This window comes from Mustela nivalis (genome assembly GCF_964662115.1).
Source record: "Mustela nivalis genome assembly, chromosome: 1".
Taxonomy (NCBI): domain Eukaryota; kingdom Metazoa; phylum Chordata; class Mammalia; order Carnivora; family Mustelidae; genus Mustela; species Mustela nivalis.
The window spans coordinates 165496418-165566253 of record NC_139020.1 but is presented as its reverse complement, the minus strand read 5'-3'; the positions used below and the strand labels follow the sequence as shown (position 1 = coordinate 165566253).

The window sequence follows — 69836 nt, the reverse complement described above, 5'->3', positions numbered from 1 at the left end:
ATGCTCACTCATGTGGCCGACAGTTGAAGCTGGCACCTACAGGTGACCTCTCTAGAATATGGTGGGTGTCAGGGAGGTCTGGTGTCTTCCTGGTGGTTGGCTTCCCTGTGAGGAGCAAGCTGACAGAACCAGGAGGAAGCCCCTTGGCCGGTCTGACTGCTGCTGTGTTCAGTTGGCTACAAGCGATTCATGGGATTGGCCCAGGTTCAAGGGGAGGGGAGGGCTCACAAACCCCACCTCTCAGTGTGGAGTAATGTAAAGAGAATTTGCAGACATATCTTAAACCTACCATGACTGTGTGGTTTTGCATTTGAAATGTTAGAGTAGAGACATATTAGAGATGAGATGTGTTGGGCACTGCTTTTCTCTAAAATCCCCAGTATACATTGTGTTCTAGAGAACAGTTTTTTTCCAAAGGGGTCATTCAGAAAGGGAGTACAGGTTTAGTATCCCCTTTGAGGATGATACTTTTTTTTTTAAGATTTATTCATTTATCTTAGAGTGAGAAAAGGGCATGCGAGTGGTGGGGAGAGTCAGAGAGAGAGAGACTCTCCAGCAGACTCCCTGCTGAGCGCAGAGTGCCGCACAGGGCTTGATCCCATGACCCTGAGATCATGACCTGAGCAGAAACCAAGAGTTGGGTGCTCGACTGCCTGAGCCACCCAACTGCCCCTAAGGATGGTATTCTAAGACTTTGGTTGCAAGTTTAGCTATTTGGTTTGGTTGCAAGTTGTAGTCTGGCTCACATTGTAGAAATTAACAAGGAAACCAGGCAACAGAGTAAGATAAGGAGCTAATGCAAAGCCTTCACTGTGGCCAGAAAAACAAGGCAGAGTTTATGTTCCGCTGATGACCGTGTATGAAAGGCTATCTTCACACAGGACAGCTCACCCATTGGTTTTGTTTTCTGCAGCCTAAAGAGAGGGAGGTGGTGATAGAGCACACCTCTTCAGGAAGTGACTGGTCTGATGTGGATGAAGTCTCCACAGTCAGATTCTCTCAGGAGGAGCCCAGCTCGCTGAAAGTCTCCACAGTTCCGGAGCCTTCTGCCTTCCCCACAGACTATGTCATGTACCCGCCTCATCTGTACAGTAGTCCGTGGTGTGACTACGCCAGCTATTGGACCAGCAGCCCCAAGCCTTCTGGTTACCCGTCTGTGGGCAGCAGCGGTGGCGACTCACTGCAGGTCGGGAGGAGCATCCGGGGCCTCCTGAGTGATTATTCTCCTCACTCTACAGTGAGCTCCCAGAACACCTCCAGAGACCAGGAGCTGACCGAGGGCAGATCCCAGAACTCTCGTTCATTTCGTTTCTCCAGAAACTCAGAAGAAGAGGTGGAGGAGAAAAGAGCACTCCAGGAGGAGGCACCCCCTCGTCCCTGTGGAGGACATGCGTCTAGCTCCCTGCCAAGGAACCATCGGGAGTCAGGCCTAGAGGGGGGTTTCATTGATACCCACTGTCACCTGGACATGCTGTATTCCAAGTTGTCTTTCAAAGGGTCCTTTACCAAGTTCAGAAAAATTTATAGCAGCTCCTTCCCTAAGGAATTTCAGGGCTGCATCTCTGACTTCTGTGATCCTCGGACACTGACAGATTGCCTGTGGGAGGAGCTATTGAAAGAGGATCTGGTTTGGGGAGCCTTTGGCTGTCATCCTCATTTTGCACGTTACTACAGTGAGAGTCAAGAGAGAAATCTTTTGCAAGCACTGAGGCACCCCAAGGCTGTGGCATTTGGGGAAATGGGCTTGGATTACTCGTATAAGTGCACCACGCCTGTCCCAGAACAGCACAAGGTAATGAGGCCCTCCTTGGTTTGCACATGGTTTCAATTCCTCATTCAATTGCTGAGCCTAACAATAAAAGTTTCTGTGCTTTGGGATCTAGAGAATTTAGAACCCTTAAAAATAAAATTGCTGGGGCGCCTGGGTGGCTCAGTGGGTTAGGGCCTCTGCTTCAGCTCGGGTCACGATCCCAGAGTCCTGGGATCGACCCCCACATTGGGCTCTCTGCTCAGCGGGGAGCCTGCTTCCCTTCCTCTCTCTCTGCCTGCCTCTCTGCCTACTTGTGATCTGTCAAATGAATAAGTAAAATTAAAAAAAAAAAATTGCTTTTGTCCAGACCATCAAGATGTCACTTGCCAAATGCTTCACCAACTATTTCTTTACTCTTTATTAGGTAGGAGAGGGGGATAGTTACTCTGTGACATCTTATGGCTAATGATGTATATGGCGAGACATTTGTTTGCTTTCTTCTTGGGAAACAATCAGTTTTACGTTTGTTTAATTAAACTGTATTTTTATTCTGGTTTTAAAGTTAAGTGTATCCCTAGAAAATATTTGGAAAATACAAAACTGAAAGGAAGAGAATTTCCCATCCCACCAGAAATGGCAGCTACTGCCATCTTACTCTGTATTTTTTGAGCATAGACATTTGGCAGGGGAAGGGTGGTTCCAGCATTTCAGTATACGTTTCTGAGTTGGGAAGGAGCAGGAGAAGGAGAAAGACCCTCCTACCTTGTCACTTCTCAGACTGCCAGGTTGCCTTTGTTGTAGAGTTTATTGTGTGCAGTTTTCCTGCTGCTGCATGATAGGCTGGGTCTGCATGCCCAGTGTGCTCCAGGCCCTGGTGAGCAGGTGCATGAATTCCAGCCTGGTCAGAATCTAGCAAGCTGGCTTTCCCTTTGGCGCTGTCCCCAGCCTAGCTGGGCCAGCCTCTGCTGTACACTAATACTGTGCCTGCCCATTGCTACTGGCATCTGTGGTTAATTGTGAATGAAGAGAGGGAATCTTCTAGAGGCAGAGGTTTCTTTTTTTTTCTTTTTTTTAAAGACTTTATTTATTTATTTGACAGACAGAGATCACAAGCAGGCAAAGAGGCAGAGAGAGAGAGGAGAAAGCAGGCTCCCTGCTGAGCAGAGAGCCCGATGCAGGGCTCAATCCCAGGACCCTGAGATCATGACCTGAGCCGAAGGCTGAGGCTTTAACCCACTAAGCCACCCAGGCACCCTGATGCAAAGGTTTCTTAATTTTCCCTTCACCAAAGAGAAAATTCAGAGAAGGTATGGTACTCTTCTGACAAAGCAGAAGACTCCAGATCTTTATACACCTTTGGGAGACAGAGATTCCAATTTGAATAGAGTTGTCTGTGGCAACAGTAGGCATGCAAGACTTAACAGTTAATTTAAATATGAAACAATTTCAGGTGTTCAAATACATCGAAAGGATCTCATTTATTTATTTTTGAAATGATTTTATTTTTATTTGAGAAAGAGAGCACGAGCAGGGTGGGTTAGAGAGAAAGGGAGAAGCAGGCTTCCCGCTGAGCAGGGACCCTGATGCGGGGGCTCAATTCTAGGACCCTAAGATCATGATCTGAGCTGGAGGCAGATGTTTAATGTACTGAGCCACCCAGGGTCCCAAAAGTAAAATTAAGAAGAAATAAAGAAATACAAGAAGTAAAGAAAGTTTAAAAAATGAAGGTAGTAATTAGTACATATTCACCTAGGATATCTGACTTTGGTTGAGTAAAGAAAGTAAGTTGGAGAAAATAGATAATTTCCATTCTTTCAAGTATTTGAGCACCTTCTGAGACGAGGTATTTTGCAGAGGTGTGTGTGTGTGTGTGTGTGTGTGTGTGTGTACAACTTTTTAGAAAATGTGTGGAAGGCGATTACTTCTTGAGAGTGGGGGTAGAGGTGAGGACAGTGAGGGGAAGAACACATAACTTAAACTTGCTGTTCCTGAGCCCTGCCCTGCAGCCCCACGTAAGCCTGGCATAATGGTTGCCATGTGGAGCAACTGGGTTCGTGTTTGAATTGTGGGGCTCCAGCTTACCCATGGCAGATGACTTGATCTCTCTTGGAGCCTCCTTTTCTTGACTGCATGGTGAGCTAACAGCAGTCATTTACCTTGGGGTGCTTATGAGGGCTACATTAATAATACACCTTAAATGCTCTGAGCACCTCCTATGGTAAGCACCCTGTAAGTGTGGGCCGTTCTTATAATTCCGTAGTCTACAGAATTGGAGACTGGGGGGGAGGTTGCCCATTGGCCTGGATGTTGTGGGGATGTAACAGACTCCTGACATGGTTCTGACGGGTGTCCCTTTGCCTTCTCCCAGGTGTTTGAGAGGCAGCTGCAGCTGGCCGTATCTCTGAAGAAGCCCTTGGTGATCCACTGCCGAGAAGCTGATGAAGATCTGCTGAACATCATGAAAAAATTTGTGCCCTCAGACTACAAGATCCATAGGTTAGAAGGCTGGAGCTTCAGTGGGCAGATGGAAGGCACACTTCTTTCTGTGCAGGACATGAGTTGGAAAAAGGAAAACTCAGGAGAAGATGATAGTATTAGGTCTTTGTGATGTACTATCTTCTCTAAAGCTTAAGTATTAGATTGAACCATATGAAATTTCTGATTTTGACCATTTTTTACTTACAAAATGGCAATTTCATAGGGTTTGAGCTAATAGCCACAATCACTGGTGAGCAAGAAGGGGACTTTCGTGACTCCCATATCCCTGGTGGCAGGCACAAATGGAGTCTGTGCACTCAGAAAGGAGGTCTCTTAATCTGGGGAGAGACCACTGCGTTGTCCAGTGACTTAGCACACAGAGAATATTCCAGGGCACCCCCAAAGAAATTCTTTGCTTTTTTGAATTTGAAAGTTCATTCCCCCTTCCCCATTAAAGTCAGTATGTATTTAATCTTAATTGTATGTAGGGGCTCTTAAGTTTGGTGCGGTGAACTTGATCTACTGTGTGCCTCTTGCGGGTGTTGGCTTATGGCCCCTGGGAGCAGCCATGGGAGGCAGACAAGTCATCTGGTGACTTTAGCGGATCCCAGGGCTGAGGGGGGCATAAGGTGCTGTGGGAGGCGGAAGAGGGGCCATTAGCTTAGCTTTGCTGGGGAGCGGCTAGGAGGTGATGGCTGGGCTGGCTCTTTCAAGATGGGTGAAAAAGCAGAGTCTAAAACCCAAACCAGTTGTTGACAGGCAGCGGAAGGTGGTGGGCTATCAGGCCAGACTGCTGCCTTTCAGGTGTCCAAGCAGAGAGTGCGACCTCTCTTGACTGTGGTAGCACAGGCCAGAGATGAGGTACAATCCCTTGGCTCTTCTGGATGGGTGGGTTGGTTTCTCATGGCTTTGTTTTGGGATGGCTTTGAAGGAAGTCTCACAGCAGGGCAGGTAAACCAGGGCTAAGATGGCTCAATGGAAGTGTTGTGGCTGGAGGAAGCCGTGAATTTTCATATTGGTTAACAGTATTTTGTGTACTAAGAACATGAATAGTTAACAAATTCAGAGATTGCCCTGTAGTGCCATTCCCTAATATCTTCCCTTTTTTGTTTCCTTCCAGTCCATTTGACTGCCAAACATAATTTTTACCTATTGTCATTGTGATCTTAGCGGGGCCATAGGCTTTAATTCTGCTTCTCTCCTTGTGCTGTAAGCGTACCCTGTCCCTGATCATTCCCTCTTCTCTATGGGGGTCACTTGAAGTGACTGTGGAGGAGTGGGCGCTCTGACAGGGTGACTGCTGAGAGCTTCAGTCACCAAGAGTCTCCTTGTCTTACTTGGAACCAGCTCTTGTCTGGCTACTGTGGAGTCCTTCTCTTGGATGCAGTCTTTGTGTTTCTGGGACTCTGTCCCCAGAAGAGACTGAGAGGGGAGTTGGGGGCTGTTGCAGAGGGCGCTGTGAGAGGGACCCTGATTTGGAAACCCTCCCCTCCCCTCCCCAGGCACTGCTTCACTGGCAGCTACCCGGTCATCGAGCCCCTGCTGAAGCACTTCCCCAACATGTCTGTGGGCTTCACTGCTGTCCTGACTTACTCCTCAGCCTGGGAGGCCCGGGACGCTCTGAAGCAGATCCCACTGGAGAGAATCATTGTGGAAACGGACGCTCCCTACTTCCTGCCCCGACAGGTAGGGGTGTGATCAGGCTGAGCTGAGGCGAGGGTGGGTGGTAGGGGGCCGGTCACCTTTAAAAGGTTGGCAGGGCCAGAGCCCCAGTGACTTCCAGGTCTCCTTGGCTGTGTAGATGTATCCTTGTTGTGCCTCTGCAGAACCAAAAGTCTAGGGGGCTGAGAAGCTGAAGGGTAACCACTCTCTTCCAGGCAGTGCAAAGCCCTACCCTGTAGAGGGTAGTCCAAGGAAGCGTGGGACCCTGCTCACCCAGAGCCCCCCATGACTAGGACTCTCCCTGCACCTGCAGGTAAAGGGGTCTCTACAGGGCAGCCCCAAAGAGGTCCTTGCTGGGGAAGGGCAGGGAGGGGGGTCTGTGTCATGGCTGTGCAAAGAAGGCACAGTAATGTTCTGAATGCTTGATGTCTTCCAGGTTCCCAAGAGCCTCTGCCAGTATGCCCACCCAGGCCTGGCCTTGCATACGGTTCGAGAGATTGCGAGGGTCAAGGATCAGCCGCTCTCCTACACCTTGGCCACCCTGCGTGAGAACACCAGCCGCCTCTACAATCTTTAAGCAGAGAGAGTGCGGTCAGGAGAGAAAGGTCAGACTAGAAAAGGTCATAAAGATTACATTATAGGTTTTTAAAAAATCAGGACAAGAATAAGTTTCTCTGCATTTTCTTAATGTAGAGAATGTGAACATAGAGAGCATTAAGCCTGATCTATCTCGAGTGAACTTGGTTTGGGACCTTCTTCCTTTTCTCTTCCCACCCCTCCAGGATGACCCAGTGGCCTGGCAGAAGAGGGTCCCAGGTCAAGGAGGTGTCTGGAGAGCCTACTGGAACAGAGAAAAGCAGGACAGGATGTTCTTAAGGCTCCACTTGGGGCTGGGGCGGGCGTGCAGCGGAGCGGGATGCCAGTGAGGGGTGACCCCAGGGCGGTCAGTGGAGAAGGAAAAGGTCGAAAGGAGGGCGTGGCGCATCTGCCAATCCTGATCCCTGTGCTCTGTGACCTTCGGCTCCTGGTGGTTCTCGGTTCTGAATATGAACTCCCAAGTAGGAAACCTCCTCTGGAGCACATTGGCTGGAGCGCCGTCTCAGAGGTTTACAGTACCGCCACCGCGAAGTCCTCCCCATCCCTTCCCAGGATGAGTCTTCAGTTTGGCTGTCCCATCGCCGGTCTGTTCCATGTCGGCGTGGGTGGAAGACCTCGGCTGTTGGCCTCACCAGCTCCGCTGCCGGCGGCGTAGAGGGGTTAGGGGATGCTCAGTATCCAGGGATGTCCTGGCCAACAGGGATCGGGAGGGGCTGGGTGCCTCAAGAAAGAGGTCTTATGGGAGAGCACCCCAGAGAAGGGGTTTCTGTTTGCTGGAGCCCCTGGGGCCGCAGCTCGCTTGTGTTTGACTGAGATTGGTCCAGTTTGCGGTGGATGCGACCTCCCACTCTGCTGTCAGGGGCCCCTGCTGCCCATTCCTCAATTTTTGCCCCATTCTCCTGGAACACTGGACCAAGAATACTCCTGTTTGACCCCATGGGACAGCCCCCTGTGTGCCCCACCCAGGTTGAGAGGTAAACCAATTTAATTCTTCAAAACTCTGCGGGGCCGCTCAGCCCCAGTCTCCAGCCTGTGCAGAACAAGCAGGCCTGGGTCTGCCTTCCACTCCCCTCCCGGGGCTCTCCCTGGCCTTTGCCTCTCTGAGTCCTTTCTCCATATTGGAAGTGAGAGCCTCTCCTTTGACTTTGGAGCTGTCTGGTCATCAAGTTTTCAGCTCTGTTCTGTTTCCTGCTGGTATATCTGTTACAGGCCCTGGAAGGTTGTAATGGTCAGGGGTTACATTTGAGGACGCTCTGCACTTTGTCTAAAAGGATCCTTTACTCTGATCTCCCACTGCGAGACAGGACACCCTGAGCCCCTTCTCTGTTTCCTGGAGGCGAGAGGCTTAAATCATAAAACCTATCCCTTAATGCTGGATTTCTCTACGTGTTTTCAGAAGGTGCATCTGAGCCTCGCAAGCAAAAAGGGAACAGACTCAACATTTCCTGTCTGGTATTTCTGTTTGGCCTGGTACGCCTGTCACTGGCCTGGGAGGTAGGCCTTGATTCACGGTCCACCTTCCACAGGTCAGCCGTGGGTTTTCTGGGCTTCTTGTTTGCCAGTGGGGACTTGTCCTCCTGCTTGGAGGAATCAGAGGACTGAGTATTTCAGAGGGCTTTACTGTCGCCCCAACGAACTGCAGCCTGTCCAGCCCCTTCACCACAAGCCCTGTACGTCAGTACTGCCCATACTGGCAACGGATGGGCCCTGCTCTGGAGGGTTCCAGGGGAGGACAGAGTGGATGTCCCCAAGCCTTTGTGGCCTCCTGCCAAGGTAAAGCACAAGGTGCTATATACTTTCACCTCTAGGATTTAAGATGGTCATTTCTGAGTGTCACCAGTGAAACACGACTGGTGTGGGTGCAAAAGCCGGTGGGCACTGTATTTGATTCAATTTTTGGCTGGCTGACGTGATTGTGTTTGCTGTGCTGCTGGAATGCATCTGTATCTCCCCCCACCCCCTGCCCCTTTTGGCCATCTCTTTCTGTAAATAAAGTGATTGGTCTTCAGCCAGCTCCTGTGCTCTCCTTGTTTGGTCAGATTTCTCAGAGTGACGACAACAGTTAAGTTGTTGTAACCTGAGAATCCTTGTAACCCTAGAATCCAAAGGTCTGGAGAAATTTTCGAGTGTACATGTGTGTCTCTGCAAAATTAAAGTGGTAGTAAGAATTGGGGCACCTGGGTGACTCGGTTGAGCTTCTGCCTTCGGCACAGGTCATGATCCCAGAGTCTTGGGATTGAGCCCCACATTGGGCTCTCTGCTTGGCGGGGAGCCTGCTTCTCTCTCTCCCTCTCCCCCTGCCTATGCTTTCTCCCTCTCTCTGTCAAATAAATAAATACTAAAAAAATAAGTAAAGTGGTAGTAAGAATACATTGGTACCTTCTTACGAGTTCGGCTGCTCTTGAGCTTTGACCGTTTTATTGCCAGGTAACTCGGAAGTGAGTGCATGGATTTTTTCTTTCCTCTTCCACAGTGCTCTGGGAAAAATGGAGAACCCAAGGGTGGTGATGTCTAAATCCATTGTCCTGAAGGGGGCACTTTGGACCACGAGCTCTGGGCAAACTTCGGAGGAAGCCCTGTGTCACTACTTGTGGTCAGTCCTCTCATTTTGTGCTAAGGTATTAATGAACAGTGGTGCACAGGCTAAAAGTAAACTGGGAAAAGAAAGGCTGTGTTCCAAGAATGCTAAAGAAATCTGAAACTGGAGTCGATGAGTCATTGAGACCCTGTCATTGATGATATATTTTCAGCAAAATCCCATCACTTTGTCACATCCATTCCTTCCCAGGTGAATAAGCAGTTGATGGCATCCGCTCGGTGGTGGTCTTATTTGTGGCTAGAAATCTGCTGCTCTCGACTTTTTAGGTGCTCCTGTCTTTCTCTCTGTATTAAGCTTGGGACCAGTCACTAATTGTTTATTGTCAGCACTTTGATGTTTATGTCACTCAGTTGTATAAAATCAGAGCATAGGGCCACTGAGGTACACGGTGATGGAACAGAGTGCCCCTGACAGAGATGGTGCAGGTGTTCATTGGTGCCCCCCACGCCTCAGGTCACAGTGAGTGCTTGTTTGTCAGTGATGACCGGGGTATATTCAGATTAGGAAGGTACCTGGGAATGGGTCTCCATTGTTCGATTTGCCCACTGTCACAAGAATTTCTGAGCACATGGGCGCCTGGGTGGCTCAGTGGGTTAAGCTGCTGCCTTCGACTCAGGTCATGATCTCAGGGTCCTGGGATCGAGTCCCGCATCGGGCTCTCTGCTCTGCAGGGAGTCTGCTTCCTCCTCTCTCTCTCTCGGCCTGCCTCTCTGCCTACTTGTGATCTCTCTCTGTCAAATAAATAAATAAAATCCTTTAAAAAAAATAAAATAAAATAACTTAAAAAAAAAAGAATTTCTGAGCACAAAGCTGTAAGTGTATAATCAGATAAATACATATGCTGCTGTACAGTGTACCAGGGATATTATGAAACACCAGAGTTTCTTATAAGGAGAATTTTTTTTACAGCAAGTATCTCACTCCCCTGGGGGTAAATACACCCTGTTTCAGAGAGACTTAAGTTACTGGCATCATTAAATGATGCATGGAGGTTTAAGAAAGCTGAGCCCTGTGTGGCTCAGTCGGTTAAGTGTCTGGCTCTTGGGGCACCTGGGTGGCTCAGTGGGTTAAGCCGCTGCCTTCGGCTCAGGTCATGATCTCAGGGTCTTGGGATTGAGTCCCGCATCGGGCTCTCTGCTGAGCAGGGAGCCTGCTTCCTTCTCTCATTCTCTATCTGCCTGCCTCTCTGCCTACTTGTGATCTCTGTCTGTCAAATAAATAAAATCTTTAAAAAAATATATTAAAAAAAAAAGTGTCTGGCTCTTGATCTCAGCTCAAGTCTTGATCTCAGGGTTGTGAGTTCAAACCCCACACTGGGCTCCATGCTGGGTGAGACTACTTTAAAAATAAAAAAATAAACTGACAGTAGTACCATGTTTGAAATGCTATGTTTGGTCAAGTGTTTCCTTTGCTAAATTTTCTTTCTCTTAAGTCGCTGCACTCCAGGGTGCCCCAGTGTATTAAGAAGGAAAATGAGAAAAGAAGCCCTTGGATCACAGGGCAAGGGAAGCGGTGACGGAGGCCCAGACTCAAATACTGTAGTTCTGGATAGGAGTCCACAGCGTATTTGTTGTGTGACTTTGGAAAGTTACTTAATTCCTCCAAACTTCGCTTTCCTCCCTCTTCAGTGGGCTTGTGACAGTTACCTGAAACTACACAGAGTACATGTTCTATGTCTGTATGTAGACCAGTGTCCGCTGCACAGCAGGAATGCGGTGGTGAGAATAATGGAGGGCCTCCTACGTGCCTGGTGTCTGTGTGTGGGGGATACTGTGCTCGGTTTTGACAGTAACCCAGGGAAGGAGGTGTTTGATGTGTGAGGAGCCTGAGGAATTCAACGTCTTGGTTGGGAATTCAAATGGGGGTCTGAGAGTGAAGCTCCTAGCCTTTCCATTCCATCACACTCCCTGGCCCAGGGGAGAGTACCTGGTTGAGAGTGGGTGCTCAGCATCTTATTTCTTTTTTTCTAAGGTCTTAGATAACAAGTAGGCAGAGCAGCAGGCAGAGAGGAGGGAAGCAGGCTCCCAGCTAAGCAGAGAGCCTGGGGCTTGATCCCAGAACCCTGAGATCATGACCTGAGCCTAAGGCAGAGGCTTAACCCACTGAGCCACCCAGGCGCCCCCAGCATCTTATTTCTTAGAGGAATGACTGAGGCAAGAGGGGCAGAGTGCTGGTGAGTCCTGGGAGAGAAGTAAGCCCTTGTCTTCGCTGGGGGGAAATCAGGTGACCAGCATTCCTCTCAGGGCCTGGCACGCATCCAGCCCAGAGCCCCGTCTGTGCCTGCTGCTTCACTGGGCCATGAGCTGCCTCCCCAGGTCACTTTGACCACCTGTGGGCCTTGGATCCTTCTTTGGCTGTTGAGAAGAGGGCTGTGGGCCTGGTTAGTGATGATCGGAGTTGTGGCCCTACTAAGCGACCAAGCTCTGACTAAACTGCAGGATGGCGGGCTGGTCTCTGCATCAGTGCTGGGTGCTGGCTGTCCGGGGGCTGAGGAAGTTCCTTTCCCTCCCCTTCTACTGCCTATCTCCCTCTTCCCTCCCTTGCCCTACCCAGTTCATCTGTCCTCCAGTACCTTAGCTTTTCTAAAGGGTTAATACCTTTCAGTCTTACTACTGAGTCTTAGAGAGGTAGCTGATTTCAGAAGTGAGGACTTGGTGAACAAAGTCCATGTGTGATCATATAGGCAGTGTCTGGACATCTGAGATACAGGGGTGTGTGTGGGGGCAGACACGGGGTGGATGTGGTGTTGACAGCAGGCTGGGGCTAGAGAAATGGCAGGAGGTGAGTGAGAGTGGTGTTTTCTCAGTTTTGAGACTATATCACCTGGCCAGGCCCGATGTTTCTGTTTCATGTGGGGACCGACATCGGTTCCAGGCCAGGCAGGGAATTGTGCTACGCTCTCTATGGAGCTGCCCCAAATTGAGTAGGATCTGGTTGGCTCTCAGCCACTTAATAGCCTGTGGATCTTGCTAAATGCAGATCCTGATAGAGTAGGGCCAGGGTGGGGCCCAAGATTCTGCATTTCTTTATTTGAGAGTGAGAACCTTGACGTGGGGGGAAGGGCAGAAGTGGAGGGAGAATCCAGAAGCCGATTCCCCGCTGAGTGCGGAGCCCCACCCTGGCCTCCATCCCCCGACCCCTGCACCACAACCTGAGCTAAAACCAAGAGTTGGCTACTGAACCGACTGAGCCCCCCAGACGCCCCAAGATTCTGAATCTCTAAGACATCCTCGGAGGCTGGTGAGTTCCACGGTCCACATGGCGTTCCTTGCCGTGGGCTGGCAGCTGAGTGTCGGTGTGCCTGCCGACTGTGATTGTGGTTAGTGCCAGTAGGGCTGTGCCTCGAGGGCCAGGTGGCCAGAATTTTACCTGAGAAGAGATGTGGCTCTTATAGCCCTCTGACAAAGGCTTTTCCAGAGTGTACATGTTACCCCATCCTGCTGAGGGCTGGCCTACGTATTTCTAAAAGGTATTCATGTGTTTGAATTGGCAGAGCTTCTATTTGGAGCCTCCTTAGTCTTTTTTTTCTCTTTAGTGATTCACCCATCATCTGTCATCACCAGTTCTTAGCAACCAGTTCACACATTTGCTCAAGTGTAAATCACTCGTAACTGACCTTCCTCCAGGAAAGCTGGTGTCCTCAGTGGAACTAAGCTGTGGAATATTAGGCTCAAGGCTCAATTCAGCTGTGCGCTGGAGTTGGCAATCTTCAGGAACACCTGCCTGATCTCGCTGTCACCAAGGCAGTGCCCAGCCTTGCCCACATGCACCTGTTTTGCCATGTCTTATCAGTAGTGGACAAGGAGGAGAGAGAAGTAGTTATTTCAGCCCTGTCTAGCAGTGGCTGGTAGCCATTGTAAGCACCCCACTTACTTATAACCTCAGACTCACACTTTGGCATTCCCAGGATCCTGCTGTGATCGTGAATGTCAGTTCGTGGGTGTGGGCTCTGATGATGTCCCCTGAAGTTTTTTTGTCCACAGTCCTTGGTGATGGTTACTAATCTCTCACAGTAACTCCACTGTGCTCGGGAGCACAAGAACTGTCTTCTCCCACTACCCCCACTTCCTTTCTTGGTTTCCTAAGCATTCATACCTGCCTTATACTACATAGCCTTCTTTTCTCTTCCCTTGACTGTAGTTTAGAAAAGATTTTTTTCCAGTGAAACGTGAAGTTATCATCTTTGGTGAAATCAATTTCTGCTTTGGATGTTCAGCATATGATTTGAATGTTTATTCACCTCTGAAGCTAGTCTACCACTCAGAGCTGGGAGCTGTTGCAGAAACAGTGTAAAAGCAGGTGAGTGCTGCCAAGACTGCGGGACACACAGGTGGGGCTGGTCTTGTGGCTGATCACTTATCTTCCAGGGCCTCTGAAAAGCAAGAAATCAAGTCAAAATTCCACATTCGCCATCCTCCCAGTGCCATCGAAGATGGCTTTTCTTTCAGTTTTGATGTCAGAAGTGGTACGTTGTAGTGCAGGGGGAGGGCCGGATATTGGCCTTGGAGTATGCGGTGTGGGGCTTGGGCTTGTCACCTGAAAGCTGAGTCTTGGTTTCCTTATCTGCATCTCGGCTTGAAAGCCCTGCTTCTGCCTCCCTCACGTGGTTGGTGGGGAGTGGAGGCTGGTTAGGGACGTGATTTGCAGGTGGTCCTGTGCTTCCTTTGCCCCCCCCCTCCCCGATCAGCATCAGATTGGGTGGTTTTCTACATGCCAAGAAGGGATTCACAACAAAACCTAGAAACCTTGGGTTAATTCTGATTGTAGCACTAATTCCTTTTGTTTATGAAGTAAAGTTACTAGTACTTAACATCAAATAATTTTATGCTCTCAGAGTGGGTGTTAGCTCCATTTTATGGTTAGGAAATTGGGGTTCCCTGGGGCCCCAGAGGTAGTTGATGTGCTAGTGTGTTCCTGGAATACAAAGGCTGTGCTCACCCCACTTCCTAGCCACTCACAAATCCCAGCCCAGCCGCTCTCCGGCAAACATTTGGGAAAGAGGAATTAGCAGCTTTTTAAGACTGGTAAGGGAAGAAAACCTCTATTGTGTCACCCATAGGCTGGGCTCACATTTGGGACTCCAGGGAAACTGAAATGACCTGACTGGGGCAGGGACTTACCGTTGGCCTCTTCCCAGAGGATGTCTTGAAGAAACTTCCCCAGCGCCTGGCCATGCTGGTGGTACTGAGCCCCAGAGAGCTTGATTCCGACATCAAAGGGAGTGTTGAACTAGGAGGAGGGGCAAGGAAGACCCAGGAGGTGTCAGAGATCACATGCTCCCAAACTCACTGCCCTCCTAAGGGCAGTGGCTCTGAGGGTCTCAGCATGGGGCAGGGAGGGCACAGGGCCTGTGGCCCAGTGAGCACCACTGCGGGACAGCTCAGCCAGCCTACCCTGCCATGTTAGGTCAGTTCTTCCTGCCCCTGCCATCTTCAGGAGACTTAGCTTGCATCCTTTCCTTACCTCTAGTGAGGTTGCTCACAGAAGCTGCGGGGCTCCCTAAGTTACTCCCACTCCGCCTTGTAATTTTGGAAGACATAAGGTAGTCACCAATGGCAGAATTTCAGGGTCCAGTAGGGAGACTGGGAGGACAGTGGGTCTCCCCAGTGTTGTAGCACTAGCCTGGGTGGTGGTCTCTGGCCCTCCACTGCCTTTCCTGCCCCCTGCAGCTGTTCTTCCTGTCAGGGGCACAGGCCTTTCCTTGTTCCGTGGAAAGTCAGATAAGAAGCTGAACTTTCTGTGGAAAGATGCTTTGAGCCAAGTGCTTTCTTCTCTCTGTGCCTCTGTGTTTTCCCTCCTACATGGAGAGCACCCCATTTTCCTTACTTTCTCATTACTCTTGGAGATGGCTTAATGATGCTCAGAGCTGGGGCGCCTGGGTGGCTCAGTGGTTTGGGCTGCTGCCTTCGGCTCAGGTCATGATCTCAGGGTCCTGGGATCGAGCCCCGCATCGGGCTCTCTGCTCCGCAGGAAGCCTGCTTCCCTCTTTCTCTCTCTCTCTCTCTGCCTGCCTCTCTGCCTACTTGTGATCTCTGTCTGTCAAATAAATAAATAAAATCTTTAAAAAAAAAAAAAAATGATGCTCAGAGCTTTCGGGAAATGGGAAAGAGCTCTCTTTGCAGCCGCGTCAAGGTTTTTGCCTCAGGAGGGCAGACAGTAGCAGACAGTGGCCCCTCAGGCTCATCTGTTCTTTCGGGGATGAGTAGCTGCCTTGGCTTGGCGCCTGTGTGCTGGTCACTCTGATGTCTGAATGAGTCACTGAGGAATCTTAGTGCTGGGAGGGAGTATTCGGTCATTGTTCCTTTTGCCCCCTGCCCTCAGACAGGAGGCCTGGAGAGGTTGAGGACTTGCCCAAGGCTTCAGGGGGCTGGTGGCTGGGGATGAGACTGGGAACCTCTTCTGGTCCTGGTCCATGGCGACAACCGGCCTGGAGGCCCTCTGACCACTGGGCCTGGCGAAGGCCTTGCCTCCACGCTGGGGACAGTCCTTGGGGCTCCCCACCTGGCAGGTAGTATTGTCATTCCCGTTTCACATGTGAGCAAAAGTGCTCCGAGAGGTTATGAAGAAAACAAATAGCTAGCTTCTTGTTCCCTTGCAAATGTTTACCTTCTTCCTTGTCTCCATGGGGAAGGTGGAGGGAGTGGGGAATGACCTGGTTGGGTTTTGAGGGAACTCTGGCCCTTAAGTTCCCTTCCATCAGCCAGTACTCCTTTTTCTTCCTCCCTGCGGCTGGTAGAGGCCCACACGGACTTCTTGGGAACCACATGAGCCCCTATCTGAGGGCCTGCTGGCTGCTGCGGCACCCTAGGACTGGGTGGCAGGGGCACGGGAGAGGCAGCCTGGCAACTGCTGGGGGAAGGCCCATTTGGCCCCAGCGCCTCATCTGTTCTGTTGGGGATGAGGGGCAGGAGAAGGGATAAGACTTAATCTCAGAAGTCTTCCAGCTCTGAAAGTCCATTTCAGGGGGACCATGTTTGGGGGAAGGTAGAGGGCCCAAGGTGGGGGAGATGGAACCGCAGCGCCAGAAGGGGCTTAGGGAGTGTGTCCTGAGCCTCACAGCCAAGGGGGCAGGCCTCCACCTCTGGCAGCCCCAGTGCGCCTCCCAGGCAGCTCAGACTTCGGGTTCTAGTGGAGGTGGTGGGGGCCATCTCCTCCAAGGCCAGCCTTTCTGGGAATTGGGAACTTCCGGTTGTCCCATCCCTACCTTGTGTCACCAAACTGGCAACACCCCTCCCCTCGGTCTGTCTGGGCAGACCAAGAGCTAGGCCAAGTGGGGTGAGTGCCAGCCGCCCGGGGCTGGCAGTCTCACCAGGCAATTCCCTGGTTTTAGTGTGAGAATTTGCAGGACTCAGAATGGGAATGTGGTGGGTTGGGGATCTTACACGTGGCATGGAGGAGGCACCTGAGGACATCCCTAGGTTCTGGTGAGCGTCAGAGCATGTGTTGGGAGTTTGTCCTCGATAGAAGAGGCTGGTGGGTAGGGAGGGAGGCCAGGCAGGATGCGCTTCAGCTTCTCAGGCTCGAAGAGCCAAATGGGGGTGCTCTCGGGCCGCCAAGCAGGCTCCGTTGGCCAGGCCGAGGGGAAGGGGGCTCAGAAGCTGGGGTCAGCCCCAGCTTTGGGCCCCACCTCTGCCACACACTGGCTGTGGCCCCTCAGGCCCACCTGTCTGAACTTCCAATCCTCGTCTGTACAGTGAGGGCAACAATGTCAGACCTCCTTACCTCAAAGGCTGTTGTGGAGACGGAATGGTGTATAATAAGGGTAAGATAGTCTGTAAATGCAGTCTTGGTCAGTGGGCACAAGCAGTATAGCGATCACCATTATTCAGTACTGCCCCATGGGAATTCTGGTGTCACTGCATGGAGACATCTGTTGCCACCTGAAAGCTTGGCAGAGCCATTTCCTGAAGCACAGCCAGCCTTCCAGGAAATCCCTTCACTGCCTCTCTGCCCTAATCTCCCCCCTTTACTTCCAGACGTTCTCCTTGTCCCGTGCAAGATTTGTTGGAGCCCAAACAAGTCCAATCCTGTTTTGTCTACAGCTGGGGACAGTGAGTGGCTGCCAGAGACAGGGTAGCAGTAGCTAGCCTGACCGGGGTGCTGTCTGGGTATGCTCCCGCCCCAGGGAAGGTCAGAGAGGCCCCTGGGCCAACCAGACAGTTTCCTGTGGGGAAACGTCTTCAATCTGTGATCAGTTGATTATTCCTCTGCTGTCTGTCTCTTGGCACCACGTTTGCTGACTCTCTTTTGAAATCACCCGGTGTCAGCTAGCAGCCCTCTTCTCCCCTGCTCTTGCCTCCCAGTCCTTTCCCATTCCATTGTAGCAAAGTTACTGCTCTTAGACACTTGCCTCTTAATGGGAAAAGACCTGGTAGAGCCCAGTTCAGAGTCAACTCTCTTCATACTATTTTACATTTCTTAAGTAGTGAGTGAGTGGCTCCCTGTTCCTAGCTTACCCTCCGCTTCCCCTGCCTCCCCCACCCCCTCTATGACCACAAAAACAGAGCTGCAAGGGAACCAACCCGGATTTCCAGCTCATCCTCTGCCCCTTCCACTTGACTTGTATCTTCTGGGCGGAGTGAGCCTTCGAGAGCTCGAGGCTGCAGTTTGGCTGGCGGCTTCTTGGACTCCTTTCTCTGCTGGAAAGAGGTATTCGCTTAGGGCCCTAAGCCCCCTTAGACTTGCAGGGCCAGAGCAAGGTGTGAGGCTCTGGTCAGACCCAGAGGTGTCCCAGGTACTCTCGGAGAAAGCCAAAGCCCAGAGACCTGGAGCCACTGCCCGGGTCACAAAGCACACAGTTGGCTGTGACATGGCAAGGTGGGAACAAGAGACCCCAGTCTGAATGTGGGGCTTTGTGGGGAGACATTTTACCTGGACTTTCTGGTGTTCAGGACTCAGGAAGCTGGAGCCCGCCAAGGCCAAGTCCATCCAGAGCATACTGAAGAGCAGCAGGCTGCAAAGGGTCCCCAGGGAGGGCATGGTGTCTGGCAGGCCTGGAGGAGAGAGGGTCTTCAGGCCCCGTGCCCTGCTGTCTCTCCCTGTGGCCCGGACCTCACCTGGGTAGGGGGGCCCAGCAGATGGGATGAGGGGACTTGGCCCCAGGATGTCCCTGCTGAGTAGAAGCTCTTCCCACCCTTCCTAGAGGGGATCCTTGTGCCCACCTCCCCTAGGTAGCGAACTGAGCTACCTAGGTGGATATGAGCCTCCTACTCCCAGGCTGTGTGGCAGTGGGACTCCCCATATTTGTCCCAGGCCCCCAGGAGCTTGTGCCAGGTTTCTTAATGAAATGTCATGAGGCTGAACCTCATGGGGATTTGGGGGGGATCCAGCTGTCTCTGAGAGCCGGGTGGCCCCGAGTTTTGCAGTGCCCGTACCCCTTGGTTCAGATGGGCCTGTGAATAGCCCGCAGTCAGAATAAGTTAAGCTCATGAGCCCACACACAAGAGTACAGAGAGTGCCTACCTGAGGCTTCTGGTGGGGTGGTGGCCAGTGGCTGCCTGGTCCTTATGTAGGAAGGCCTGTGTTTGTTTTTTAAACTAGCAACTCCATCCTAACTTCTCGTGGCTGCTTTACATTCCTCGGGAACTAAAAATGCTTGTGTGCTGTGGGTGGAAATCAACAGTGGAGGTCAAAGGCCCAGAGATAATGCTGGGTTGGCTTGGGCTGGTGCACCGGCTCCAGTGTCCCCAGGTGGGCCCTCCCTGGGTTCAGGTGGGAGGGATGTTAGTGGCTGGGGGGGGGGGGGCTAGGCTAACTTTGCTCCTCTCTACTTTGCTGCTTACTCCCCCTTCTGAAATTTCCTTCCTTCCTGGGTAGAACGAGGGGATGGCTACTTGAGTTGTAAGCGCTTGTCCAGTCCCGACACACTGTTGTCTGTGATTGATGCTGCTCTGGCTCCCACAGCCCTCTGGGGCTCACGGGAGGCCTGGCTCCTGTAATTTTCCTGCTGCCCCAGCCAGGGCATTCCCACGATACAGATGAGAAGTGTGCCGGGAGGGGTGACAGCTTGGGTTCCTGACTTGTCCTCTCCAGGGAGCAGGGCTAGGGATCATCTCTGGCAGCAGCTATGCCCGTCATTTCTTCTGGGTGGCACTCGCTGAGCCGGCTTGAGGTTCCTAACTCGGGAGTTGGCTTGCCTCCCCAACTCAGGAGTTGCCTTGCCTCTCCTTCCCCCAGGGATGCTCCCAGAGGGAAAAGACAGGACCCGGCAGCAGAGGGGCTATGGCCCAGAACTGGCACAGGTGACTACTGCTAAGTTGACGGGCCCCAGGCAAGCCATCAGAATCCCCCTTGTGCCAGGGTGGCTCCTCAGAGTGGCTTTGAGGATAACCTGAGGTGATGGTGTGCAAATCCTTCATAACCTCTGACGTATCCTACACGTGACACAACCCCTTGTGTTCTGGGCCTGCAGAGCTTGCAAGCAAGCATATGTCACAGTCCCATTTCGGATGGAAGTTCATTAATGGTGTGGGGCATTCCTTACCCTTCTGGAGAGCTTCTTCTAATTGGATGCCCAGGCGGTGACTCCTAAGGGCTGAATGAATTGTCTACCCAGAGATTTAGCATTCCTGAGGAGAAACTCACTTCAAGCTGGGGCTGGGAGCTGAGAGGTTAGGAAGGGCTCCATGAAAGAGGCACACAATGGAGATGGAGCAAGCGCATCCCCGCAGGCAGAGCGGTGGGAGCCAAGGTGAACAGAAGGCATGGGTGTAGAGCATTTGGGGCAATGATACGAAAGCTGGCTGCCTTGGGCGAGGATGTCATTGGGGGAGGTCATCAGGAAGGGCCTAGAAGGTGGTTCAGGGTCAGGTTCTGCATGGCCTTGAAGGCTGCTGCTAGCCCAAGGAGTTCGGGCTTTATCTGCAGGAGGCAGGCCCCTGAAGGTTCTTGAACAGAGGAGTGACAGAACTGTAGAATACAAGAGTTGGAAAGACCTTGAAGAGCTGGGAGGCTGACTATTGAATCCACTGAAGGAGCCCTGAACACCAGAAAGGCCCCACTCTCCTCAAAGCCACACACCTTCAGTGGCAGTGCCGGCTTCCCAGTTTCCTGGCTGCTGGCCGGTGCCTTCCCTGATAGGCCATCCGGATTCCACAGCAAACATGCTGTTCTAGGGAAATCCGTCTGTTCTGAGTGGGGTGGGTGGGGTCAGAGGAGCCAGTTAGGATATCGAGGCAGTAGACAGCTGACCAGCAAATGACCAGATACCCGACTTAAAGGGGGGCACTGGGCCCTTGCTGAGACAAGGGACAGTGGGAGGGGCTGGACGAAGCCCCTTAGAAGTACCTCTTGCTGGAAACCATCTCTCCAGCCTGCTGCGGGGGCTGGAATTCCTCCTTTAGCCCCAGCAGAATGCAACGGTGTCACCAGGAGACCTTTACCCTTGCTGGCCACCTGAGCTTAGACCTCTTGGCTCAAGGGTGTGGAGAAATAGAGTTCTTAGAGAAACTTGCAGCTTTTTCAGAGCCCCTACTCCCAAAGCAAAACCAAACAAATCCTAACTCCCAACCCCCAAGCCAACTATGGTGATCAGGCACCTGCTGAGTCACGAAGCCTTCACTTAATCCTGACCCTGGAGGCATCTGAACACAGGATCTGCCAGTGTTGATCTTAGATAAGTCTGCCAGCTAGCAAACACCCCTGCTCGCTTTGTTATCTTTGGGGAACAGAGAGGTGGCCTGTGTGTTGGAAATGACTGACACCACATACCATGGAGTCGAGGTTGGTTGGGGGAGGAAGGAACATCTGATGGATGCCAGAACTGTTGAGGAAGGAGCCAGGTGGCACCCAGAACTTTCCTCACTGCCCACTCACAGTTGTGGGAACGGGGGCAGGTGTGGGGTGGGGAACGCATGCATATCGGAATCAAGAGGAGTTTGGAGGAAGACCGTGTGACTGGGGTCCGGTGGGGGGGCTAGGGGTAGGGAAGGACTAACTTTTCCCAGGCTCATTTTCCTCCTTATTCCTTTCAAGTGTGGATAACACCAAGGCTGGTTTGGCCCCTCCTTGTCCTGTGTCTTTCTCAGAATTGCACAGGTACTCAGTGTACATTGCTTCCTCTGGGCTGCTTGCTGGTTGGTGATTTCCTTTCCATTGTGGGGCCTTGAGGGCCTGCCTTAAGAATGGGTGAGAAGCACTTACTATCTTTGAATTAATTGCTGTATGTAAATGGTATCTGAGAACCAGTTATCTTTATACACTTTCTACTATACTTTCATTTCTACTGACAATGAGATGGGCTTCGGTAGCACTGATTTCAGCAATTTGGCCAACCTTACATTTTTGGAGTTGTAGAAAGGTTTTTGCTTTTTGGTGATGGGGTTGCAGATAGGGTTTTGTTTTGTTTTGTTTTTGGCGGGGTTTCTTTTTTGTTCTGGCTTCTGTAACTTTTGGATCAGCATTGTTCAATAGAAAATATCAAGTCAGCCTCAAGGAGCCTCGTAAGTAATTTTAAATTTCCTAGGAGTCACATTAAAAAAAATGTAAAATCAGGGTGCCTGGGTAGCTCTCTGCCTTCGGCTCAGGTCATGATCCCAGGGTCCTGGGATTGAGCCCCTCATTGGGCTCTCTGCTCAGCAGGGAGCCTGCTTCTCCCTCTCTCTGCCTGCTGCTCTACTTGTGATCTCTCTCTCTGTGTCATATAAATAAAAAAAATCTTAAAAAAAAAGTGAAATCAATTTTAATATACTTTATTTAATATATCCAAAATACCAGTTTGACATGTAATCAATAGAAAAGTGATTAGTGGGATATTAGACACTGTTTTTCTTTTTACTAAATCTTCAAAATTCAGGGCACCTTACATTTTCCAGCACAACTCCAGTCCCAGTAGCCACATACATGCTTCAGTAGCTGCATGTGGCTTGTGGCCACTGCACTGGACAGCCAGCTGTAGATAATCACAAGTGTCATTTTTGCAGCTTGTATGGCCTGAGCCATGCTCTTTCATGCCTCCTGCCATCCAAGCAGGGTCTTTCCCACTGAGTCTTCCTGTTCTCCTGCCATCATGGAGTCTTTTCCCCTATCTTCAGTCTTACTTCCCAACAACTTCTGCTCTCAGCCTAAAAATATGCCTTGGTTTCTAATCCTGGAAAGGCCTGTTTGGCACTGGTCCCTCTTCCCCTCACCCTATGTAACCTCTAGGCATAACTTCTTTCCCTTTTCTTGTATCCCGTCCTTACTGTGTTCTGGGCCCTCAAAACTCGAGTACACGCCCATCTCCACAGTGCTCAAACTGTTTTCCCCACATTGCGGGCAGTGTAGCTCTAGTTCAGGGACCACTGAGAGGCAGGGGATCTCGGGCTGAGGACTTTATAAGACCTTCTGATGTCATCTGGGTGCGGGTCTGTGTTGGGCTGCACTGAAATTGTGGGGAAGTTTATTAAGAACGCTGGTTTTTTTTTTTTTTTGGTTTTTGTTTTTGTTTTTTCCAAATGCCTGATCCTCTAAATCTGATGTAATAGATTGTAGAACTGAGTGGGGCCCCAGAATCTGAATTTTTATAAGTTTTAATTTAAATTCGTTAATTTACAGAGTAATATTCATTTCATTTGTACAATATAGTGATTCAGTACTTCCATATGTCCCCCGGTGCTCATCACAAGTGTCCTCCTTAATCCCCATCACCTATTTCCCCCATTCCCCACCCGTACCTTCCCTTTGTTAACCATCAGTTGTTCTCTATAGTTAAGAATCTGTTTCTTGCTTTGTCATTCTTTTTCTGCCTTTGCTCATTTGTTTCTTAAATTCCACAGATGAGTGAAAATACTTGATATTTGTCCTTCTTGGACTTATTTTGCTTAACATTATACTCTTGAGTTCCATCCATGTCCTGGCAAATGGCAAGATTTCATTCCTTTTTTTATGACTGAGTAATATTCTGTTACAAACACATATACCACATCTTTATTCACTCATTAGTGGATACTTGGGCTGTCTGCATAATTTGGCTATTGTAGATAATGCTACATAAGGGTGCACATATCTCTATCAGTTAGTATTTTTGTATTCTTTGGGTAAATATGCAGAAGTGCTATTGCTGGGTCATGGGGTATTTTTATTTTTAACTTTTGAGGAAGCTCTATACTGTTTTCCAGAGTGGCTGTACCAGTTGCATTCCCACCAACAATGTAAGAGGGTTGAGGGTTCCCTTTTCTCCCCACCCTCACCAACACCTGTTGTTTCCTTTGTTGGTGATTTTAGCTATTCTGACTGGTGTGAGGTGATGACTCACGTGTAGTTTTGATTCACATTTCCCTGATGGAAAGTGATAATGAGTATCTTCGGTATCTGGTGACCATCTGTATGTCTTCTTTGGAAAAATGTCTGTTCATGTCTTGTGCCCATTTTCCTTTGTGTTTTTTTGGGTATTGAGTTTATAAGTTCTTTTAATTAATTTGACAGAGAGAGTGCGCACACGCTACCACAGTTGGGGGAGTGGCAGGCAGAGGGAGAGGGAGAAGCAGGCTCCCCATAGATCAGAGAGCCCATTGCTGGGCTTGTTCCCAGGACCCTGGGATCATGCCCTGCATTGGGCTCTAAGCTCAGAGGGGAGTCTGCTTTGATTCTTTCTCTCCCTCTGCACCCCGTACCCCCACTACTCGTTCTCTCTAAATAAATCAATCTTAAAAATAAGTTCTTAATATATTTTGGATACTGATCCTTTATCAGTTATGTCATTTAGATACCTTCTCCCATTCTGTAGGTTGCCTTTTAGTTCCTTCACAGTGCAGAAACTTTATTTTGATGTAATACCAATAGTTTTTAATTTTGTTTCCCTTGCCTAAGGAGACATACCTAGAAAGAAGTTGCTATGGCCAATGTCAGAAAAATTACTGCCTGTGTTCTCCTCTAGAATGTTTATGGTTTCAGGTCTCACATTTCATCCATTCTGCATTTACTTTTGGCATGTAAAGTATGGTGTAAGAAAGTGATCCAGGTTCATTATTTTGCTTGTTGTTAAGTTTTCCCAACACCTTCTGTAGAAGAGTCATTCCTTTCCACTCTGGATATTCTTTTTTTTTTTTTTTTTTTTTTTTTTTTAAGATTTTATTTATTTATTTGTCAGAGAGAGAGCGAGAGTGAGCACAGGCAGACAGAGTGGAAGGCAGAGTCAGAGGGAGAAGCAGACTCCCCATGGAGCAAGGAGCCCGATGTGGGACTCGATCCCAGGACGCTGGGATCATGACCTGAGCCGAAGGCAGCTGCTTAACCAACTGAGCCACCCAGGCGTCCCCCACTCTGGATATTCTTTCCTGCTTTGTTGAAGATTAACTGACCATATAATTGTGGGTTCATTTCTGGGTTTTCTGTTGTTTCATCGATGTACATGTCTTTTTTTTCTTTTGTGCCAGTACCATACCATTTCGAACACTTCAGCTTTGTAATATAACTTGAAGTCTGGAATTGTGATGCCTCCAACATTTTATTTTTCAACGTTGCTTTGGCTATCTGGGGTCTTTTGTGATTCCAGTACAAATTTTAGAATTGTTTGTTCTAGCTCTGTGACAAATGCTGTTGATACTTCGATAGGGATTGCACTGAATATGTACTTTGGGCAGTATACACATTATAATATTTGTTCTTTCGGTCCATGAGTGTGGAATGTCTTTACATTTCTTTTTTTTTTTTTAAAGATTTTATTTATTTATTTGTCAGAGAGAGAGCGAGAGTGAGCACAGGCAGACAGAGTGGAAGGCAGAGTCAGAGGGAGAAGCAGGCTCCCTGCAGAGCAAGGAGCCCGATGTGGGACTCGATCCCAGGATGCTGGGATCATGACCTGAGCCGAAGGCAGCTGCTTAACCAACTGAGCCACCCAGGCGTCCCATGTCTTTACATTTTTTTTTTTTTAAGATTTTTTATTTATTTACTTGAGAGAGAGCATGAACGAGGAGAAGGTCAGAGAGAGAAGCAGACTCCCCATGGAGCTGGGAGTCCGATGCGGGACTCGATCCCGGGACTCCAGGATCATGACCTGAGTGGAAGGCAGTCGTCCAACCGAGCCACCCAGGCGTCCCTCTTTACATTTCTTTATGTCATAAATTTCTCTCATCAGTGTGGTATAGTTTTCAACGTATAGTCTCTCACCTCTTTGGTTAGGTTTATTCCTAAATATCTTATTATTTTAGTGCAGTTGTACATCGGATTGATTCCTTAACTTCTCTTTCTGCTGCTTCATTATTGGTATATAGAAACGCATTAGGTTTCTGTACATTGATTTTGTATCCGGTGACTTTACTGAATTCACTTATCAGTTTTAGCAGTTAATTTTGGTGGAGTCTTTCGTGAGTTTTCTGAGTATCATGTCTTCTGCACATAGTTAAAGTTTGACTTCTTCCTTGCTTATTTCAATGCCTTTTATCCTGTTGTGGTGAGGACTCCATTATTGTGTTGAATAAGATGGTAAGAGTGGATATCCCTGTCTTATTCCTGACTGTAGAGGAAAAGCTTTCAGGTTTTCCCCTTTTAGGTTGATACTAGCTCTGGTTTTATAAAAAAAAAAAAAGACTTTTATTATGTTGAGATATGTTCTCTCTAAATGTACTTTGTTGGTGGTTTTTATCATGAATGGGTGTTGTACTTTGTCATATGCTTTTTCTGCATCTGTTGAAATGATCATATGATTCTTATCCTTTAGTAATGTGATGTATCGCATTGATTGATTTGCAAATATTGAACCATCCTTGCAGCCCAGGGATAAATCCTGCTTGATTGTGGTGAGTAATTATTTTAATGTATTGTTCAATTTGGTTTGCTAGTATTTTATTGAGAATTTTTGCATCTAGCTTTATTAGGGATACTGGCCTATAGTACTTTTTTTTTTGTGGCGTCTTTGATTTTCTATCAGGGTAATGCTGGCCTCAGAGAATGAATTTGGAAATTTTCCTTCCTTTTCTATATTTTGGAATAGTTTGAGAAGAATAGGTACCAACTCTTCTTTAATTGTGTGGTGGGATTTGCCTGTGAAACCATCTGGTCTATACTTTTGTTTGTTGGGAGCTACTGGATTACTGATTCAAGTTCTTTGCTGATTATCAGTCTGTTCAATTTCTATTTGTTCCTGTTTCGGGTTTTGGTAGAAATTTATCTAGGAATTTCTCCACTTTTTGTCCAATTTGTTGGCATAGAGTTTTTTATAGTATTCTAATGTTTGTATTTCTTTGGTGTTGGTTATTTCTCCTCTCTCATTTGTGATATTATTTGTGTCCTTTCTCTTTTTTGGGGGGTGGTAAGTCTGGCTAGAGGTTTATCAATTCTGTCATTTTTTTTTTTTTAAAGACCCACCTCCTGGTTTCACTGATCTCGTTTTTTGTTGTTGTTGTTGTTTCTTTATCATTTATTTCTGCTCTAATCTTTCTTATTTCCTTCCTTCTGCTGGCTTTAGGCATCATTAGTTGTTCTTTTTCTAGCTCCTTTAGGTATAAGTTTAGGTTGTTTGAGATTTTTCTCACTTCTTGAGGTAGGCTTGTACTGCTATAGTTTTCCCTCTTAGGACTGCTTTTGCTGCATCCCAAAGGTTTTGAAACACTGCATTTTCATTTTCATTTGTTTTCATGTATTTAATTTCCTCTTTGATTTCCTGGTTGACCCATTTATTTTTAGTAGCTTATTATTTAACCTCCAAGTATTTGTGATCTTTCCAGATTTTTCCTTGTGGTTGACTTCTAGTTTCATAGAGTTGTGGTCAGAAAAGGTGCATGCATGGTATGACTTCAGTCTTTTTTGTTGTTGTTGTTAAGGCCTGTTTTGTGACCTAGGATGTGATCTAGTCTGAAGAATGATCCACGTGTACCTGAAGAATGTATATTCTGCTGTTTTAGGATGGAATGTTCTGAGTATATCTGCTAAGTCCATCTGGTCTAGTGTGTTGCCCCTTGTTTCCTTGTTTATTTTCTGTTTAGGTTATCTGTCCATTGGTAAATAAGGTATTGAAGTCTCCTACTATTATCATGTTATCAATTAGTTTGTTTATCCTTGTTTTATATATTTGGGTGCTCCCATGTTTGGTATATAAATATTTACCATTGTTATATATTCTTGTTGGATTGACCCCTTTATTAGAAGTAGTACCCTTCTTTGTTTTTTTTTTTTTTTAAAGATTTTATTTATTTATTTGACAGAGAGAAATCACAAGTAGGCAGAGAGGCAGGCAGAGAGAGAGAGAGAGGAGGAAGCAGGCTCCCTGCCGAGCAGAGAGCCCGATGCGGGACTCGATCCCAGGACCCTGAGATCATGACCTGAGCCGAAGGCAGCGGCTCAACCACTGAGCCACCCAGGTGCCCCCCCTTCTTTGTTGTTATAGTCTTTGTTTTAAGGTATAAGTTGTCTGATACAAGTATTCCTACTCTGGCTTTCTTTTGATACCCATTTGCAAGATAAATGTTTCTCCATCCCCTCACTTTCAATCTGCAGGTGCTTTAGGTCTTAAATGAGTCTCTTGTAGGCAGCATATAGATGGGTCTTGTTTTTTTGATTAGTCTGACACCCTATGCCTTTTGATTGGGGTGTTTATTCCATTTACATTCAAATTAATTATTGATACATATTTTTTTGCCATTTAAGTACTTATTTTATGGTTTCTGGAGATTTTCTCTGATCCCTTTCTTGTCTTTATCTCTCATGTTTAGCTGATTTTTCTTTAGTGATGTATTTGGATTTCTTTTTATTCTTCGCCTGTTTATTAGTGTGTGTGTTTTAAGCTTTTATTTATTTATTTGACAGACAGAGATCACAAGTAGGCAGAGAGGCAGGCAGAGAGGGAGTTTTCTCTGCTGAGCAGAGAGCCAGATTTGGGGCTTGATCCCAGAATCCTGGGACCATGACCTGAGCCGAAGGCAGAGGCTTTAACCCACTGAGCCACCCAGGTGCCCCTATTAGTGGTTTTTGATGCATAGTCACCAGTAGGTTTATATATAACCTCTTTTGCAAATAGCAGTCTGTTGATTGTTTGAACCCACTCTTTTCTCCTCCCCATGTTTTGGATATAACTATATTTTATATCCTTGTGTGTGTGTATGTGTGAGTTCCTTGATTGATTTTTAGAGAAATAGTCATTTTTACTGCTTTTGTGTTTCCTGCCTTTATACTGCCACTTTTAGTCTCTTCTTTCCACTCAAGAGAGTCCCCTTTAATATTTCTTGCAGGGCTGGTTTAGTGGTCATGAACTCCTTTAGTTTTTGTCTGTCTGGGAAACTTTTCTCTCTCCATTCTGAATAATAGCGTTGCTGGATAGAGTATCCTTGAACACAGATTTTCCCCATTCAGCACTTTGAATAGATCACGCCACTCCCTTTTGGTTTGCCAAGTTTGTGGAAAAACCTTCAGCTAGCCCCTATGCTAGTTAATGACTTGATCAAGTTAATGACTTGTGCCTTTTTTTTTTAATAGTCTTGAGGTTTTTATTTTCTTTACATTTATCATGCCATGAATTCATAGGGAATGGGTTCTAGCAGTTTGGGCTCCTTTCTGTTGGTTTTCACGAAGTGTGCTTCTCTGGGTGGAGTAGGCTGACGTTTCAGTTGAACCCAGCTACCTTTCTCTTTGGCTTCCTTCTTTTTCTGATCATTTCCCTTCACACACTTCAGGACTATCTCAGCTCTTTGAATGTTTAATATGCTCAATGTGTACATTAATTCTCTTGGCAAGAATCTTTCCCCTTAATTTGCTTGTTTACAACAATGCCAGCAGCATGCTGAGTAAGACTGTAGACTCTTCCAGTTTTGCCATGGTAACATTTGTGGGGCATTCCCTTTTGAACAGTACCCATCCTTTGATGTCCCCAATATCACCTTTCTTGTAGATTCACATGTATATGGCCAAAGGAACAACTCCATGTTTTCTAAAAGGCCTAGAGAATATATAACAGGTACCTCTACTCTTTCCCTTTGTGTTGGTCATTTTGGCAAATTACTGGAAGATGGCAGTTCCGGCCAAAAGGCTGTCTTGATGCTTTTAATGTTTTTTTTTTAATCATTATTGTTTACAAATTTGATTTCCATATGTCCTGGTATGGGCCTGCTTTTGTTGATTTTGATGGGAGTTCTCTGTGCCTCCTGGATTTGGAGGTCTGTTTCCTTCCCCAGATTTGGGAAGATTTTTAGCTATTATTTCTTCAAATAAATTTTCAGCCCCCCTTTCTCTACTCTTATCTCTGTGGTAAGGGTCTCACTAATGTCTTCTTTTCTCAAACCCAATGAGTTTCCTTATGATTGTCACTTTAAATTCTCCTTCAGGCATGTTACTTCTATCTGTTTTGGTTAGATCTCTGGCCTTGTTCTTTTCAGAAGACTCAGAGCCCATGTTTGGTTGACCAGTCCTGTAAGTCTCTCAGTATACAACAGTCCCCTACCTTCTCATCTCTTCCATCCCATCATTCATTTATACAGCAGGCTATTTTTCCGGCAGTTTCCCACATTCTGGACTTAGCTGAACACTTCCTGGTGGCATTGTCTGACATGTTACTCTCCTGTCTGCTTCTCTAAACTGGTAGTTACACCTCAACACATAGTGCCTTATAAACTTTTCACTTAGTGGACTTATGGACTATTAATTATTATTGTCTACACTCATTTTTTCCTGGAAATCACAATGGTGATTTTCTATTCTATTATTGCTTTTGACATTTATTAGCATTTTTCCTTCAATTATTTTGTTACTTTGATAAACAGTTTGTATGGAAAAGGCAAGATAAACGCAGGATTTTTAAAAAATTGTTTACTCATTTTCAAACTAAAGTTGGTGTCTTAGCAACCTCCAAAGTTTTCTTCCTATCATAAACGCATGGATGGATTTTTTAAAATATAACTGATTCAATCAATTATAGTCATTATTCTTTTAGATGTTTCCATATTTGATGTGTTGATTCCCATGTACTTTAGACATGACTCTATAGTTTTTAGCTTCCTTTTCTCCCAAAGAGAAATCCTGGGCTCATCCTGTGCATAAGATTAGAAATACATACTTTTTAGAAGGAGAAAAATAAGTCCTGAGTTCATACTCTTATTTGCAAATAAAATTTAAGGCCAGTGTTTTCATTTCCTGGGTTTTATACTTGAATTTCTTTTCTTTATCCTGATAATCCTATTTTCTAATTATCTGAGTAAAATTACCATTATCTTACTTCATCTTACAATATCAACATAATATTCTCAAAATAAGAATACTACAATTAACCATAAAACTACTAAATGCAGCCTATTAGGGGTATACATTCAAAATGCTTTTAAAGTCACTTGAGGGGCGCCTGGGTGGCTCCGGTCATGATTCCAGGTCCTGGGATTGAGTCCCACATTGGGCTCTCTACTCAGCGGGGAGCCTGCTTCCTCCTCTCTCTGCCTGCCTCTCTGCCTACTTGTGATCTCTGTCAAATAAATAAAATTTTTAAAAAAAAAAAAACAGGACAAAAGTACTATGTGGTGCTTTAAAAATAAATAAATTAATTAAAAAAATAAAGTCACTTGAATATTTTCTCTGTGTGGCTATGGCATGGACTTTTAAATTTTTTTTCCAAATTTAGGGATTTTTTTCTTTTATGACATAGTATTTTTGGAGTTATTAAATATTACATGGCTCCAAAGTCAATGGTATAAAACAAGATGTATGCAGAGACTACATCTTCCATCCCTGTCCCATCCACTCTTTTCTTCTTTTCCTCTATAGATAACTATTTTCTTTTTTTTTTTTTTATTTTTTTTTAAAGATTTTATTTATTTATTTGACAGACAGAGATCACAAGTAGGCAGAGAGGCAGGCAGAGAGAGAGAGAGAGGAGGAAGCAGGCTCTCCGCGGAGCAGACAGCCCGATGCGGGGCTCGATCCCAGGACCCTGGGATCATGACCTGAGCCGAAGGCAGAGGCTTTAACCCACTGAGCCACCCAGGTGCCCCTATAGATAACTATTTTCATTGTGCTTTTTTTTGGCCCATTAATTTTTTAGAAGTAGACTGCTTAAATTTCCAAACATTTGAGGATTTTTCCAGATACCTATTACTCATTTCTAGTTTACTTTCTTTATAGTCAAAGGATGTGTTTTTTATGATTTCACTTCTAAAAGATTTGTTAAAATTTGTTTTGGGTTCAGAAATTGCGTCTCATCTTGATGAGTGCTCCCAAAGTACCTTAGAATGAGTTTAAATTTTGTTGGGTAGAATCTCTGTTAGGTCAAATTAAGTGATGATTGGCTGGCCAATGTATTTTATAACTTGCCTGAGTTTTGGGGTCTACTTGTTTTGTTACTGAGATAGAAATGTTGAGAATTCGAACTATAATTGTAGATTACTTCCGTTCAGTTCTGTCCATTTTGTTTTGCCTATTTTGAAGCTCTACTTTAGGTGCATATATATTTAGGACTGTTATGTCTTCCTGATGAGTTGAACCTTTTATTATTCTGACCATCTCTAGTCTTAATATATTTCTTATTCTGAAGTCTATTTTATCTTTAAAGTCTACTTTATCTGAGGGGCACCTGGGTGACTCAGTGGGTTAAAGCCTCTGCCTTCAGCTTAGGTCGTGATCCCACCCAGGGTCCTGGGATCAAGCCCCACATCAAGCTTTCTGCTCAGCAGGGAGCCTGCTTCCCCCTCCCTCTCTGCCTACTCTCTGTCAAATAAATAAAATATTTTTTAAAAAGTCTACTTTATCTGATATTAATATAGAAATTGAGTTTTCTTTTGATTAATGTTTATATAATCTTTTTTTTTTCATATAATGTCCTTTGTTATAATCTGTTTCTGTGTTTAAGTTTAAAGTAGGTTGCATATAAATAGCATATAGCTGGGTCTGGTTTTTTTTAAGTCCATTCTGAGAATCTCTTATCAGGGGTCTTTCATTTGGAATGTTTAGTTAGACCTTTTATATTTATTACAATGACCTATAAAGTTTGGTTTAAATCTACAATCTCTGATTATTGGCCTTCAATTTGTCCCATCTGTTCTCTCTTTTCTCCCCCCATCTGTTCCTTCCTCCTTTTTCTTTTCTCTTTTCATAATCACTTTTGGATTAAAAGTATTTTAGGAATTCCTGCTATCTTCACTACTGGCTTGTCAGCTATATTCTCTGCTTTATTCTTTAAGTGGTCTAGGATTTAAAAATAAAATTTCAACATAGTAAAGTATATCTTCAACAGATATGATACCACTTCATAGACACTATAAGATCTTTACAACATAATACTTCCAATTTCCCCATTTCCAATATTTGTGCTATTGTTACTACTGATTTTATTTCTACCTAAGTTGTAAGCCCATAATGCACTTAAAATAGTAGTTTTTGAGAGATAAAAGAAATGGGAGAAGTGTAATAGTTACCCAGATTTTTTCTATTCCTGGTGCTCCTTATTCCTTGATATAGATCCAGATTTTCTTTCCTTTTTTTTTTTATTAAAGATTTTATTTATTTATTTGACAGAGAGAGATCACAAGTAGGCAGAGAGGCAGGCAGAGAGAGAGGAAGGGAAGCAGGCTCCCTGCTGAGCAGAGAGGCCAATGCAGGACTCGATCCCAGGACCCTGAGATCATGACCTGAGCCGAAGGCAGTGGCTCAACCCACTGAGCCACCCAGGCACCTCCTCTCTACCAATTTTTTATCCTCTTCTGGTTATAGTCCTGTCTTCCTGCTTTTTTGCACACCTGGTAGTTTTTGTTTGGAAGCTAGACATCATGTGAATTTTATGTTTTCAAGTACTTCGTTTTTTTCCTTTAAAAAGTGGTGGGCTATGACCTGACACAAAGCAAAATAAGTGGACCTCAAGGTTTGGTTTTATGGTCAGAGGAGCCTCTACTCTAGACCCAATTTAAGATGTGTTATTAAGACATGCTCTTTCTTAGGACTGTACCCAGTGTCCTGTGTATTCTGAAGTTGTCACATTTTGGATCTTGGGCACATGAACTCTTCCTACTCCTCTGTAAGCTCAAGAATTGTGTGGTCTGTTGGTTTCTGGTCATGTATGCAAATAAGGATTTGGTCAGAGTATAGGAAATGCTTTTGCAGACCTAAGTAGCTTGCTCTGAACAGCTCCTCCTTCTCCAGGATTCTGCCCAGTAGGTTCTAGCTTAGTCTTTCTGGACTCTGACCTCTGTTCTCTTCAAGTTGACCACTAGACTCTTGATTGTCTCCCTGCCCTTTAGTCTGGAAGCTGCTCCTAGGCAGTAAGCTGGGACAACTGGTACTCTCCTCACTTGTCTCCCTTACACAAACACTGCCTGTTGTCCTAAGCCCCTAAGTATTTGTTTCAGGTATATTGTGTGGTTTTCTAGTTGTTTGTGGTAGAAGAGAAACTTCTAGTTAGTACTCCTTCATGTGTGGCAGTGGAAATCTGTCTTTTTGAACTCATTTGTGAGACCTGTGAATCTTCTCCTAGTTTTGACAGGTCTCATATTGGCTTGCTGAGTTTTCTGTTCCAAGTGGATGAACACTTGATGGTCATTCTTGGGTTACCTGCCCATAGGACCACAAAAACGCCACTCTTTCTTGCCTGTGCTGCTCCCAACACCGGTATTATAGACATGAGTGGTTTGGTCCTAATCCTCCACGTTCTAGGGTTTGAGGGACTACCTTAATGTCTGGGGGTTTCTTTCTTTTTTTTAAAGATTTTATTTGTTGATTTGACAGACAGAGATCACAAGCGGACAGAGAGGCAGGCAGAGAGAGAGAGAGAGGGAAGGAAGCAGGCTCCCCGCTGAGCAGAGAGCCCGATGCAGGACTCGATCCCAGGACCCTGAGATCATGACCGGAGCCGAAGGCAGCAGCTTAACCCACTGAGCTACCCAGGCGTCCAATGTCTGGGGGTTTTATTTCCTATCCCAGTTGCTTTGTTTTTGTGAAAGGATTAAAAATATTGTGGTTGCTACTGCTCTCTTACCCTAACTCTCTATACCTTTTAAATTACCTTTACATTTGTATCATTTGGGCTTGGCAAATGCCCTTGAAGATTGACACAACATGGTATTTCCACTCGATTAGCCCATTTTTGTGGTAACAAATTTGAGGGCTCTCAAGCCAGGAATGGTTAATGTATTATCACTGTAAGTATAAACTATGAAGGGTGGTCATTTCATTTATCTCCAGAATACCCTGACTGATCCTTGGTGGTGTGAACTGCAAACAACATATGGCCCACTAACCTATCATCAACCAACTGTGTGACACAGTTGCTTCTCAGTATTTGTTGAGGGTAGTAGGCACCATAAGGAAGACCAGGCCTGTCCTTGGGGGTGGGGCACAAAGCTTGATAGGAAAGGTAGACATGTGAGGGACTAACTAGAATTAAGGGTAGTTTTTGTCCACAGAAGTATATGCAAAGTTGCGTCTGTGGGTGTTTTCTTAATAAATGGACAGAAGCTTAGTTTCCATACTGTTCTCTAAAGGCCTGGATTGTGCAGAATGATGTGGGAGGCCAAGGGGAAGGACTCTGACCTCTATAGCCTTACTTCAAGCAGTCGTTCCACATTTTCCCATTTTATGCATTATGATCTAATATTCATTTCAAAACATGGGTTTTACTGCTGAAAAATTATGAGGAGCAGGTAGAAGCATTGGGGTCCACATTTCCTTCTGCACACAGCCTCCTGAGGTGGGTGGCCTGAATTTCTGCAAAGCTAGGTGCACTCACATAAAGGTCTGCTCTGAGCATCACCCCAGATTACAGCTGAGGAGCACCCCCACCTCAGTTCTGCCTTTGACAGCACCCACTCTGGAGCTGAGCCAGATCAGAACTCAGTGGCTTTACTGCTTGGCAGTGGACCACCCTGGACAGGTCTCCTATCTTCTTTGAGTTTCCTTATTGGTGAGTTGGCGACATACACCTGCACCTGTTGTGTTGCTAAGTGTGGGGGATCTCCAGCGGAGTGCTGGCTTGTAGTAGGTCTCAGTAAATGGTAGCTGCTATTGTGACTGCTGAGTCAGATGAAGGTCCCAGGGCTTCTGCTAAGAGGTGATACTTGATCAGGACCAGAATCATGGTCTCCAGCACAGGCCCCGCCCTCACAGACAAGGGTCCATAACATGAATGAAGTGTGCCCACTTTCTGAGCCAGTCTCTTAACTACTGGTATGTGGTTAATACTGCCCTCCACTGGCATGGCATTTTCTCAGTCACCCACGTGCAGTAGTTCATCTGCGTCTTCTCTGTAAGGCAGACTTATTCCATTCTCCAGAAGAGGATGTGTGCTCAGAGGATACATTCCCTGTCACCGAAGTCTATGTCTGGCATTCCTTTCCTGTCACTCTGTGTGGTACCTTCAATGTAGCTGGAAATCATGGACATGTTACAGGGACAGACCAGCTGTGTGTGGGTGCTGGGGGGTGGGGGCGTGCAACGCTACAGGACTGCGGGCTTGGCGAACGTTGTTCTAGTAGACTGATGTTGCCACACGAATGAATATAAGCTTTTTAGGGAAGGGTTAGGGTGATGCAGGAAGAATTATAAGCAATATTAATTTATTTAACTATTTTGGAAATAAAACCCCCCAAATAATGACTGAACCTAAAAGGTATGTAAAAATGGCCAAAAATATTTTAAAATAATAGATGTAAAGATCATTTGTAGCTTTTTCCTCATAACATGAATGCTTTCAGCAGGACAGTAAATTACAAACCATTTCAAATCATGTTAAGGCAGATGATCAATCTGGTTGCATTTGTAACTACTCCTGGGAAAGTAATTGTGTAGAAGCGGTTCTTCCCAGCTATTTGGTCAGTTGGTCCAAGAAAGGGCCTCCTGGAGTCAGCAGGTGGGGAGCTTGGCCTTGCCTGTCACTGCTCATTCTGCTGGCCCTCTGTGACGGAAGCCGACACGGAACCCTGGCCCTTGTTGACATCACTGATGCACACCCACTGCCCGTCAACGGACTCCTTCCACAGGGTCACCTGCAAGCCAGCACATGGAGCCTGTTACAAGTCTGCACCCCTCCTTCTGCTGTCCTCACCTTCCCAGGTCCCGCATCAAAGGCCATGACTCAAGCTTGTGAGTCAACAAAAGTCCCCACAGATTAAGAGAGAAAGAGTAGGGAGAGTGACCTCACGAACACAGTGACAAAGGGTGTTCCTGACTTAGACCCTCCTTACAGGAAGAACAACTATTCATGAACAGGAAACTACTGAGGGAATCCTAAAGACAGAGTGAGGCTGAAGCACCACCCTCCGCCATCAAGGCCAAGACACTGTCCCAGAAGCCTGTGTGGGAAGTCTACGTGCCAATTGCATGGCCCGCCACCCAAGCCAGCATAGCACCATGTCCAACCTGTGGTTCCTTCAGAAGGTAAAGAGCACGGAGGTGACATCCAGTTATCCAGCGTTTTGTTGCTTTGTGGGAGCCCAGACTCTGGGTTCGCCCCATGGGGACTACAGGCACATTTGTGGGGCATATTTGGGAATCTGAGTGTGACTAAGTGGGGAGAGTTTCCAGGAACTGGCACTGGGATATTAGCAGACAAGGCAGAAAAGCCAAGTCACGCCCCCCCCTACCTGCCTTTGGTGCCTCACATCCAGAAAACTTGTTCAGGTAAATCTGAGAGGTCCCTAAAGTTGGGCTGCCCAGGTAGCAGAGTTGAGTCATAGTCTAGCTAGCTGAAGAGTGGCCCCCCAGACCCACCTGACAGCAAGGGCTACAACACCTGGAAATTGCAGGACCCTGCAACTCTAGCAGGCAGAGGAGGTAGATGGGGGGTGGGCAGAGCTGGTGATCCTCACAGCAAAAGCCAATGGCCTTATTTCACCAGGAAACAGGCTTGAGTCAAGAGCACAGAAAAAAATGTAAGTGACTCTACAGTTTTTCCCACTGTGCCAGGGCAGGAAATCTATCGAAGCAGAGCATGTAGGAAGCTGCAGAGCCCACCCAACAGCCCTCCTTCCCATGGCACTAGAACAGCTTCCTGTGGCACTAGAATAGAGTGCAGAGCAGTTGGCTTTCTGTCTACAGAGCAAAACGGATGGCCTCACCTAACTAGGATATTCAGTCTTCACTCGTGCCTAATTTGGGTCTCTAAAGGACAAGCTGTGCAGGTTCTGGGTCCTGTCCTGCTGCCCCACCAAGACTGTGAAGACTCAGAGACTCACCTGTTGCTGAGTAGAGAGTCTAGTCCTGGCTGTATAGGAAGCCTAACCAGAGAATCCAGGCAACAGTGAAGCCCATCCTCCAGCCTCAGGTGAAGATCACAGAAAACCATGGATATATGTAACCCCAAAGGAAACTAATAAAACTCTGACTAAAGAAATAAAGATCTGTAAACTGTGGGACAAAGAATTCAGAATAATCTTCCAGTTTAGTGAACTACAAGCACATGTAAGATAACTAAATGAAATTAGGTTCAACAAAAATAGACACCATTAAAAAACAATAAAACGGGCCCCCGGATGGCTCAGTGGGTTAAGCCTCTGCCTTTGGCTCAGGTCATGATCTCAGGGTCCTGGGATTGAGACCCACATTGGGCTCTCTGCTTCCCCTTCTTTCTCTGCCTGCATTTCTGCCTGCTTGTGATCTCTCTCTGTCAAATAAAATAACAACAAAAAAACAAACACCAGAAACCCTAGAACTGAAAAACATAGTAACTGAAAAATGTAGCAGAGCTTCAAAAGCAGAGTGGACCATGCAGAAGAAATCAGAGCAACCTGGAGGACAGGACATTGGAAATTGCCCAGAGGAAGAAAAATCGTAAAGACTGCAATGGGATATAATCAGAAGAAGCAATATTTTGCATTAGGAGAATTCCAGAAGATGAGAAAGAGACATAAAATATATTTCAAGCAATGAGGCCTGAAAACTTCCCAAACATGGGGAGAGAAACAGACCTCTAGATCCAGGAGGCCCTAAAAAGACTGAACTGAACAGGGTTATGAACACACGATATTTTGTCAAAAGCAAAGAATTTTAAATGCAGCTACAGAAAAAAGTTACATACAAGGGAACCCCCAGATAAGACTATGAACAGATTTCTCAATACAAGCTTTTCAGTCCAGGAAAAAAAAAAAAAGGGGATGACATGTTCAAAATACTGGAAGAAAAAACTCCCATCAACCATGACTACTACACCAGGCAAGTGTCCTTCAGAAATGAAGACGAGATGGACGTTCTTAAACAAAACCTGAGAGAACTCCATCACAGATTTCACCTGCCATAAGAGAAATGCTACTGGGAGTTCTTTGAGTAGAAATTTAACATTGTACAAGTGGGCTGTAAAAAACTCACTGGTAATGATAAATACATAAGGCTGGATTCTGTAATATGGTGACTGTGGTATGTAATTCACTTACAACTCCTTTACAAGTTAAAATATGTAGTAAAAAATAACCATACCTTAGTTACACATGATAAAATATATACATTGTAACATCACTAACCTAACATGTAAGGGGGAGGAGAAGTAAAAGTAAAGATGAGGAATTCTATTGAAGTTGATGTTTTGTGTTAGTCCTACAGCCATAAAGGAAAAACCTGTAGCAATTAGACAAAAGAACATAACAAGTCAAAGCATACGTTATCAAACACAAAAAAAGACAGGATAAGAAATAAACAATGGATCAAAAAAACAACCAGAAAACAATGATAATATAGCAAATGTGTAAGGTCTTACTTACTTTTCAAATGCAAAACTCTCCACTCAAGAAAACAAATGCCTGAATGAATACAAAAACCAAGATCCAGGGGCGCCTGGGTGGCTGAGTGGGTTAAAGCCTCTGCCTTTGGCTCAGGTCATGATCCCAGGGTCCTGGGATCGAGTCCCTCATTGGGAATCTCCACTCAGCAGGAAGCCTGCTTCTCTCCCTCTGCCTGCCTCTCTGCCTACTTGTGATCTCTGTCAAATAAATAAAATCTTTAAAAAACAAAACAAAACAAGATCCAACAATATGCTTCATACAAGAGATTCCTCAGGTCTTCAAGACAAACAGAAACTAAGAAGGCATGGAGAGAGACATTTCAAGCAAATGGTAATCACAAAGAAAGCAGGGGTGGCTATACTTCTATCACACAAAATAGGCTAAAAATAGCAAAAAGAGACAGAGGTCAAACACATCAAGAAAATGTAACAATTCTAACAACTAAACAGAGTAATAAAAAAATTAGTTGGGGACTTTAATACTCTCAACAATGGATAGATCATCCAGACAGGTAATAAAAAGTAGAGTGGACCTGAACAACAGTATAGACCAAACGGGCCCAACATATATAGAACCTTCTGATAGCAGAATATACGTAAGTGCACGTGGAACATTTTCTGTATTTACACCACAAAACAAGTCTTAGCAAATTAAAAACTAAAACCAAACTAAGTATCTTCTCTAACCATAACCATATGAAACTAGAAATCAAGAGGACTGAGAAATTCACAAATACATGCAAATCAAATACTCTCTTAAACAACCAAAACAAAGAAGAAATGAAATGGTTTGAAATGAAAATAGAAACCCAATATACCAAAACTTACAGGATAAAGCAAAAACAGTTCTTAGAAGTTTACAGCAGTAAATGCCTACATTAAGAAGCAAGATCTAGGGGCACCTGGGTGGCTCAGTGGGTTAAACCTCTGCCTCCGGCTCAGGTCATGATCCCAGGGTCCTGGACTCAAGCCCCACATCGGGCTCTCTGCTCAGTGCGGAGCCTGCTTCCCCGCCTCTGCCTACTTGTGATCTCTGTCAAATAAATAAAATCTTAAAAAAAAAAAAGAAGAAGCAAGATCTATACCAAATAAATAACCCAACTCTATGCCTTGGGGAATAAGAAAAAGGATAAACTTCACCCAAGCAGAAGGAAGGAAATAAATATCAGAACAGAAATAAATTAAACAGAACAGGAAAACAGAAAATATTAACCAAAGGAGTTGGTTATTTGGCAAGATAAAACTGACACAACTTTGGCTAAACTAACCAAAGAAGAAAAAAAAATGGACCCAGGGGTGCCTGGGTGGCTCAGTCAGTTAAGCATCTGCCTTCAGCTCAGGACCCAATCCCCAGGATCAAGCCCCACATCAGGCTCCCTGCTCAGCGGGGAGCCTGTATCTCCCTTTGCCCCACCCTCAACTTGTGCTTGTGCTCTCTCCCCCTCAAATAAAATCAATCTTAAAAAAACAAAACAAAACAGAACAAAAAAAAAAACCCAAAATAAAATTATAAAAAGGAAACAATATAATTATTACAGCACTATAAAGAAAAGTTAAGGTATTACTATGATACAATTATGTCAACCATTTGGACCTAGAAACAAAATGGAAAAACTCTTAGAAACCTGGAACATCAAGGACTGAATCAGGAAGAAATCAAATCTGAATAAAAAATTTTACTTTTGTAAAAATTAGTTTCTGAAATAGTAAGGAGAATGAACCAATAATCAAAAAATCTCCTAGTATGAAAAAGCCCAGGACCAGATGGCTTCACAGTGAATTTAACCAAACATTTAAGGAATTAATATCAATCCTCAAAATATTCCAAGAAAAAAAACAAAACAAAAAAAAAAAAACAAAAAAAAAACCCAAAATGGAAACACACACACTTTATTGGGCTAACATTGCCCCGATACCAAAGCCAGAAAAGGATACTACCATAACAGAAAACTATGAATATAGATGTAACCTGAATTTGGCAGTGTGTTAAAAGGATCATTGGGCATGATCAAGCAGGATTCATACCTGGAATGCAAGGATGATTCAACATATGCAAATCAATCGATGTGATGTCTCACAACAGTGAAGAATCCTTCATCTCAGTAGATGAAGAGAAAGCATTTTACAACACTCCACATTTGTTCATGATAACTCTTAAAGGCTATATATGCTAAGCCCACAGCTAACTTAATTCTTTTCAACACAGTATTGGAAGTCCTTGCCAGAGCAGTCAGGCAAGAAGAAAAAAAAGGCATCAAAACTGGTAAGGAAAAACTGAAACTGTCTCTATAAATGACACGATTTTATATACAGAAAATCCTAAAGATTTCATCAAAAAGCTTAGATTGAAATAAAGCTTCAGGATATAAAATTAACATACAAAAATTAGTAGCATTTCTATACACCCAGAATGAATCATCTAAAAAAGAAAATGATCCTTATAATAGCATCAAAAACAATAAAATACTTACGAATGAACTTAACCAAGGAGGTGAAAGATCTCTACTCTGAAAACTCAGGGATGAAAGAAACTGAAGGCACAAATAAATGAAAAGGTATCTTATTCATAGAAGAATTAACATTGTTAAAATGTCAATACTAGCAAAAGCCATATATAGATTCAATGTAATTCCTATCAAGATTCCAATGGCAGTTTTTACAAAAGTAGAAAAAAAAAGTCCTAAAATTTATATGGAACAACAAAAGACCCCAAATGTCCAAAGCAACCTTGAGAAAGAACAAAGTGGGAGGCATTATACTTTTTTAAGCTACAAAGTGATAGTAATCAAAATGGTATGGTAGGGCATAAAAAGACAGATCAATGGGACAGAATCATAAGCCCAGAAATAAGCCCAAGCATATATGGTTAACTAATAATTGGCAGGGGATCCAAGAATACTCAGTGGAGAAAGGACAGTCTCTCTAATAAATGGTGGTGGAGAAACTGGGTATTAGCATGTAAAAGAATAAAACTTAGACCCTTATACCACTCACAAAAATTAACTTGAAGTGAATTGAACCATGATACTCCTAGAAGAAAATACAAAAAACAAGCTCTTTGGCATGGGTCTTGATTTTTTGGATGTGACACCTAAAGCATAAACAACAAAATATAAACAAGTGGGACAGCTTTAAACTAAAAAGCTTCTGCACATCAGAACAACAACGTGAGGGACGCCTGGGTGGCTCAGTTGGTTAAGCAGCTGCCTTCGGCTCAGGTCATGATCCCAGCGTCCTGGGATCGAGTCCCGCATCGGGCTCCTTGCTCGGCAGGGAGCCTACTTCTCCCTCTGCCTACCATTCTGTCCGCCTGTACTCGCTCTCTCTCCCTCTCTCTCTCTGACAAATAAATAAATAAAATCTTTAAAAAAAAAAAAAAAAAGAACAACAACGTGAAAAGACAACCTACAGACTGGGAAAAATATTTGTAGATCATACATCAGATAAGGAGTTAATATCCAAAATATCCAAAGAACTCCTAAAAATCAATACCAGAAAACTAACTAATTGGATGAAAAAACGGGCAAAAGACTGCACTAGAACATTTCTCCAAAAAAGATCTACCAAGTCCAAAAGATATGTGAGAAGATGCCCAACATAACTCATCACTGGGGAAATGCAAATCAAAACCACAGTAAGATATCACCTCATACATGTTAGAATGGCCATCAAAAAAGACAAAAACACAAGTGCTGGCAAGTATGTGGGGAAAATGGAACCCTTGCACATGGATGGTGGGACTGTGAATTGGTACAGCTGCTATGGAAAACAGTATGGAGGAGGATCCTCCACAGAATCAAACACAGAACTATATGATCCAGTAATTTGACTTCTGGGTATTTATCTGAAGAAAACGAAAACACTATCTTGAAAAATATCTACACCTCATTTTGCTGTAGCATTATTTACAACAGCCAAGACATGGAAACAACCTGTCTAATGACAGAAGAATGGATAAAGAAGCCACAGTACATACATACAATGGAATGTTATTCAACCATGTAAAAGTAAGGAAATTCTGTTATTTGTGACAGTGTGGGTGGACTTTGAAGGCATTATGCTAAGTGAAAGAAAGACCAATACTATATGATCTCAGTTATATGGAGAATCTAAAAACAAAAAACACCCACAAAAGACCCCAAACCAGTCACAAAAGAATTCAGTTTGTGGTTACTGAACTTGGGAGTGGAGGGTCGAAAGGTACACACTGTAGTTTTAAGATACAGAGGTACTAGGGATGTAAGGATGATATAGCTCACACTGCTGTATGGTCTACGTGAAAACTGTGAGAGACTAATCCTGAGTGTTCTTATCAAAAAAGGAAAAACCTTTTTTTTGCTTTCTCTTTTATTGTATCTATATGAAATGATGGATGCTAAACTTACTGTGCTGATCATTTCACAGTGTATCTAAGTCAAACCATTATGCTATACACTTTCAACTTACGATGTGCGTCTATTATACTTCAATAAAACTGGAAAAAGAACACCTTAGAAAGTAAGAAAAACAGAGGGAGCAGTGCTGTAATAATGTTACAACATGAAAAGACAGTAGTAATAATAATAATGTGAACATAGATACTGTTTTGACCAAGCTGCTGTAGCTTCTGTGAGAGGATAGGGGGAAGAGAATTGTGGTTCTCAAAGTGTGGTCTCCAGACCAGGCCATCTGCAGTGACCAGGAGATTGTGAAAACTAAAAATTCGCCCAGAGCCACTGGTTCAAAAGCTCTGGGGGTGGGCTTGGCAATCCATGTGTTAACAAGTTTAATACTAAAAAGTCTGAGAAGTGTGCTAGAGGAAGATGACAGATGAGTAAGTATGTTATTTTTACACTGAAGTAAATGGCAGAAGAACAGCTAAGCATTGAAAAGGTTTGTTCCTAGAGAATGAAAATTAGGAGTCTGCATTAAAAAATCATAACCTAATAAAAACTACCTTAAGCTATGTACATGTATTCAATTAAAAAAAAATCTTAAGAATTCCTGCTTTAGAGACAGACTATTTACTACACATGCACTGTGCAGAATGCTCTAGACTGAAAACATACTGAGTCCTTTAGTGAAGAAATACTGTGCGGAGAGCAATAGAGCTGAGCTCTTTGTAGGAAACAAGCTGATAAAGAAGAGTAAGAAGCATAAAAGATTAATGACAACAGACCACAAATGTGGAACGTCCAACCAGGCACTTGCCTACTTGCTTCTTACTGCCTTGTAAGCCCTATGGTAGGGCTCCTCAGTGAAGTCAGGGTCTGTTGGCCGGTCCTGAGTGCCACCAAACCTGGGGTCTAGTCCTGTCTCTGCCACTTACTAGAAATAAAGAGGGTTAGATTAGTTTTCTTTGAGGGTCACTCCGGCTCTAAAACTTTATGGCTTTGAGATGGGGCCTGCTAGATCTTTCTGGGACTGCTAAGAACTGCTACACATGAACAGGAACGCAGGCTGGATAGAAACTGCCTACAGAGGGTCTCAAAAGGGGTATTATTTGTACACCCATGTGCACAGCATTACTGACAAGAGCCAAAGGTGGAAGCACCTCAGTGTCCTTCAGTATATGTGTGGGTAGATAAAATGTGGTACAATACAATATGCAGTCTTAAAAAGGCAAGAAATAGACACATGTGAAGACACTATAGGATTCCACTTATATGTGGTCCCTAGAGCAGTCAAATTCACAGAGACAGGAAGTAGGATGGTGCTTACCAGGGGCTGTGGTGGGGTGGTAGGCGGTAGTGTTCAGTGAGGACAGAGTTTCAGCTAGGAAAGATGCAAACAGTTCCAGAGGTGCATGGGCGTGATGGGTGCCCAATAACGTGAAGGTACTCAAAACTACAAAGCTGTACACTTAAAAATACTTAAGATGGGTGAACTTTCTATGTATTTTGCCACAATTAAAAAAAAAAAGCTGCCTTCAGAAAAGTAACAAGCTAGTGCCATCTCCCTAGCTGACCTCTCCTCTCAGGCAGAGAATCTGTAACTTCATACAGTAGGTTTCGATGCAGGAGTCAGGATTTTTCAAGTGCATCTGCTTTGTTGCTATATTGTTCTGAGCTACTTGTCTCCTCATCCCTTCCTTTGTATGGCTCGTAGCACAGTAGGAAGAGGTAGAGTGGGTGAATAATAATGCCCATGAATTATACTGATTTTTAGAAATATGCCTCTTAGGTGTCTGACAAAAACCTTCCAATCTTTTTCTTTCTTTATTTATTTTTAATCTATTAACTTTAGAGCAGTGCTAACTGAATGTCACATGCAAACAAGGTGGTCAGATGGTTAAGGTGATGGACGACCAGGGCAGTGGCTTTGGATTTAACTCAGGCCTGATTATGGACTCTGTCACCTAAGAGCTTTGTGACCCCTATCCAAGTCTACCTACCACTGTCAGCTTCTTTCTATTTGTAAAAGGGCTTGACAGACAACCTTGGGGCTAGGGGTGGGGGATTAAGATTTAATGATGTAATTATGGGATGTGTTCAAAACACTGTCCTCACTAAGGCTCCTTCCAAGCCTGTCATTACGTGGAGAATCCAACTGCATTAGAAGCGGGCACAGTAAACACAAACAGGGCCCTCTCCACCACATCATGGAAATGGAGTGTACCTTATTGTCTCCGCCCGAGACAGCCAGGATGTTGGCTGTGATGGACCAGCTCACATGCCACACGACGTCATTGAACTTGTGCAACAGTTTGGGTGACCATGTATTGCCTGAGGTGTCATCACAAGTCCAGATGAACACACGACCATCCTGGGAAAAGGCAGGCTAGAATAAGGGAAGGTAAGGCAGGGATCTTGAACTGGGGATATCCTTTCCATCTAAAGCCATACTGGACTTATACAGGATTGGGGTGAGGGATTCAGCCCAATGTGCAGCCAAAGCACTCTTAGGTGTGGATAGCTCTGATAGACAATTTCTAGCCCAGCATTAACCCTTTACCCCAGAAGCACATTTCACATGGATCGAGTCTCTCAGGTTCTCGTGCTCGTATTGCTAACTCTAAAATTCTCTCTGGGTCTGCCTCATGTCTGCCAAGTTACCTCCTTGTTTTGGGCTCCCTCTGGCTCTGATTTTCTTAACCAAATAGGTATAGCTGTCTTTAAACCAAAAATAGAGAATGAGAGGAGACAAGTTGAAAAAGTCTTTCTCAAATTCAGAACCAAACTTAACAGGTTCAAATGAAGCCTGGCTAACCTTTGTCTATGGTGGGGTTTGCATAGAAGTAAAGGCTTGTCCTTGGTCTTTCCTTTGTGATCTGTCTGTGAAGACTGAATAAGTAGGTAAGCCCAAGATCCTAGAACTTCTGACTGCTCCTGGTCTCTGCTTGGGAACACTCTCAGAATGCACCTGGGTAGCTCTAATCCCCAGGTGCATAATGCAGAGAAATTGGTCCTGAGTTTGGCCTACCTCATGGCTCGGTCGAGGCAACCCCCGTGTGCCTTCTGATCAAGCCTTCGGCATAGGATGACCTACCTCCCACCTCCAAAGCACTCTCCTACTTGCATTGGTCCCAAGGTGCCTGTTGCCCTGCTCTTACCTTTTTAGACTTTACCTTAAGGGGACTGTAAGGTTTGATGGGACTTACTCAGAGATTATACAACATGGGAGGCTCTCATGGATCTGAGCTGACCTGGGAGCAACTGGCGATGGTGCTGGTGGGCAGGCCAATGGAGGGGGCCCAGGCCACATCTCGAACCCAGTCACTGTGCGCTTCTAGCTTCTGTTCCTCCTTCCACTGGCCGTCCTCCTCCTCCCTAACAGGAGAGACAAAAGGGAGAATGCAGCAGTAGGTAGCAACCCTGCTGTGTTTTCCACACTCCACTGTACCCCCACCCTGTGGGCTCTGCAGGGGCCAAAAAGCTATTCCATCTTTCTGATTTCATTCATTAACCGTGCAGATTTTTACTCAGTTCCCCAGCTATAAAAGACTCTTCCAAGAAATGCTCTGTTCCCCCACAGCAAATGGCTCTGGCAGCTGGGAATTAGGTGAAGAATTAAAGTGTTTGAGCAAGGCCAAGTTGTTTTTCAAGGGTGTCCTCTGACATACTAAAAACAGTATTCTACGGGCAGGCTGGGAAAAGGTGATCCTGTTTCTTGGGAACTGTGGCTGAGTCACAGTAGGTAGTAGGGTAGGTAGTAGGTAAGAAGTGTCCCCTTGGGCATAAGTCCAGCAACCCCACTTACTTCCACAGTTTGATGAGGTTGTCACAGCCGCCTGATGCAAACTTCTTGATGTAGTTGGGCTTTTGCCCTGATGGCTGGTCTATTAGGCTTCCAGGTACAACAGCAGGGGCCCAACTGACAGCATTGCAGCCAATCTGTAAAGAGGGGGTTTGGGGTAACTGCCCTTTGCCTTGTGACAGAGCACTGCTTCTGCAGACCCAAAGCTGCAGTGTATTTCCCCTTCAAGTCCTGGGACAGGATTATGTAGGACAGCTATTTTGATGAATTAAGGCTTAGCTTTTCAAGGAGTCCTACCAGTGCATGTATTTTTCAGCAATATATGTTTAAAGTAGGAGTTAGGGACTCCCAGGAATTTAAGAAACAGAACATTTTCAAAAACATGAAGGGAGGCAAAGTTTAATGAATTACTCTAAAGCACTCCTATAACCACTACCAGTTCAAGATTATCAAGTTGCTACTTACCCAAGAAGGCCTCTCATCATGTCCCACCTGAATCATAGCCCTTCCTCCTTGGTACTATTTTCCTAACTTCTGATTCCTTCCTTTTTCTCTATAGTTTTGTCACCCAAATATGCATCCTTAGGTACTACAATTTATTCTGGCCATTTCAACTGTTTTAAGTCTTTTTACATCTCATTATTTATAGATTCCCCCTCTGGGTTTTTTTTCCCCCCTTAAAATCTTTTTGTTGAAGAAAGACTAGTCTCTGACCTACACACTCTCAGGCTGATTTGCTATTTCATACTCACACCTCTGAATTCCTTTGAGTTCCTGAAAATTGTCAGCTGGATCCCAGACTGGATCAGACTCAAGTCTGACCCCTTTGTTAAGTAAAGTATTTTTTCACTGGGAGACAATAACATCAAGTTGTCTTTTTATGTTGATAGCACCTGTCAACAATTTACACCTCTTTTAAGTCACTGGACATTACAAAATGGTGATACTGCATTCATTTCTTTGTTATTATATATAATAATCTAGACAGAGAAATTCCCCTCATTAATATTTGGCTCCCCATAGGTACAGGTCAGGAAGGAAAGGCAGGATAAATGCTTTACACTTTATAAACTGGTTCCTTGCCATTCTTTAAGGGTGACTGATTCTTTTATTTTTTAAAAGATTTTATTTGAGAGAGAGAGAGAAAGTGAGAGAGAACACAAGCCAGGGGAAGGGTAAGGGGAGAGGAAGAAGCAGACACCCCACTGAGCAGAGAGCCCAACGAGGGACTTGATCCCAAGACCCTGGGAACATGACCTGAGCTGACGGCGGATGCTTCACTGACTGAGCCACCCAGGTGCCCCTGATCCACTCTCTTACGTATCACCATGAACTCATGGATTTAAGTTATTTGTTGGATTTCAGTTCACTGCAATTATTTTCATTAGAAATTAGAAACTGGCTCCTTCAATAACGCTGGTATGTCAAAGTAGGTCTTCGATCATTTCTGCTGGATATGACAAAATGTTTCAGGCTCATCTTGTATGTATTCGGCCTCAGACCTAAGATTAGCTACTTCCTCAAGAAATAGGGTATCTTGAGGGTGCTACACACACACACATTTATTTAATTTATTTATTTAGCACATGCAAGTGGGGCAACAGCGAGAGAGAGAGAGAATCTCAAGCAGACTCTGTAGAGCACAGAGCCCGATGTAGGGCTCAATCTCACCACCCTGAGATCATGACCTGAACTGAAATCAAGACTCTTGATGCTAACCAACTGGGCCACCCGGTGCGCTGTGCCCACTTTTTGATCAGTGGTCTGCTACCTTAACAGAGCATATGGCCAGTATATCCTATCCTCTGCCTTATAACCCTCATTTAGTCTTAGTTCTCTACAGTTAACTGCATTTGATATCTTCCTAGTCATTTTGTTGTCTGAAGCTTATTCTCTAGCAGATACCTCAGGAATGGCTAATGGAAACAACAGTCCTTGAGTTCCTGCAGAGCAGTAATAGTCTTATGTTCTTTCTACTCCATAATTAAATTTCTAAGAACAGCTCTGAGGCATTACTAACATTCACTGCTCATAAACTACAAAATCTGATGGGCTCTGACACATCTAGGTGTACCCTGTGAAACTACCATGGAGCTGGTCTTGGTCTATGTTCTCTTTCCTTTTTCTGTGTCTCCTTCCTACTCCCTGTTGATTTCACTCCCAGTTTTTCTTCACAAGAGGCCCTGTCGTGGAAGCAAGACTTAGCGGGTTATGAGGGTCAGATCTCTACAAGACCCTTTAATCCTTCTTAGGCTAGGCAGCTTGCATTCACCTGGTATAATATAGTACAAAACCCCTCCTGGTGAGTTCTCCAAATATAATATAGATAGCCAGTAAGCATGTGAAAATGTGCCCAACATGAAACATAAAAATTGAAGCCACAATGAAGTACCACTTCACAAATACCTGAATGGCTAGAACGGCAACAAAAAAAGATGTTAGGAGTTGGTAAGGATGTGGAGAAACTGAAACCCTTATACATTGCTGGAAGCCATGTGAAATGGTACAGTTAACTTGGAAAAGTTTAGTAGTACCTCAAAAAGTTAGAGACTTTCCATCTGACTTAGTAATTTTTAAAAAAAGATTTTTTAAATTTATTTGAGAGAGAGAGAGAGCATGAGGGAGGAGAGGGAGAAGCAGATCCTCTGCTCAGTGGGGACCCTAATGTGGGGCTTGATCCCAGGACCTTGAGATCATTATCTGAGCCCAAGGCAGATGCTTAACCGAATGAACCACCCAGGCGTCCCTGACTTATTAATTCCACTCCAAGGCATTACCCAAGAAAATGAAAAACATTATGTTCACAGGCGCGCGGGGGTGGCTCAGTTGTTAAGCATCTGCCTTTGGCTCAGGTCAAGATCCCAGGGTCCCAGGATCGAGCCCCACATCAGGCTCCCTGCTCTGCGGTAGTCTGCTTCTCCCTCTTCCACTTCCCCTGTTTGTGTTCCCTTCCCCCTGCTTGTGTTCCCTCTCTTGCTGTCTCTCTGTCAAATAAACAAATGAATAAAATCTTAAAAAACAAACAAACATATACTCAGAAAAAGACATGAATCTTCATAGCAGCATTATTCATAATGGCTGAAGATGTCCATTAACTTATAAATGGCTCAACAAGGTATGTAAATTCACATGCTAGACTATCATACAGCCATAAAAATGTATAAAGTACTAATACATACTACGACATGAAGCCTGAAAACATGTTAAGTGAAAGAAGCCAGTCACAAAAGGCCATATACAGGCATACTTCATTCAAGTGTGCTTCACTTCATCAAACTTCAGTTACTCTTTTACAGACTAAAGGTGTGTGGCAACATTGTGTCAAACATGTCTATTGATGTCATTTTCCCAACAGCATTTTGCTTACTTTGACTCTGCCACATTTTGTTAATTCTCACAGTATTTCAAGTTTTTTCATGATTATATTCATTATATGGTGATCAGCAATCTTTGATGTTACTAGTGCAATTGTTTTGGGCTGCCATAAATTATGCCCATATAAAATGGCAAGCTTGGGACGCCTGGGTGGCTCAGTTGGTTGGACGACTGCCTTCGGCTCAGGTCATGATCCTGGAGTCCTGGGATCGAGTCCCGCATCAGGCTCCCAGCTCCATGGGGAGTCTGCTTCTCTCTCTGACCTTCTCCTCGTTAATGCTCTCTCTCACTGTCTCTCTCTCAAGTAAATAAAATCTTTAAAAAAAAATAAATAAAATAAAAATAAAATAAAATGGCAAGCTTATTTGATAAATGTGTGTGTTCTGACTGCTCAACTGACTGACTGTCCCACCATCTCTTGCCCTCTCCTTCAGTCTCCCTATTCCCTAAAACACAATATTGAAATTAGGCCAATTAATAACCCTACAGTGGGCTCTAAGTGTTCAAGTAAAAGAAGAGTACCACATCTCTCACTTTAAATCAAAAGCTAGAAATGATTTAGCTTAGCGAGAAAGATAGGTCATAAGCTGAGACAGACCAAAAAAGCTAGGCCTCTTGCATCGAACAGCCAAGTTGTGAAGGCAAAAGAAAAGTTCTTTTTTTTTTTTTTTTTAAAGATTTTATTTATTTATTTGACAGAGAGAAATTACAAGTACACTGAGAGGCAGGCAGAGAGAGAGAAGGAAGCAGGCTCCCTGCTGAGCAGAGAGCCCGATGCGGGACTCGATCCCAGGACCCTGAGATCATGACCTGAGCCGAAGGCAGCGGCTTAATCCACTGAGCCACCCAGGCGCCCTCAAAAGAAAAGTTCTTGAGGGAAATGAAAAGCACTATTACAGTGAACACACAAATGATAAAACAGTTCTAACAACCTGAATGCTGATATGGAGTTTTTTAGAGGTCTGGAGAGAAGATACTACCAGCCACAACATTCTCTTAGAGCTAAGGAGAGCAAGGTCCTAACTCTGTCATTCTGTGAAGGCAAAGAGAGGTGCGGAAGCTGTAGAAGAGAAGTGTGAAACTGGCAGAGGTGCTTCACAAGGGTGAAGGAGAAAAGCCATCTTCATGACATAAAAGAGCAAGTGAAGCAGCCAGTGCTGGTGCAGAAGCTGCAGCAAGTGTTCCAGGAGATCTGGTGAGATCATGAATGAAGGTGGCTGCACTAAACAACAGATTTTCAACATAGATGAAACAGACTTTTTTTTTTTTTAAAGATTTTATTTATTTATTTGACAGAGATCACAAGTAGGCAGAGAGGCAGGCAGAGAGAGAGAGAGAGGGAAGCAGGCTTCCTGCGGAGCAGAGAGCCCGATGTGGGGCTCGATCCCAGGACCCTGAGATCATGACCCGAGCCGAAGGCAGCAGCCCAAACCACTGAGCCACCCAGGCGCCCCAGATGAAACAGACTTCTAATGGAAGATGCCATCTACAACTTGCCTGACTTTAAAGCTTCAAAGGACAGAATGACTCTCTTGTTAGGGACTAATGCAGCTGGCGACATGAAGTTGAGGCCAGTGCTCATTTACCATGCATAAAATCCTAGAGTCCTTAAGAATTATGCTATATCGGGGCGCCTGGGTGGCTCAGTGGGTTAAGCCTCTGCCTTCGGTTCAGGTCATGATCCCAGAGTCCTGGCACTGAGCCCCACATTGGGCTCTCTGCTCAGCAGGGAGCCTTCCCCACCCCCCACTCCTGCCACCTGCCTACTTGTGATCTCTGTCAAATAAATAAATCTTAAAAAAAAAAAAGAATTGGGGCGCCTGGGTGGCTCAGTGGATTAAGCCGCTGCCTTCAGCTCGGGTCATGATCTCAGGGTCCTGGGATCGAGTCCTGCGTCGGGCTCTCTGCTCAGCGGGGAGCCTGCTTCTCTCTCTCTCTCTCTGCCTGCCTCTCTGTCTGCTGTGATCTCTCTCTGTGTCAAATAAATAAAAAATCTTTAAAAAAAAAAAAAAGAAAAGAATTATGCTATATCTTCTCTGCCTGTGTGTGCTCTATAAATGGAACAACAAAGCCTCAAATGGCGGCACATCTGTTTACAATGTGGTTTACTGAATATTTTAAGCCCACTGTTGAGACCTGCTGCTCAAAGATTCTTTTAAACTGTTACTGCTCACGGACAATGCACCTCTTGGTCACCCAAGGGCTCTGATGGAGATGTATGAGATTAATGTCATTTTCATGCCAGCTAACATGACATGCACTCAGCAACTTCCATGGATTAAGGAGTAATTTCTACTCTTAAGTCTTATTATTTGTTATTATAATATGGTTACAACTGCCATAGTGATTCCTCTGATGGATCTGGGCAAAGTAAAGTGAAACCTTCTGGAAAGGATTCACCATTCCAGATGCCATTAAGAACACACCCTCATGGATTACTCCCAAGGGGTTCAAGACTTCACAGGAGGAAATAAATAACTATGGATGGGGTGCAAAAGGAACCGGAATTAGAAGTGGAGCCTGAAGACATGCCTGAACTGCTGTGATCTCATGATCAAACTGTGACAAGATGAGCAACTGCTTCTTATCGATGAGCAAAGAAAGTGGTTTCTTGAGATGCAATCTACTCCTACTAAAGATGCTGCAAAGACTGCAAAGACACTGCAAAGTTCTGAAAACGAGCAGTTGATAGTTGCATAGCTTTGGGAATATACTAAACCCTACAGAATTGTATACTTTAAAAAGCGTGAATTTTATGTAAGTCAATTCTGTATCAAAAAAAAACAAAAAAAAGGTTAAAAACAAAAGAAACCCCCAAACTTTTCCTAGTTTCAGCTGCTGTTCTTAAGCTGGCCAGCTATGGGACACCTGGGTGGCTTGGCTGGTTAAGCATCGGCTTTCAGCTCAGTCATGATCTCAGGGTCCTGGGATTGAGTCCTGCATTGGGCCCCTTGCTCAGCAGGGAGTCTGTTTCTCGCTCTGCCTGCCTCTCTCTCTCTCTCTCTGATAGATAAGTAAAAACCTAACAAAACGAAACACTGGCTAGCTAGCTATGCTTTCCAGTGACGCCTCGCTGGCTATTTTGTCAGTACTCCCCTTCTCAAGTCTGTTAGAAGGCACCCTGTTGCTCCCTCCTGCTCAGATACCATTACAATGCAATCTTGTGGTTGTTGCAGGTTTATTCCTCTCTGCTTCTATTTCGGAGTTTGTGGAGATATCTTGTTACCTAGTTTTGCTAGGTAAAACTGAGGTTTTGGTTGTGCTATCCAGCTGCTCTGCTGGTTTTTATGGAGATGAGGAAAGACTGAAAAGCTGTGATGTCATTCCCCAAAATCGTCCCAGAAGCTCTCAGCCTATTCACTTTTGCAAGTTAGTCAGCAGATGGGAATCTGAGTGGATCCCCTAAATTTGAGAAATTCACAAGTATAGTGTCAAGCTTGGGAGCTACTAAGTTTCCATATGGGTAGGTTTCAGAAGTATTTGGGGCCACCAAAGCTGGAAGTGTTGTCCAGTGAGAAAGCACACAGATTCTGAATTCTAACGCTGGTACAGGACCTTATCTAAGTCATTTACTTTTTCTGAACCTCATCTGTCTCATCATAAAACAGAAACAGGACTACTTACCTTGCAAGTCTGAACATTTCATAGTTTCTTCTTTCATTTGTAGACATTTGTGAGGATTACATGACACACAGTGGGGGCTCAAGTACTGTGAGATATTCCCGCACCATCCACGGTGCTTTCTTGACTATTTCAACATCTAATGACTGTAAGTGCAAGGGACTGTATTCCTATGATGCCCTTTATAACACCACTAAGTTCTGGGGGGCCCAATGACCACTGCAAGCATGTCAACTTGAGATGCCCATAGCAAACGTAGCAGGGAGACAGGCTATTGCCGCCACCTTGCTAAGGCCCTGACCCTCTCCGACTTGGGTGCCTTCAAGGAGGAACCTGTGCCAATTCCCTGCCCTGGGCTGAATGAGGAGGTCTCCCTAAATGCAGTGTCTGTCTGGCTTCAGAGCTAAAGAGGCTTGAAACTGACCCTCCAAGCATGTCTGAGCATCAGTCCCTCCCCAGTCCCCTGCAAAGCAGTGATGCTACTCCTGCCACCTCTCTAGGGAGTCTCCAGGAGACACAAAGCAAGGCAGCAGAGCTACCCTCCACACACAGGCAAGGTCTGGACTTACTGTGTGAGCGTTGTTGATCTTCTTCACTTCCCACTGGCCCTCCCCGGTATATGTCAGCAGGGAGATGGCCCCATCTGAGCTCCCGCAGGCCAGTATTAGGCCATAGTCATGGGGGGCCCAGCACACGGAGTTTACTGCAGGAAGGAGGGAGGCATAGTTAGCAGACTGATTTCCCAGGTTTACCGTTTTACTATATTTTTAAAGTAAAATTGCAGGGACCACTAGGAGGAAGATAAGAAGATTCTAAAAACCCATCACCTATGAGTATCATAATTTCGTAAACTACAGTCTACCTTAACAAAAAGTAGGGTGAGCTGAAACAGATAAAGGGGACCGATAGTATGCTTACTGTGATGAGCATGGAGTAATGGATAGAAATAGTGAATCATAATACACACCTGAAACCAGTATTACATCATATGTTAATAAAAATAAATTACTAAAACTAGGGAAAAAAGTAGAGTAGACAATAATCTAAGAATAAAGGCCAGTACTTAAATAAAATTAAAAAAAAAAAAAAACCACAAAAACCCTCACTGCATTGTTTTTTTCCTTTTCTTATTTTGCTTTAGACTTGCTTTAGGTCTTAGGGCCTTATGTCTGCTGTGGACAGACAGCAGAAAAGCCAACCAAACCCAAGGGACAAACAAGGAGCATCACAAGGGAAATGGCACGGGAGCATCAGCCAGGGTACAAAGCCCCATCCAACTGCCCCTACCACATTCACTGTACCTGAGGAGTCGTGTCCTGTGTGCTCATGTGTCTTCTCCCAGGTGCCATTCTCCTCCTTCCAGATAATGACTTTCCGGTCATAGGAGCAGGATGCCAGGATGTTGCCATACATGGGGTGGGCCCAGGCCACTTGCCACACAGGACCCTCGTGACTACAAGGGGAGAGGGTCAGAGGCTGGTCAGATGGGTCACAGGAACCTATAGTGCTCTGCCACCCACTACGTTGCACCGAAGTGAATGGCTTTCTTGGTAGGCAAATACAGTATCTCGGGACAGAGCTGCCTGAGGATTTCTTAAGGGAGAGCTATAGGAAGTCACTGCCAAAAGGGACCTTTGTTGGGCACTGAAGATCCTGAGGTTCAGAGGTCCCAGAGGCTTTGAAAACAATTCAGGACTCTAAGTCAGCCTCTCTGTCCTGACCAGACAGAACCCTCTCCACCTCAACCTACACTGCAGCCAGAACAACCTACATCGGCCATCCTCAGGAAAAGTCTCTCAGCCTATTCATTCATCTGTGCACTGATCAATTCAGGGTTTGCCCCTACAAGTGCTCAGGAAGTATTTGTAGAGTAAATTGCTACTTATCCTTCCAGATGGTTAACTTTTTGAGTAGGTACTATCTGTTTCATATTTGTCACTATTCTTTTAATTTGTTCAAGGGCATGCCTCTCCTCTGCTCTTCTCATCTTTATGCATTCACCTGGAGTTTTATTTGAGCACGTACCTGGTGCTGGTCTCAGTACTGGGGCCACCTCTCAGGTCCAGGCAAGGGTTGGGCACCAAGTACACAAGAAGTGACACGGCAGAGGGGTGACAGCCCAGGCTCATTCACCCTCACTCCCCATTCACTCTAGCTATTTGACTTTAGGCAAGGGCCATGTCCTTCCTATGGCTTAGTTTCCTAATGGAAATATCAGCAAGGCTTCTTTCTTGGTATGCTCAGGAGGGGAAATATAGGTGATAACTCAGGTAAAAAGCCTGGAACAGTGCTGGGCACAAGAAAAGAAAAAACCATTCATGCCTGTCAACTGGTATTGCTGTTCCCTGTTCACTCCTCCAACCCAGGGCTGCAGACACTCAAAGTGTCTGTCTCCCTCTGGCTGGGACAATTCCTAGGCCTCACAAAGCAAACTGTGAGGAGATGAAAATGTCCTTGAACTAGCGTAGTTTTAACTGAGGCCAAAAAAAAAAAAAAAAGAAAAAGAAAGAACAGGGTGTGAATTTTATCCCTCTAATATTGCACATCTTTTCAGTGTAAGAAAAACAGGACTGAAAGCACCGAGTGACAGCGGATGTGACCACCTCTGCCAGTGCCAGCAGCAGGCAGCTCTCTGCACATCCAGGGAAAGCAGTACTGACCCTTTAGTCACTCTATTTTTGACATTCAGGAAGACGGGAACTTCTATACCCCTTTCCCTAAGTGGCTACTTAGTTATGCCTTAATTCGGTTAATTTGTACTGAGCTCCTACTCATCAGGGTTCATAATTTCTCCTGTGCAGTCTGCTAAAGGCTTTGGTCCCTACCCAGAATAATGGATACAACATACACAGCTAGGATTATAAAGAAAACCCAATTATAATAAAATACACTGAGTAAAATGTTAAAGATGGATTTATTATATAGGGACACATGTACTTCTGTTAGCACATTAACTAACAAACTCTAGTGGCAGGTCCAATAACCACTCTCATTTCAAAGTAATGATAAGCCTAAGTGCTATTTTGAGACAGCTAGAACTGGAATGTGATATGAAGATAGCTGTGTCTTCTACTGGTAACAAAGTTACAGATGCTCTGAATACTACTGTGGCTTCTAGCCTACATCCATCATTGAAAGAAATGCTAAATATCTGAGTCACTGATAATAAAGAAGTGATTTTTTTTTCCTCAGCCCTAGTTCACCAGCCCCTGAATTCTAACCACAGAACCGTTGGAAATCTGTGGATTCCAGATTAAGAACTCCTATTTATCTGGAAGGCAGTGGACTGAGGGAAAACAGTACAGGTGTAGCCATAAAAATGAGCCAGGATCTCAAGAATCTTGGTAGGGAGAGGGGAAATAAAACATTTGTAAATATTCACTGAGTATCTGCGGTGGGCATGCAAATAGGCAAAATTATAGGACTTATGTAATTACTAATGCATTCTTATATTAATATTATTCTTTCTTTGATTACATTAACATCATTCTTACATTACTGCCTTTAGTAACACTTTAGATCAGGTTGGCTAAACTTAAAAAAAAAAAAAAAAAAAAGACAACAGGTGCCTGGGTGGCTCAGTGGGTTAAAGCCTCTGCCTCTAGCTCAGGGCATGATCCCAGGGTCCTGGGATTGAGCCCCGCATTGGGCTCTCTGCTCAGCGGGGAGCCTACTCCCACCCCCTGCCGACTGCCTCTCTGCCTACTTGTGATCTCTGTCTGTCGACTAAAAAAAATAAAATCTTTAAAAACAACAATAACGAAAAAGTTCTTTCCCACTTTTAAAAGTAGCAATAGCTACCAAAAGCATGCTGTGAATAGACTCTACCTGGGAGGAGGCAGCAACTGCCTATTTTGAGGGTTAGCAGATAAAGCCTTTGAGAGCTACGTAGACTGACTCTTAACCAGGGTCTTCTGATGGGTTTTTGGGAAGCAAAGTTAGGATTCATTCCTGGATCCATCAGCCTGGAATGTATGCTGAGGACAGCTGCCTGGCTGGGACTGGCGGGGGAGGGAGGGGTGGTCCTCTCTGCTAAATGCACTGTGGAGCTCCTCTGATCTGGGTCTGAGAAGCCCAATCATTCTGAGACCTCACCCAGACTTGGCTGGACTCACCCCCTGAGGTCGGCAATGAGGATCTGTCCTCCATTTCGCACATCGAAGATTTTGACAGACCTGTCTGATGAGCAGGTTGCTAGGCGGGTGCCATAGTAGTCCATCTGGGCGTCGTGCTGCAAAGGGAGGACAGTTGAGAAGCCTGCAGGCTGGGAGGTGGGGTGGCACAGTCACCAGGATAGAATCTAGTATGGACCAGAGTTTACCTGATAATAATCTAACCTCCAAGCAGCATCATTTTCAGGCAACAAGCTAGCATCTCCAAATTCCATTTCTCTGACAGGAATGTCGTTCTGAAAGGGACAACCCCCCCCCCCCCAATCCTAGCTGCTTTCAGACCCTCTACATAGAGAGGGGAAGCCATTTCCAATCCTATTCTGTAGGGTGGGTATAGGAGACAAAACAATGGCTAGCTAGCCTCCCTTTTCTTCTTCCATCCTCAGGCCCCACCATATTCTGATGCTCTGTAGGCTACTGTGGAAGATGCCTGGAGTTTCAGCTCAGCCCCAGAACCCAAGGCTGATGGTGACACAAAGGAGTAGCCTCTGAGTGCCTGTAGGGCCCTAGTGAGATCCTCCATAATGCACATCTGGCCTGGATACAAGGTTTTATTCAGACATTTGGGCTCCTGCTCCTACCCATGGCCCTAGATCCTTTGTGGACCTTTGTTCCTGGATTTTTACTAGACCTTTTTCCTAGTAGTATGCCTAGAACCCCAGACTCTCCACCCATGCCTTAAATGTCAATAATTCCACCACTGATGAACCGACCTTCTCAATTCTGACTGGCCATGCAATCCTAAGGCTGGTCCCTGCCTACGGCTCTTGTCTTTTTCCTCTGAGCTGCAATGCCTGCTGTCCCACTGAACTGTCCTGGCCCTTCCTGTTTGCTGCCTATTCCAACAGAGAGCACCTTCTTCAGCTGTCTCATGCTAGGGGTTTTAGGAACTATTAGCCATCACTCTTACTGTATTCAGGAACAATTAATATCCTTTCAACAAAAGTGGTCCTTCTATTTGCTTTAACATTCCTTCCTCACCTCCCTGAGAAAAACATTCTGATTCTTCTTCAGAAGCCAACCCCCTCCACTACTCTAGGTCTTGGCTTTTTGGAAGACAGGCATTGCAAGTGTTTAAACTTCTCAGGAACTTCTGCAGAGTGCTATCACACACTTCAAGAGGAAGAAGGGGATAGTCCTTAAAAGATTTAAATACATCTTCTGACCTTACATGTTGTTCAGAAAAAATTACATTTATTTCCTTGAACCTCAGTTTCCTTCTCTTTAAATGGGGCTAATGGTGGCATCATTATGGCTACCACTATGGCTATCACCATAGCCAATGGTGGTATCCGCTTTAGGGGTTGCCATGAAGGTTCAATGAGACACTGAATGAAAAGCGCAGGGCATGGGGTCTGACACTTAGTGAACATGCAGGCACCATCCATTGCTATTTTTGCCTCATCTGTTTCTCAAACCCAAACTACACAAGTAGGTAGCATATATGTTATTTTTCCCATTTTAGCTGTGAGGAAATCAAGGCTAGCTCAGAGAGTTAAGAAATGGGCTAGGGAGTCTCAGATTGGATTTTCATACCCAAGGTACCACAGTGTCTCCAAGAAGATGTGTTTAAATGACTGCATTCAGGAAACATATACAACTGTGAGACCAGGCAACCTATCAGAAGATGAAAAGCATCTGATGGCAGGCAGGAGCCCTGAGATGAAATACTGTAAGCTGACTGACCAGAGAGTCTTGCTTAAAGTCTGCCTGGATTGCCTGGCCCTGCATGAAGCAGAGTCTGCATCTTTGCTGTTGGAGACTTTAACCTGTGGACCTTCTCCCACAGCCCTGTCCTCTGATACTGCCTCGTGTTTGTCTTTCGGGAAACACCCCGAGTTAATGACTTCTGGTTCAAAGGGCTTTGCCTGGCCCACTATCTGTGGTGGTCCTATCTGGCTCTGTTTTGGGCTTTCACTGTGCTTGCTCTCTGGCCTTGTACTGAGTTGTTTTCCCATTCTTTCTTCCTTTAGCCCCCTTTCTGAAGGGGTTAAGCAGTGGCAGCATGGGGAAGGCAGGTGGAAAGACTATTGTCAAACTTTCACACAGGCTTACTTTGTTGGCCTGAAAACTGAGGGCCTTGAGCTAAAAACCATTCCTAGGTTCCTTCCACCAGAGAGTGACCAGAATGCCATAGCCCTGCCAACATGGCAGGTACTGCTGGGAGACTGACCACATGCCGAGGCTACAGCCTGACTCAAGGGTGCAAAGCCACACTGGATTCAGGAATGATCAACAGAAATGCTCGCCCTGCACTGAAATGCACACATCCATAGTCTGTAAGGGAAGGCTAAAGGAATATTTACAATCAGAAGAAGAGGCAAGATGGCAGAGAAGTACAAGGCCCTGTTTCAACTGGTCCCCTGAATTGAGCTAAATATATACCAGAACACTCTGAACGCCCATAAGATCAGCCTGAGATGTAAGATTACACACTTCTGGATGTCTATGGTGGCAGATCATCAGTGGAGAGGTACACTTTGACTGGGTCATGGTGGATATATTCAGCTATACATCCCTCAACCACCTCTCACCAAAATGACTAGGAGGAGGAACACCCAAGAGAGGAAAAATTCAGAGACTGTGCCCTCTGCTACAGAACTACTGTATATAGACATAAATAAATGTCAGAAATGGAATTCAGGGTAACAATTATCCAGCCAATGGCTAGGTTGGAGAAGACCATTAGTGGTAACAGAGAATCTCTAAGGGCAGAAATGAGATCTGATCTGGCAGAACTTAAAAATGCTATCAATGAGATCCAATCTAATCTAAATACTCTAACAGCTAGGGTAAATGAGGCAGAAGATCCAGAATTTCAAATTAGCGACCTAGAATACTAACTGATAGAAAAGAAGGATTAGGAGGAGGTCTGGAACAAACAGCTTAGATAACATGAAAACAGAATTAGGGAAATAAAGGACGCCAAAAACCGTTCCAATATCAGAATTATTGGGATCCCTGAGGTGGAGGAGAAAGAAAGAAGACTAGAAGATATAGCTGAACAAATATTAGATGAAGATTTCCCCAACCTGGGGAATGGAATAAGTCTTTGTGTCCTAGAGGCAAAGAGGATACCCTCCAAGATCAATGAGTCTAGAAAGAGACATAATTGTAAAATTCATGAGATATTAATTCAGAGAGGATGTTTTAAGGGCAGCTAGGGGGAAGAGATTCCTTAGTGCAGAGGAAGGACCATCAGAATAACGTGAGACCTGTCCACAGAAACCTGGCAAGACATATTCAGGACACTAAATGAGAAGAACATGCAGCCAAGAATACTTTATCCAGCAAGGCTGAAATTCAGAATGGATGAAAAGATAGAGAGCTTCCAAGACCGGCAAGGTTTAAAAGATTATGTGACCACCAAGGTGGGACTACAAGAAATACTGACTGTGCCAAGATCCAAGCCCTGGGCTGGGGCCATTCAGGTTCCCTCTGCTGATTTGGGTGTTGCGGGGTTCTGGCCTTGCCCCTCGGAATCTTTCAGAATGGGAGGCCGGAGGCAGGAACCTCTTGGAACTCTGCGGGCCACACCACTGCCATATCTCTTGCTCCTTTTCTTCCTCTTCCTCCAACAGTTGAAAACAAAACCCAGAACATCGTACGAGCTAGTGTATCCCGAGCCCTTAGTAAGTTCTAGACGTTGTTCATAATCTCAGCCTGCTAACAGCCCCGCAAAATAGGTGCTTCTGTTATCGACACTTTACAAATGAGGAAGCTTGAGCTTCGGAGAGGTGAAGTCTCTTACACCACTAGTTAAGTGGCAGAGCTGAGATTCAAACCCACGTAACCACTCCCTCCTACCACCTACCACCTCTCCCACCGGAGATATATGTGGACATAGATGCTGGGCTCCGAAGTTGATGGGCAGTTCTAGACACTGATGTAAGGATGAGCTAAATTACTCTCTGAAGGTAGGGACTCGGGTTTTAAATCTCTGTAGTATGCAGTGTACAGTCATTCCACATTTATTCATTGAATGAATGCCTGAATGGTAACGAATGAATAAAAGTGCGTCACTGGAGCCTGGCACAGAGTGGGGGGTTCAGGTATCCAGTGCACTCAGGAAAATGGGTGTGCCTGGGGTTCTGAGGGAACTTGGGTGAACCAGAAGTCAGGACACTGGGTTTAGTTCTTCTATAAAAGAAGAATCCATGAGTGACGTAGAACAGAAATTTTCATAGACAATCTATAGAAACAAAGACTTCACAGGCAACATGATAGCAATAAAAACTTATCTTTCAATAATCAGTCTCAATGTGAACGCCCTAAATGCTCCCATTAAACGCACAGGGTTGCAGACTTGATAAAAAGACAGGACCCGTCCATATGCTGTCTACAAGAGACACATTTTGAATTTAAAGATACTTCCAGACTGAAAGTGAAGGAATGGAGAACCATCTTTCATGCCAATGGGATTCAAAAGAAAGCTGGAGTAGTGATTCTCATACCAGATAAATTAGATTTTAAGCTAAAGACTGTAGTAAGATACAAAAGGACACTACATCATTCTTAAAGGGTCTATCCACCAAGAATTACAAATTTATAATTGTAAATATTTATGCCCCCAACATGGGAACAGCCAACTACATAAGCAAACTGTTAATCAAAAATAAAGAGTCATATTGATATAAATACATTAATTGTAGGGGATCTTAACACACCACTCTCAGTAAGAGACAGATCATCTAAGCAGAAAATCAATAAAGAAACAAGAGCTTTGAATGACACATTGAGCCAGATGGACCTCATAGATATATACAGAACATTCAACCCTAAAACAGAATACTCATTCTTCTCAAGTGCACATGGAACTTTCTCCAGAACAGACCACATACTGGGTCACAAATCAGCGCTCAACCCACACCAAAAGACTGAGATTATTCCCTGCATATTCTCAGATCACGCTTTGAAACTGGAACTCAAGCACAAGAAAAAGTTTGGAAGGAATTCAAACACTTGGAAGCTAAAGACCACCCTGTTTAAGAATATTTGGATTAACCAGGAAATCAAAGAAGAACTTAAACAATTCATAGAAACCAATGAGAATGAAGACACTTCCATCCAAAACCTATCGGATACAGCAAAGGTGGCCCTAAGGGGAGAATACATAGCCATCCAAGCCTCACTCAAAAAAACTGAAAAATCCCACATACACCAGCTCTCTTTACACTTTACAACAAATTAAGCCAACCCCATGAACAAGAAGGGAAATAATTTAGAGCAGAGATCAATGAGTTAGAAACTAAAGATACAATAGAACACATCAACGAAACTAGAAGCTGGTTCTTTGAAAGAATCAATAAGATCAATAAATCACTGGCCAAACTAATCCAAAAGAAAAAAGAGAGAGGACCAAATTAATACAATTATGAATGAAAGGGGAGAGATCACAACTAACCCCAAGGAAATAGAAACAATTATCAGAAATTATTATCAACAGTTATATGCCAGTAAGTTAAGGAACCTAGAAGAAATGGCTGCATTCCTGGAAACCTATAAACTTCCAAGACTGAAACAGGAAGAAACTGACAACCTGAATAGACCAGTATCTAGTAACGAGATTAAAGCAGTGATCAAAAACCTCCAAAAAAAAAAAAAAAAAAAAAAGAGTCCAGGACCTGAAGGATTCCCTGGGGAATTCTACCAAACATTCAAAGAAGAAATAACACCTATCTTCCTGAAGCTGTTTCAAAATTTAGAATCAGAAGTTGAACTTCCATATTCTTTCTATGAAGGCAGCCTTGCCTTGATCCCCAAACCAGGGAAAGATCCCATCAAAAAGGAGAATTTCAGGGGCGCCTGGGTGGCTCAGTGGTTTAAAGCCTCTGCCTTCCGCTCAGGTCATGATCCCAGGGTTCTGGGATCCAGCCCCACATCGGGCTCTCTGCTCAGTGGGGAGCCTGCTTCCCCCCACCCCCGCCTGCCTCTCTGCCTACTTGTGATCTCTGTCTGTCAAATAAATAAATAAAATCTTAAAAATAAAAAAAAAAAAAGGAGAATTTCAGACCAATATCCTTGATGAATATGGATGCCAAGATTCTCAACAAGATCTTAGTTAATAGGATCCAAAATACATTAAAAAGATTATCCACCATTACCAGGTGGGATTTATCCCTGGGATGCAAGGATGGCTCAACATTTGAAAATCAATCAATGTGACAGAACAAATCAGTAAGAGAAGAACCACATGGTCCTCTCAATTGATGCAGAAACAGCTTTTGACAAAATACAGCATCTGTTCCTCATTAAAACTCTTCAAAGTATAGGGATATAGGGAACATTCTTCAACTTCATAAAATCTATCTATGAAAAACCCAAAGTGAGTATCATTCTCAATGGGGAAAAACTGACAGCCTTCCTATTGAGAAACAGGAAATAAAGGTATTCAAATTGGCAAAGAAGTCAAACTCTCTAATCACAGATGACATGATACTTTATATGGAAAACCCAAAAGACTCTACCCCCAAACTCACCAGAACTCATACAGCAATTCAGTAATGGGACAGGATGCAAAATCAATGCACAGAAATTAGTTGCTTTCTTATACACTAACAATGAAAATATAGAAAGGGAAATTAGAGAATCGATTCCATTTACTATAGCACCAAGAACCATAAAATACCACGGAATAAACCTAACCAAAGAGGTAAAGGATCTGTACTCGAGGAACTACAGAACACTCATTAAAGAAACTGAAGACACAAAAAGATGGAAAAGTATTCCAGACTCATGGATTGGAAGAATAAACATTGTTAAAATGTCTATACTGCCCAGAGCAATCTATACTTTCAATGCCATCCTGATCAAAACCACTGACATTTTTCAAAGTGGTAGAACAAATAATCCTAAAATTTGTATGGAACTAGAAAAGACCCTGAATCGCTAAGGAAATGTTGAAAAAGAAAAAGCTGGGAGCATCATGTTGTCTGATTTCAAGCTTTACTACAAAGCTGTGATCACCAAGACAGCATGGTACTGGCACAAAAACAGACACATAGACCAATGGAACAGAGTAGAGAGCCCAGATATGGACCCTTAACTCTAAGGTCAAATAATCTTGGACAAAGCAGGAAAAAATATCCAGTGGAAAAAAGACAAGTCTCTTCAATAAATGGTGCTGGGAAAATCGGACCATTGAAACTCGACCATTCTCTTACATTCTCTTACACCATACAAGATAAACTCAAAATGGTTGAAAGACCTCAATGTGAGGCAGGAATCTATCAAAATCCTAGAGGAGAACATAGGCAATTTCTTCGACACTGACCACTGCAACTTCTTTCAAGATATGTCTCCAAAGGCAAGGAAACAAAAGCGAAAATGAACTTTTGGGACTTCATCAAGATAAAAAGCATCTGCACAACAAAAGAAACAGTCAACAAAACAAAGAGGCAACCCACAGAATGGGAAAAGATATTTGCAAATGACACTACAAAGGGCTGATACCCAAGATCTATAAAGAACTCCTCAAACTCAACACCCAAAAAACAGATAATCATGTCAAAAAATAGGAAGAAGACATGAACAGACACTCTCCAAAAAAGAGATACAAATGGCTAACAGACACACGAAAAAATGTTCATCATCATTAGCCATCAGGGAGATTCAAATCAAAATTTAAATGGAGATACCACCTTACACCAGTTAGAATGGCGAAAATGAACAGGACAGGAAACAAGTGTTGGAGAGGATGTGGAGAAAAGGGAACCCTCTTACATGGTGATACAAGTTGGTACAGTCACTTTGGAAAACAGTATGGAGATTCCTCAAAAAATTAAAAATAGAGCTACCCTATGGCCCTGCAATTGTGCTACTGGGTATTTACCCGAAGATACAGATGTAGTGAAAAGAAGGGTCATATGTACTCCAGTGTTCATAGCAGCAATGGCCACAATCACCAAACTGTGGAAAAGGGCCAAGATGTCCTTCAACAGATGAATGGATAAAGAAGATACGGTCCATACATGCAATGGAATATTAAGCAGCCATCAGAAAGGATGAATACCCAACTTCTGTATCAACATGGATGGGACTGGAGGAGATGATGCTGAGTGAAATAAGTCAAGCAGAGAGAGTCAATTATTATATGGTTTCACTTACTTGTGGAGCATAAGGAATAACATGGAGGACATTAGGAGAAGGAAAGGAAAAGTGAATTGGGGTAAAGCGGAGGGTGAGACAAAGCATGAGAGACTGTGGACTCTGAGAAACAAATTGAGGGTTTTGGAGGGGAGGGGGTTGGGTGATGGGTAAGGGGATGGGTGAGGCTGGTGGTGGGTATTAAGGAGGGCACATATTGCACGGAGCACTGGGTGTGGTGCATAAACAATGAATCTTGGAACACTTAAAAAAATTAAATAAAAAAAAAAAAAAAGGAATACTTACAATCATGTCCTCATGGGAGGTGTCCACAGTGTTAATTACTGACACCTAGAACCAAAGATGCGGTTGGTGAATGAACAGATGGCAGTTAGAATGCAATCATCTTATTAAAACTACCGTTCATTATCAAGGTTCTTGACTGCATTTGTTTTTTCACTCATTAAAACATTTACTTTAAGTACCTTCTTTTTGCTAAGCACCGTGCCAGAGACTAGAGATATAGACACAAATAAGTGTTCTTACCACCCCCCCCCCCCGAAAATCTTGTACATAAGTAACTCTACCATGGAAAGGTAAGTACTTTAACAGCAGTTTACATGTACTATAGCGGCCTGAGGAGCTGATGGTGGTAGACATGAACTGGGACTTAGATGAGGAGGAATTTGCCAGGTGGCGCAGGGGAAAAAATTACAGTCCAAGCAGAGGGGCTAACGTGAGCAAAGAGGGGAGAATGGCAACCAGTCTTCACCACTCTGAGGGTGAAGAGGGACACTGGGGGATCTATGGCTGTTGTTCCCTTCCTGGATCACAGAGCTTCTGATCTCACTGGCAGTTTGGGGCATATGAGAGTTAATACCCAACACCTGGAGAAAGTTAATACCCAACACCTGGTAGACTGCTCTCTGGTCCACCACCTATGACAGATCCTAGGCTGTCATCTACAGGGATCAAGGATTGAGCAGCTCATGGGGCTGGAACACAGATGTCATCACTCTCCCATTCATTCTTTGAGGTCCAGCTCAAATTATACCCCCCTTCTTGAAGATTCCTAGATTCCCCAACCAACTGGACTCCTCTGAATATCTGAAGCACTGAAGGTGTACAACACTTTATACCCTTTGTTCTCAAAACCAGAGGGGAGCTCCTTGGACCCAGGGTCTGTATCATCCCCAGTACTGAAACTTTTCAAATCACCCTGCACAGTGCTTTGCAACCAAAAGGAACCCAGTGACAGCTTCCTGAATGAATAAGTAAACTAATAAAAATAGTTTTACTTTGCTTCCAGGGATAGAAAGAGGTTGAAAGGGAGGTTTCAGTTTGGAACTGGTATTTTTTTTTAATCACTTTCCCCATTTCATCTTTTTCCAGCACAAGCCCTGCAGGTATAAAGTCTGACTTGACTTTTCAGAAAGGTGGACACTGGAGGTGGACAGGTGCAAAGCAGTTCAAAGATATTTATCAAGTAAGCACAGGTTCTTTCATTAAATTCGAGATTCCCTAATGAGCGGACCTTCAACATCTGCAGAGGCAAGTAAGAAAGAGAAGCGTCTCCTACTCTTGCCAAGCTGTATGGGTTACAAAGTGCTTTCGCATATGCACTGGGAAGGGCAAAGTGCAGAATTAATTGGAGCAGTCTGATAATTAAGGAACTGAAGGAGTCCAGAAAGGAGGAAGCACTTGAAATCATAGAGGTGGTTACAGGTGGAGCTGGAAAAAGAGCCCCCACCTATTAATTCCCAGCTCACAAAGCTTTCCACTCAACTAGGCTGCCTATCTGGAACATAAAGTAGCTGTTACACTCAATTCCCTAAATCAAAGGCTGAGGGCTAAGGACAGTCAGGAAGAGAAGTTTCCTAGTAGTTTCAGGAGGTCACTAAAGGGCCTTACACATAACAAGCATGTATTTTTAGCCACTCTCACGCACCAGCCAGGATGGTGAACATAATTCTGAACAAGTGTTTTTTTTTTTAAGCTCCTTTCTAAAAAAATCCTCCCTCCTAAGCACCTTAGGTGGTCTGGTCCTTGTTAAATAGTAAGAGCCATCCCTTAAAACAATTCAGCTCTGCAGAATTCGTTGAAGAGTTAAAATTTCATTTAGGGAGAGAGCGGAGTATCAGAGCACAAGAGATTCTACTCAGAAGCTGAAGAGTCAGGGGCCTCAAGAGATTAGTAATCTCAAACCCTGTAGGGCAAGAACTAAACCCAGTGTCCTGACTTCTGGTTCACCCAAGTTCCCTCAGAACCCCAGGCACACCCATTTTCCTGAGTGCACTGGATACCTGAACCCCCCACTCTGTGCCAGGCTCCAGCGACGCACTTTTATTCATTCGTTACCATTCAGGCATTCATTCAATGAATAAATGTGGAATGACTGTACACTGCATACTACAGAGATTTAAAACCCGAGTCCCTACCTTCAGAGAGTAATTTAGCTCATCCTTACATCAGTGTCTAGAACTGCCCATCAACTTCGGAGCCCAGCATCTATGTCCACATATATCTCCGGTGGGAGAGGTGGTAGGTGGTAGGAGGGAGTGGTTACGTGGGTTTGAATCTCAGCTCTGCCACTTAACTAGTGGTGTAAGAGACTTCACCTCTCCGAAGCTCAAGCTTCCTCATTTGTAAAGTGTCGATAACAGAAGCACCTATTTTGCGGGGCTGTTAGCAGGCTGAGATTATGAACAACGTCTAGAACTTACTAAGGGCTCGGGATACACTAGCTCGTACGATGTTCTGGGTTTTGTTTTCAACTGTTGGGGGAAGAGGAAGAAAAGGAGCGAGAGATGTGGCAGTGGTGTGGCCCGCAGAGTTCCAAGAGGTTCCTGCCTCCGGCCTCCCATTCTGAAAGATTCCGAGGGGCAAGGCCAGAACCCCGCAACACCCAAATCGGCAGAGGGAACCTGAATGGCCCCAGCCCCGGGCTTGAACCTCAGCACGGTCAAGGAACCCGGGAGAGGGCCGCGTCCCCGGTCCTCACACTCACCATGGCTGCGAACACAGCAGCTCCCGCTCTCGGACGTGGCAGCTCCCAGCGGCGCTCCCGAACAACTCACTTCCGGCGCCGGGCTGGTGGGCGGTCCGGCCGGGGCGCTGGAGCCGCCGGGTGGCAACGCGGTCCATTCGCACAAACGTTCCGAGCCTTTCCGTGACAGCGCCCCGCCCTCCCGGGGCGGTGCCCCAGCCCTCCCGATGCCCCTCCCCTTCTGTGCGCCGTACACGTGAGACCAAAGGGGCGGGGCTCTCGTTTCCGCGGCAACACTGATCCTGGGCCTCGCCCATCTTCTGTCCGGACCAGCCCTTCCTTTTTGCTGAGATCTATACATGGAAGGAAGGATTCATAGCTATAGCTTCACCCGCCTCCCTGCGGTTCTGGGTGCGACCGGCCTTAGGATGAGCATTGTCGGATGAGTAATTTTTGGGGTAGTGGGTAGACTGACTGGATCTACTGCTTCCTTGTTGTTAGTCCCTCCTCAGCACCCAAAGCAGGAACTAGGGGCAGAGAAGGCCAGGGAATGCCAGCTACCAGAGGCTAAGCCCTCTCACTCTGCCCTTTCCAAGCCGTGGAAACCAATGTCTTCAAACTGCCCTTTCCCCACAGTCCTGGGGTCCTGTGAGGTAGAAACCCCAGATAGGGTGGGATCTTAGTAGACTCCTGCAACTAGAACGGAGACCCCAAACCCCAGTGACCTCAGCCCCTAGGTCCCCGGCTTC

General features: G+C 45.0%; 3 protein-coding genes, 2 long non-coding RNA genes and 1 pseudogene across 13 annotated transcripts in view; 2 read left to right on the top strand and 4 right to left on the bottom strand.

The window, feature by feature from the left end:
• Positions 1 to 8499, top strand: part of TATDN2 (TatD DNase domain containing 2) — a 27762-nt gene extending 19263 nt beyond the window's left edge. For 2 of the 4 annotated variants that reach the window (XR_014298645.1, XR_014298646.1), the window contains exons 4-9: positions 914 to 1792; positions 4119 to 4246; positions 5731 to 5914; positions 6106 to 6203; positions 6327 to 6495; positions 6673 to 8499. Coding sequence is in view for 2 of the 4 variants with exons in the window: in XM_082682665.1 (XP_082538791.1) it covers positions 914 to 1792; positions 4119 to 4246; positions 5731 to 5914; positions 6327 to 6467 (1332 nt within the window). In the remaining 2 variants the exon portion in view is untranslated. The remainder of the gene's footprint in view (positions 1 to 913; positions 1793 to 4118; positions 4247 to 5730; positions 5915 to 6105; positions 6204 to 6326; positions 6496 to 6672) is intronic. The other 2 variants (XM_082682665.1, XM_082682664.1) reach the window with 1 other exon arrangement.
• Positions 8178 to 10923, bottom strand: LOC309840653. The gene is made up of 2 exons (XR_014298736.1): positions 9893 to 10923; positions 8178 to 9662 (listed from the first exon to the last, which is right to left on the bottom strand). It is a non-coding gene; the product is annotated as an uncharacterized lncRNA (long non-coding RNA).
• A 2381-nt stretch (positions 10924 to 13304) lies between these two features.
• On the bottom strand, positions 13305 to 19222 carry GHRL (ghrelin and obestatin prepropeptide). 5 transcript variants are annotated; one of them, XM_082682837.1, is made up of 5 exons: positions 18549 to 19222; positions 17958 to 18079; positions 17609 to 17725; positions 14207 to 14315; positions 13305 to 13458 (listed from the first exon to the last, which is right to left on the bottom strand). In XM_082682837.1, exons 2-5 carry the CDS (start codon positions 18063 to 18065, stop codon positions 13439 to 13441), a joined length of 354 nt encoding a protein of 117 aa, XP_082538963.1. In that variant the 5' UTR covers positions 18066 to 18079; positions 18549 to 19222; the 3' UTR covers positions 13305 to 13438. The 5 variants fall into 5 exon arrangements, with proteins under 5 accessions (XP_082538963.1, XP_082538964.1, XP_082538961.1 ...); XM_082682838.1 differs by having other exon boundaries at positions 17609 to 17722; XM_082682835.1 differs by lacking the exon at positions 18549 to 19222 and adding an exon at positions 18461 to 18524.
• An 8326-nt stretch (positions 19223 to 27548) lies between these two features.
• LOC309840612 (large ribosomal subunit protein eL21 pseudogene) lies at positions 27549 to 30964 on the bottom strand (annotated as a pseudogene). Its single transcript has one exon. The product of its transcript is annotated as a large ribosomal subunit protein eL21 pseudogene (transcript).
• A 4537-nt stretch (positions 30965 to 35501) lies between these two features.
• On the bottom strand, positions 35502 to 69275 carry SEC13 (SEC13 homolog, nuclear pore and COPII coat complex component). The gene is made up of 9 exons (XM_082682809.1): positions 69109 to 69275; positions 66408 to 66452; positions 57960 to 58075; positions 55146 to 55297; positions 54414 to 54547; positions 46852 to 46985; positions 46298 to 46421; positions 45271 to 45417; positions 35502 to 35947 (listed from the first exon to the last, which is right to left on the bottom strand). Exons 1-9 carry the CDS (start codon positions 69109 to 69111, stop codon positions 35834 to 35836), a joined length of 969 nt encoding a protein of 322 aa, XP_082538935.1. The 5' UTR covers positions 69112 to 69275; the 3' UTR covers positions 35502 to 35833.
• Positions 35954 to 40493, top strand: LOC309840630. Its single transcript, XR_014298719.1, has 2 exons — positions 35954 to 36338; positions 36999 to 40493. It is a non-coding gene; the product is annotated as an uncharacterized lncRNA (long non-coding RNA).
• Positions 69276 to 69836: the final 561 nt, after the last annotated feature.

Excerpts from the sequence above, each read along its gene's own strand:
- GHRL (XM_082682835.1), bottom strand. The coding sequence starts at position 18,515 with ATGAGCTTAACTTATTCTGACTGCGGGCTATTCACAGGCCCATCTGAA. Across the intron at positions 18,080-18,460 it reads AGGCCCATCTGAACCAAGGG|GCCTGCCAGACACCATGCCC; the intron begins GTACGGGCACTG and ends TCTCTCCTCCAG. Across the intron at positions 13,459-14,206 it reads CCTCTGGGAAGAGGCCAACG|AGGCCCTGGAAGATAAGTGA; the intron begins GTAAGTCCCTGC and ends CTTGCTTTTCAG.
- SEC13 (XM_082682809.1), bottom strand. Across the intron at positions 58,076-66,407 it reads CCTCCCATGAGGACATGATT|CACGACGCCCAGATGGACTA; the intron begins GTAAGTATTCCT and ends CTCCCTTTGCAG. Across the intron at positions 35,948-45,270 it reads TCTCGGGCGGAGACAATAAG|GTGACCCTGTGGAAGGAGTC; the intron begins GTACACTCCATT and ends GCTGGCTTGCAG.